Below are 71,918 nucleotides of genomic sequence, written 5' to 3'. Positions count from 1 at the left end.
AGGGTGAACTGGGGGAGAGGAAAACGAGAGGCAAATGGAAAATAATGTAATGCGAGGGATAAGAGTTTGTGATGGGTACTTGGTATGTCTTGACTTGGCAATGCCACCTGAAATGACTCGTTGTTGGGAGTCAAATCTTGACTTGACTTGGCGCGAATCTCCCCGGCAACGGCGCCAGAAATCCTTCTTGCGACCTCTTGAGCACTGCGTTGGTGTTCCCTTGAAGAGGAAAGGGTGATGCAGCAAAGTAGCTTAAGTATTTCCCCCAGTTTCTGAGAACCAAGGTATCAATCCAATAGGAGATCACGCTCAAGTCCCACGCACCTACACAAACAAATAAGAACCCCGCAACCAATGCGCTAAAGGGGTTGTCAAGCCCTTCACGGTCACTTATAAGAGTGAGATCTGATTGATATGATAAGATAATATTTTTGGTATTTTTATGATAAAGAGAAATAAAGATGCAAAGTAAAATAAACGGCAAAGGAAATAACTAAGTGTTGGAAGATTAATATGATGAAAGATAGACCCGGGGGCCATAGGTTTCACTAGTGGCTTCTCTCAAGAGCATAAGTATTACGGTGGGTAAACGAATTACTGTCGAGCAATTGATAGAATTGAGCATAGTTATGAGAATATCTAGGTATGATCATGTATATAGGCATCACGTCCACGACAAGTAGACCGAAATGATTCTGCATCTACTACTATTACTCCACACATCGACCGCTATCCAGCATGCATCTAGAGTATTAAGTTCATAAGAACAGAGTAATGCTTTAAGGAAGATGACATGATGTAGAGGGATAAACTCGTGTAATATGATATAAACCCCATCTTTTTATCCTTGATGGCAACAATACAATACGTGCCTTGCTACCCCTACTGTCACTGGGAAAGGACACGACAAGATTGAACCCAAAGCTAAGCACTTCTCCCATTGCAAGAAAGATCAATCTAGTAGGCCAACCCAAATTGATAATTTGAAGAGACTTGCAAAGATAAACCAATCATACATAAAAGAATTCAGAGGAGATTCAAATATTGTTCATTGATAAACTGGATCATAAACCCACAATTCATCGGATCTCGACAAACACACCGCAAAAGAAGATTACATCGAATAGATCTCCAAGAAGATCGAGGAGAACTTTGTATTGAGATCCAAAGAGAGAGAAGAAGCCATCTAGCTAATAGCTATGGACCCGTAGGTCTGAACTAAACTACTCACACATCACCGGAGAGGCCATGGAGTTGATGTAGAGACCCTCCGTGATCAATGCCCCCTCCGGTGGAGCTCCAGAAAAGGCCCCAAGATGGGATCTCTCGGGTATAGAAGGTTGTGGCGGTGGAATTAGGTTTTCGTGGTGGTCCTGGATGTTTGGGGGGTACGTGGATATATATAGGAGGAAGAAGTACGTCGGTGGAGCAACAGGGGCCCACGAGGGTGGAGGGCACGCCCACGGGGGGTAGGCCCGCCCCCCTGCCTCGTGGCTTCCTCTGTTGTTTCTTGACACCCAGTCCAAGTCTCCTAGATCATGTTTGTTGAGAAAATCACATTCCTGAAGGTTTCATTCCGTTTGGACTCCGTTTGATATTCCTTTTCTTTGAAACCCTAAAATAGGCAAAAAAACAGCAATTTGGGCTGGGCCTCCGGTTAGTAGGTTAGTCCCAAAAATGATATAAAAGTGTAAAATAAAGCCCATTGACATCCAAAATAGATAATATAATAGCAGGGAGCAATCAAAAATTATAGATACGTTGGAGACGTATCACAGGGGTGCGTACCACAATCGGAGTGTTCATGGGTTTGCATCGAATGTCGTGTGCATATGCAAAATTTTCTGACATGAACGAATGTGATGCTCCTGAATCGAATAAAACAGAAGCCGATACTTAATTAATGAGAAGAGTACCCATGACAGTAGCAGGCTGGTCTTGAGCTTCGTTTAGATCAACATGATTAGCCTGACCACGACCATAAGGTCAGGCATTGTTGTTGCGGGGCTGATTGTTTCCACGGGCATTAGAAGGCAGAGCCAGCTGATTCTGATTTTGAGGGCAGTTCCTGGAACGGTGACCTAGAAGGCCACACTTGAAACACATACCATCATTGGGGTTGGGAGCAGGAGCTTGGGGTGGTGTAGTCCGAAGAGGCTGCCTCATTGGTGGAGGAGGCGGACGCGGAGCAGCATAGGACTGTCTTGGTGCAGGTGCAGTTGGGCGGTACATGCTGTGGGGGATCCATATTCGACGCTTATGCGCTGACGGGCCCGAAGATGAGCCAACGTCACGGCTGCGCCTGAGGGATCCCTGGTGTTCCTGAAGACCAGTCTCAACCTGAATAGCCTTGTTCACCAAGGTGGCAAAGTTGGCAAAGTCATGAACGAGCAATGCTAGCTTGATATCTGGGTGAAGTCCATCATGGAACTTTTCTTGCCTACGAGCATCAGTTGCAATGTCTTCTTCAGCATAACGAGACAAGTCCAGAAATTCCCGCTGATAAGCATCTACAGTCTTGTAGCCTTGGGTGAGGTTGCGGAACTCGCGCTTCTTCTTGTCCATGATTCCCTGAGGAATGAAGCGGGCATGGAAAGCAGCTTGGAAATCCAGCCAAGTGATGATTGCTCCAGTCGGCAAAGTATGCCTGTGGTTGTCCCACCATTGAGCATCGGGACCCTTGAGGAAGAAGGATGCGAAGGTGACATAGCTTGCAGGGGCTACATCAGCAGCCTCCATTTCATATGTGATGTCGCGGAGCCAGTCATCGGCATCAAGGGTTTGAGTTGAGCTACGGTAAATAGTTGGGTTGAGGCGCAAGAAGTCCTGCAAAGTTACTGGGGCTGGCCGTTGATTCATATTTGGACGAGGAAATTGAACCATCATTCCTTCCATGAACTGGCGATTCGGCTCAAACTGTTGCATCATTCCGGCCATGAATTCAGGTGGTGGTAGAGCATTGCCACCACGGCCACGACCAGCAGGTCTAACCATCCTGCTAACATGTAACAGGGGTAGTTCAGCATCGAGCATTTGTAAAGACAAAGGATCATACATGATGAAACATGCATAATGAAAGAGGTACGATGGATACCACATAGTAGTCAACATGACAGTGTGTGTACTATTCAAGATACTATTCTAAGGAATAACTATGGCTTATCCAACTTTGGGGTGAATGTGGTCACGGGATCCTAATGTTAGAGTTAGTAAATTCGTTTAACCCGAATGGAAGAGAGATCAGAGTCCTAGAGTAAAGATCGAGGAGTAAAAGATCCTAATACCACCCAATGGCGACGTGGGCCTGCAAGACACACATCCATGTTAGTAGAAGTTTTGTAGTGACTAGACTCAACTTCGGCCAAGGAGTTGGAAAGGGGACTACCTACATGCAGTCGGCTCTGATACCAACTTGTGACGCCCTCGATTCAATCGTACACTAATCATACGCGCAAATGTGTACGATCAAGATCAAGGACTCACGGGAAGATATCACAACACAACAATAGACACAAATTAAAATAATGCAAGCTTTATATTACAAGCCAGGGGCCTTGAGGGCTCGAATACATCAGCTCGAATATGCAAGACTTAGTGGAAGCAACAATATATGAGTACAGACATAAGTTAAACAGGTCTGCCTTAAGAAGGCTAGCACAAAAGTAACAATGATCGAAAAGGCAAGGCCTCCTGCCTGGGAGCCTCCTAACTACTCCAGGTCGTCAGCGGCCGTCACGTAGTAGTAGGCACCCTCAGGGTAGTAGTAGTCATCAGTGGTGTCGTTTGGCTCCTGGGATCCGTCATCTGGTCGCAACAATCGGGTATGGGGGAAAAAGAGGTAGCAAATCAATCTTGAGTACTCATCCAAAGTACTCGCAAGACTTACATCAGATCTAGACTAAGTATGCATCTGTATCAAAGGAATGGGTTGTATCTGTGGACTAAACTGCAGAATGCCAGAAGAGAAGGGGGAAAGCCTAGCCTATCGAAGACTAGCATCTTCAAGCGTCTTGTAGCATCAGAAGAGATAAGAGTGGCATATTATAATATTGGTAAGTATGTTGTACCTCGCCCAAAGATCACTTCCTCGACTCCCTGCGAGAAAACAATTCCAGAGCCATACTATCCAGTTATCACCTCAAGTATCCAGTTCTAGTTGTATCGATTGGGATACAACTCCAAGTGTCCATTACCGTAGGACAAGCTATCGATAGATGTTTTCTTCCCTACAGGGGTGCACCAACTTACCCTCCACGCTGGATTAACTCCGGCCGGACACACTTTCCTAGGTCATGCCCGACCTCGGCCAAATGATACGCCGCAACCCGAGCTAGGCTTATAGAGAGGTCAGCATGCCGGACTAAACCTATGCCCCCAGGGGTCTTGGGCCATCGCCCCGGCAACTCCTGCACGTTGCGTGGGCGGCCGGTGAGCAGACCTAGCTACCTCCTTAAAAAGGCAGGTGCTTACCAGTCCAACCCGGCGCGCGCCGCTCAGTCGCATGACGTCTATTAAGCTTCGACTGATGCATACGACGCAGAACGCCCATACTATGCCCACGTGATGGTTAGTGCTATCAGGCCAGAGGCCCCTCGGATCAAATATCCAAACCGTTAGTGTGTTGGTAGTGCGGCCTCGAGCAAAGACTCATGAAAGATGTGACCCCGTCGCCCTGTCTCGAGTACTTGTGGCAAGGGCTAAGAATGCCCGGCCAGGCCTTGTAAGTATCTCGCGGGCACCTTCCGGGTCAACCCGACTCCACATCACTCGCAATTAAGCTCACGCGGGTACCCCTCAGGGCCGACCCGTCTTTAGTAACATGGTTCAGTGTAAAGTCATAGTAACGATAGTAATTGTGTGTCTAACACCAAGGGAAACCCTGAGGAACCACTCTCGGTGGATTCCACTCGATGTAATCATCAAGGTGAACATAAGAGGAACCCTCGAGGTGCACACTTGAGGGGTTGCACGAAATAGTCGTATCGGAAGTGGTTAAGGAGGAAATCACCCTGGATGACCACGACTGAATAGCTACGCTACAGAGATCTCATCAGGAGTGATGTATGAGTTGTCACCCTCGGCACTCGATAGTAACTCTGTAGAGTCGTACAACTAGGGGGTGATGTGCGATGTCGGGGCCTGGACATCGATCATGTTGATCGAGTCATCGAACCTTAGGGATGGCAGTTTTGCCCATGGGTATGGGTACCCGCAGGTACCCTACCCGTAAACAATGGGTATGGGCAAGACTTGAAGAGATTTTCTACCCACGGGTAATGGGTACCCATACACACAAAGTATATGGGTAGAGCATGGGTAAGAAATTGTACCCATGGGTAACCCAATGGATACCTAGAAAAAAAATGAAAATAACTCCTATAACATGTGGGGTTAACATCCAACTCATATGGTCCAACCCTAAATCTCGTATTCCTTAAACAAGTCATAGCTCATAGGATCATAATCACCTGCTTGCCACTCCTCATACGTCCTATGTGACTCCTCAAAAAGATGAAATATCGACTCTTCGCTACCAGACTCTTGTCGAACACTCGATCCAGCGATCCACAATTCCCACCACCGCCATCCACTACGTCGGCCTTCCACCAACCGCTGCTCAAACTCCCTTGATGCCTTCAAGAGGCCACCCACTAGAGGAGGCCACATACGTGCTATACTACTCTACCATGATCACTTGAATTTTGAACTCATTTCTCTACCTCTTAAGACTTTGAATGCTATATATCGTACCCGATGGATACCCATTTGGTATAGGATACCCGATGGGTATGGGCATGGGTGTCGGTTTATACCCATGGGTATTGAAGTGGGTGGGTATAAAAAGTTTCTATGGGTATGGGTTTGTGTAGAAGGAGGTTGTACCCACCCATACCCTACCCATTGCCACCCCTATCGAACCTAAAGTTGGGCAACAAGGACAAGGTGGGGGTCACTGATGGATCACTAGCCAACCTATACTAAGCAGTTTAGGATAAGCAGGTAGGTAACAATAAGCAGGTCACAAAAGCAGGCTATGCATCAGAATAGGAGCAACCAATAACAGTAGCAAAATCTAATGCAAGCATGAGAGAATGGAAAGGGCGATATCGGGATGATCAAAGGGGGGCTTGCCTGGAAGCTCTGTTGAAAGGGAAGAAGGGTCGTCGTCGATGTAGTCGATCACAGCGGCATCATCAGCGGTCTCGGGGTCTACCGAAGGAGAAGAGGGGGAAGAAACAGTAAATACAAGCAAACAGATGCATCACTAAGCATGACATGACGATAGGATGAGCTAGGGTTCACCTAATGTAGTGCTACACATTGAAGACAGAGGGGGAAAACATCTGAGGATGATTTCCCGATGATAGACAGATTCCGGACAGACGAAAGAGAGGGGACGGTTCCATGTTCAGCATGCTAGGGGCATGTGACAGATGAACGGACCGCGTATTCAGATTTGTTAGATTTTCCTGAGCAACTTTCATGTATAAAGTTTTTCCATCCGAGCTACGGTTTATTTTATATTAATTTTCAAAGATTAAAGCATTTTCAGAAACTATTTAAAATAACAGAAATGGAATTATGACATTAGCAAAGTGTCAGCATGACATCAGCAGGTCAACAGACCCACTGACTGGTCAAACTGACCAGTGGGTCCCACCTGTCATAGACAGTAGGGTTAACAGAGGTTAACCTAAACTAACTAAGTTAATTAATTAGAAGGAGCCCACCTGTCAGTGTCTAATTAGGTTAATTAAATTAGCTTAGTTTAACTTCGTTAATTAGGGGTGTGGGCCCCATCTGTCAGTTGCATGGGCCGGTCTAGTTAGCATGGTGGACCGGGTCAACAGGCCTGTCGGGCCCCTGGGGCCCACGGGTCAGTGACCCGGGGGTGGCCCAGGCCGTCCACGTCGGCGGGCAGTGTTGACGCGCTGGCGGCGACCTCCAGGACGGCGGCGCGGCTCAGCCACGGTCGAAAAATGGCCACCGGGGACCGTTTGGACCGCCGCGAGCACCTATAGGTACAGGGGGCGGCATGCTTCCAGCTAGGGCATCGCTGGGTTCGAAGGCTGGCCGGAGTGGTGCCGGCGCGTTCGGGGGCGTGCCGGGAAAAGCCTACGGGGCACCAAATCGACTGCGGCTGGTTGCATTCGAACGCGGACTCGATGTCGCGTCGCGTGGTATGGTCGCTTGGACTCGGGGGTGACTGGAACTACGCCGGCGACGAGTGGAGGTGGTGGTGGTTTTCAAGCGATCGACTCATCGGCAGCAGCAGCTCGCAAGAGCGCGAACTAAAGGGCGTGGGAGGTACTACGCAACATGGCGAGCGCATTGGGCGCCAGCCCATGACCAAATGGTCGACGGAGACACGCCGGTGACGTGCCCGGGCAGCGGCGCGGTCGGGAGCTACGGGGGAAGTAGCTAGCGAGCATGCGAGAGCGACCAAAGAGATGGGGAAGGAAGAGGGGCTCACCGAGCGACACACACGGTGGCCCTTGGAGGATTAGTAGCAGCAGGCATCACCGGAGTCGAAGGGGATTGCCGGAGCAGTGCCGGAAGGAGGGCGGCTCGATCCGCTGCCTGCGGTGCTCCCCGGCTTGCGCTCGTGGACGGGGTCGAGGTAGTTGACAACGGCGGAGCTGATAGGCATGGTAGCGAGGCGAACGGGGCTCGGTGGCCGCGAGGACGGGTGAGGCACGGCGACGACCGTGTCGGCCTCCTCTCCAAAACGAAGGAGAGGGAGATAGAGAAGGGGAGAGTGGGGGAGCGAATGAGTGGGGAGGGAGCCCGAGGCGTCGGGGCTGCCCTTATCCCCTCGTCGGCGTCATGGCAGTACTAGGCGGCACGCCTGGTGCGGCAGGGACAAGCGGGATGCGCCCAGTCAGATGAACAGAGAGAGAGGAGGTGATACGTCTCCAACGTATCTACTTTTCCAAACACTTTTGCCCTTGTTTTGGACTCTAACTTGCATGATTTGAATGGAACTAACCCGGACTGACGCTGTTTTCAGCAGAATTGACATGGTGTTATTTTTGTGCAGAAATATAAGTTCTTGGAGTTACCTGAAAATCAACGGAGATTATTTTTGGAATATATAAAAATATTGGCGAAAGAATCAAGGCCACGGGGCCCACACCCTGTCCACGAGGGTGGGGGCACGCCTACCCCCCTGGGCGCGCCCCCTGCCTCGTGGGCCCCCTGGTGCTCCTCCGACCTGAACTCCAACTCTATATATTCGTGTTCGGGGAGAAAAAAAACCAGAGAGAAGGATTCATAGCGTTTTACGATACGGAGCCGCCGCCAAGCCCTAATCTCTCTCGGGAGGGCTGATCTGGAGTCCGTTCGGGGCTCCGGAGAGGGGAATCCGTCGCCATCGTCATCATCAACCTTCCTCCATCACCAGTTTCATGATGCTCACCGCCGTGCGTGAGTAATTCCATTGTAGGCTTGCTGGACGGTGATGGGCTGGATGAGATTTATCATGTAATCGAGTTAGTTTTGTTAGGGTTTGATCCCTAGTATCCATTATGTTCTGAGATTGATGTTGCTATGACTTTGCTATGCTTAATGCTTGTCACTAGGGCCCGAGTGCCATGATTTCAGATCTGAACCTATTATGTTTTCATGTATATATGAGAGTTCTTGATCCTATCTTGCAAGTCTATAGTCACCTATTATGTGTTATGATACATTAACCCCGAAGTGACAATAATCGAGATACTTACCGGTGATGACCGTAGTTTGAGGAGTTCATGTATTCACTAAGTGTTAATGATTTGGTCCGGTACTCTATTAAAATGAGGCCTTAATATCCCTTAGTTTCCAATAGGACCCCGCTGCCACGGGAGGGTAGGACAAAAGATGTCATGCAAGTTCTTTTCCATAAGCATGTATGACTACATTCGGAATACATGCCTACATTACATTGATAAACTGGAGCTAGTTCTGTGTCACCCTATGTTATAACTATTGCATGAGGAATCGCATACGACATAATTATCCATCACTAATCCATTGCCTACGAGCTTTTCATATATTGTTCTTCGCTTATTTACTTTTCCGTTGCTACTGTTACAATCACTATAAAACCAAAAATATTACTTTTGCCACCGTTACCACTACTATTATATTACTTTGTTCTAAACACTTTGCTGTAGATATTAAGTTTCCAGGTGTGGCTGAATTGAGAACTCAGCTGCTAATACTTGAGAATATTCTTTGTCTCCCCTTGTGTCAAATCAATAAATTTGGGTTGAATACTCTACCCTCGAAAACTGTTGCAATCCCCTATACTTGTGGGTTATCAAGACTATTTTCTAGCGCCGTTGCCGAGGAGCATAGCTCTATTCTTTGAGTCACTTGCGATTTATATCTACTGATAACTATGAAGAACTTTAAAGATAAAAGAACCAAGATTATTCCCTCAACTACGAGGGGAGGTAAGGAACTGCCATCTAGCTCTGCACTAGATTCACCTTCTGTTTTGAGTAAACTTGCGACACCTACTCCTACTATTCATTTTGATATGTCGCATGTTATTGATGATGCCACTTTTGCTTTGCATGATACTTATGATGAAACTATTTCTATGCTTGATAATACTATGCCACTAGGTGAATTTCTTGATGAACAACTTGCTAGGGTTAGAGAGAACAAAATTATTGAAACTGATAATATTGATGAAAGTGATGATGAAGATTCTCCCCCTAGATATGAATTGCCTGTTGTGCCTGAGGGTTATGTTATGGATGAGGAAACTGCTAGAGACTTCTTAGCTTGCAATGATAGATCTGTTCTTAAGAAATTATTAGCTAAGCTTAAAGAAAAGTCTTTGAATGCTAGAATGAAATATGACCCTGCTTTTGCTACTTCACCTATCTTTATTTCCGATAAGGATTATGATTTCTCTATCGATCCTGAGTTAATTACTTTGGTTGAATCTGATCCTTTCTATGGCTATGAATCTGAAACTGTTGTGGCACATCTTACTAAATTAAATGATATAGCCACCCTGTTTACTCATGATGAGAAAACTCGATATTACTTTATCCTTAAGTTATTTCCATTCTCATTAAAGGGTGATGCTAAAACATGGTTTAATTCTCTTCATCCAGGTTGTGTGCGTAGTCCCCAGGATATGATTTATTACTTCTCTGCTAAATATTTCCCCGCTCATAAGAAACAAGCTGCCTTAAGGGAAATATATAATTTTGTGCAAATTGAAGAAGAGAGTCTCCCACAAGCTTGGGGGAGGCTTCTCCAATTACTTAATGCTTTGATTGATCATCCTCTCAAGAAAAATGAAATACTTGATATCTTTTATAATGGACTAACTGATTCTTCTAGAGACTACCTGGATAGTTGTGTTGGTTTTGTTTTCAGGGAAAGAACTGTTGATCAAGATGAATTGCTATTGAATAATATGTTGAGTAATGAAAATGATTGGACACTTCCTGAACCAACTCCTAAGCCAACTCTGAAGAAAAGGGGTATTTTATTTCTCAATCCTGAAGATATGCAAGGGGCAAAGAAAACTATGAAAGAAAAAGGTATTAAAGCTGAAGATGTTAAGAATTTACCACCTATTGAATAAATACATGGTCTTGATAACCCGACACAGGTAGTAAAGGTAAATTCTCTCTATAGATTTGATGAAGGTGATATTCCTCGTTATAAGTCTGCTAGCCAATGCTTACATGAGTTTGATAATTTTATCGTTAAACAAGAAAACTTCAATGCTTATGTTGCTAGACAATTGAAATGCAATGCTGATATGCTTGAACACTTGAGTGATTATATGTCTAGAGTTAAAGGTGAACTTAAACTTATTGGTAAACATGCTTCTATGGTTACCACTCAAGTAGAACAAGTACTTAAAGCTCAGAATGATTTGCACAGTGAATTAAATAATAAGAAAAATGATAATGCTGTTAGAGTTATGACTAGAGGGGATAAAATGACTCAGGAACCTTTGTATCCTGAAGGCCACCCTAAGAGAATTGAGCAAGATTCTCAGAGAATTAATGTTGATGCACCTAGTTCTTCTAAGAAGAAGAAGAAGAAGAAAAAGAAAAATGATAGGACTTTGCATACTTCTAGTGAACCTGTTGTTGACACACCTGAGAATCCCAATGATATTTCTATTTCTGATGCTGAAACACAATCTAGTAATGAACATGAACCTAGTGATAATGTTAATGATGATGTTCATGTTGATGCTCAACCTAGCAATGATAATGATGTAGAGATTGAACCTGCTGTTGATCTTAATAATCCATAACCAAAGAATCAACGTTATGATAAGAGAGACTTCGTTGCTAGGAAGCACGGTAAAGAGAGAGAACCATGGGTTCAGAAACCCATGCCTTTTCCTCGTAAACCATCCAAGAAAAAGGATGATGAGGATTTTGAGCGCTTTGCTGAAATGATTAGACCTATCTTTTTGTGTATGTGTTTGACTGTATGCTTAAAATGAACCCTTATGCTAAATACATCAAGGATATTGTTACTAATAAAAGAAAGATGCCGGAAGCTGAAATTTCCACCATGCTTGCTAATTACACTTTTAAAGGTGGAATACCAAAGAAACTTGGAGATCCAGGAGTACCAACTATACCATGCTCCATTAAAAGAAACTATGTTAAAACTGCTTTATGTGATCTTGGAGCCGGTGTTAGTGTTATGCCTCTCTCTTTATATCACGGACTTGATTTGAATAAGTTGACACCTACTGAAATATCTTTGCAAATGGCTAATAAATCAACTGCTATACCTGTCGGTATTTGTGAGGATGTGTGTTGAGGTTGCAAACGTTACTATTTTAATGGACTTTGTTATTCTTAATATTCCCGAGGACGATAGTATGTCGATTATCCTTGGTAGACCCTTTTTGAATACTGCAGGGGCTGTTATTGATTGCAACAAAGGCAATATCACTTTTCATGTTAATGGTAATGAGCATATGGTACACTTTTCGAGGAAACAACCTCAAGTTCACAGTATCAATTCTATTGGAAAATTTTCAACAATTACTATTGGAGGTTTTGAATTTCCTCTTCCTACTGTCAAGAAGAAATATGATATTCTTATTGTTGTGGACATGCATATCCCCGTTGAGGTAACCTAGTGCTATTCGAAAATTCTTCGGTTTCATGCGATTCGGAATGAGTCTGTTAACAAGACTTGATCAACCTTGTTAGTGGATTCCTTTTGATGAGCATGAGATGGATGAAGTTAGAAAGCACAACCTTCTGTACCCTCCTTTTACTTTTTGTTATTTATATTAAATAAAGTAAAAATAGTATTTTCTGTCTATTTTCTGAATTATCCTTGCAATAAAAAATACCCCGAAAATAAAAGTTCTCCAAATGCCCTGAAAATGAAATATGATTTTTTTCCAGAATATTTAAGAATTATTGGCACTGAGAACACACCAGGGGGACCCACCATGTGCCCACGAGGGTGGAGGGCGCGCCCACCCCCCTAGGCGCGCCCCCTGCCTCGTGGACCCCACGTGGGTCCCCTCCACTTATTCTTGCACCCACACACTTCGTCTTCCTCCAGAAAAAATCATCCACCAGCTCAAACCCGAGTTCTTACTCATCTTGCTGCCATTTTCGATCTCCTTGCACAAAGCTCCATTCACAAAACTGCTTTGGGGGATTGTTCTTCGGTATGTGACTCCTCCAATGGTCCAATTAGTTTTTGTTCTAGTCCTTTATTTATTGCAAATTTTTGCTACTTAGGTGACTCTGTTCTTGAGCTTGCATGTCAAATTTATGTGGTCAAAAGTAGTTTTAATGCATGATATAGCCTCTAGGCACTTGTAGGAGTAGTTGCTATCAATTTTGTTGAGTTTGGTTCACTTTTATTTTAAGTTACTAAAATTTTCAGAAATTTTTAGAAAAAGATGAAGAGATTTTTGAGGGGCTCATCGATCCAAAGCTCTAAGGATAAGCAAAGTGAAGACAATAAGAAGCCCAAGTATAATCTCCCTCGTGTTGCGGAGGTTCGGCCGTGTGAATGGCCTTGTGATGAGTTCTTGAGAGAAGTCGGGATTCATGAAGATTTATATTATTTGGCTGAGAATGCAGGCCTCACCGACTTCCTCCACGACCAGCGCGAACAGTATCTCTTACTCACCAATATTTTTGTGCAAAATTTTCATTTCCATGCTAGGAGATCACCACCTTCGGTGGAATTTTATTTATATGATGAGCATAAGGAGATGCCGCTTTATGATTTTCGCCGGGTTTGTAGGATACCCTTTGAGGGCAGCATAGAGGAACCACATCGTAATGATGTGGAGAGATTTATTGATACAGTTGAAGTAGGGGAAACGAGAAAGTTTCCGATGCAAGAATCACTAGCATACATTTTCCTGTTCTACGTTACTTTGCAATATTTGCTAGTAGATGCTTAATTAGCCGCGGGAACTGCGGAAATCTTAGTGCCGCTGATATTGTTATTTTGCGCCATGCTTTGTTTCGTGATACCAGTTTCAGGTTAGGCGCTATTGTTGCTAAATGGTTAAATCTGAACCGTACAAAGGGTCCCGTCTTGGGAGGCATCTTCGCCTCGCGCCTTGCTGCACACTTTAACATACCTATTAGGCACTATGAGAAAGAGGAAAAGTGGTTGCCTCATATTTTGCTAGATTATAAGAGCATGGTAGCACATGATTTTATTGTTAAGAATAAGAAGAAGATGCTTAACAATAGACTAATGTTTGATAAGAAACACGTTGAGACTATTACCTTGCCTGCTCCCTCTTTGGTTAACATATTTTCAGGCACGTACCTTATTCTGTCGGAGGCCGTTCAGGCATACCAGAGCCTGACATCAGCTCCAGAGCCGGAGCCACTATCTTATCCTCACCATCAGTCTGTTTATCAGTGGGATCCGGAGGAGATCGCCAATCAGTGGCACCCCGAAGACCCTCCTCAGTATGACCCCAGCTACAACTTTGATCCTTGGGCATAGACCAACTTAGGCCAAAAGCCTAAGCTTGGGGGAGTACGTATTTCTCACGACATTACATTCATGTTCACACACTCATGCCAGTTGTCGGTGCTCATACTTTTTCATTGTATCATCCATGCTAGTTTATTTTCTTTTAAGCTTTCTTCTTGTGTGTCTGAAAAACCTTAAGAAAAACCAAAAAAATTAGTTGTAGCTTAGTTTACTTTCCATGCCTGTAGTAGTAGTAATTAAAAAGAAAACCCCAAAAGATTTCTCGTTCTTCTTTTGCTTGTTGGGAGCTTTCTCGTGTAAATAGTTTTATTTCCTTTCTTTTCCTTGGGGGTCGAGAGGAGAGGACCATGATGAAAATGTTGAGTGGCTCTCATATGCATTATTGTTGATCTAACAAAGAGCCATATTACCTTGTCTTCTCCTGTATATTGAATGCTTGCAGATTCCAGCTTAGTCCAATGCACGCGCACTATTATTATTATCCACACTATTCGGTTGTGCAAGTGAAAGGCAATAATGACGATATATGATGAACTGATTGAGATGAGGAAAGCTGGTATGAACTCGACCTCTCTTGTTTTTGTAAATATGATTAGTTCGTCGTTTCTGATTCAGCCTATTATGAATGAAACATGTTTTTAATGACAATTAGAGATTATAGTTGCTCATGCCATGCTTAATCTGCTAGGAGTTTATAATGGTTTACCGTGCGTGCCAACATGCTATTAAAATGGTTGTGATGTGGTATTATAGGGTGGTATCCTCCTTTGAATGATTCGAGTGGCTTGACTTGGCACATGTTCACGCATGTAGTTGAAACAAAACTAACATAGCCTCTACGGTATTTATGTTCATGGTGAATTATATCCTACTCATGCTTGCATTCAGTGTTAATTAATTTTAATGCATGTTCATGACTGTTGTCGCTCTCTAGCTGGTCGCTTCCCAGTCTGTTTCTAGCCTTCACTTGTACTAAGAGGGAATACTGCTTGTGCATCCAACTCCATAAACCCCAAAGTTATTCCATATGAGTCCACCATACCTTCCTATATACGGTATCTACCTGCCGTTCCAAGCAAATTTGTATGTGCCAAACTCTAAACCTTCAAATAAACATTATATTTTGTATGCTTGAATAGCTCATGTATCAACTAGGGATGTCTGTATCTTCCATGCTAGACGGGTTATTCTCAAGAGGAGTGGACTCCGCTCCTCACTCACGAGAAAATGACTGGTCACCGGGATGCCCAGTCCCATGCTCAAATCAAATCAAAATAATTGCAAACAAAACTCCCCCAGCATTGTTGTTAGTTGGAGGCACCCATTGTTTCGGGCAAGTCATGGATTGATGCTTGTTGGTGGTGGGGAGTATAAACTTTACCATTCTTCTTGGGAACCGCATATAATGTGTGTAGCATGGAGGATATCGAGATCTCTCGGTTGTTATGTTGACAATGAAAGTATACCGCTCAAAATAGTATTCATCTCTATTTAGAAATCGAGCTCTGGCACCTCTACAAATCCCTGCTTCCCTCTGCGAAGGACTTATCTATTTACTTTTATGTTGAGTCATCACCCTCTTATTAAAAAGCACCAGTTGGAGAGCACCGCTGTCATTTGCATGTATTATTGTTAGTTTACATTGAGTATGACTTGACTGGATCTCTTTTACCATGAATTACAATTTCCAGTCAGTCCTTGATCTTCAGGGGTGCTCTGCATTTATGTTTTGCGGTCTCAAAAAGGGCTAGCGAGATACCATCTTGATATATCATATTATGATTGTTTTGAGAAAGTGTTGTCATCCGAGATTTATTATTATTGCTCGCTAGTTGGTTATGCCATTGATATGAGTAAACATGAGACCTAAATGTTATTGTGAATATGGCTAGTCCATAATCTTTGCTGAAAACTCGAATGCTGGCTTTACATATTTACAACAACAAGAGCAAACAGAGTTTGTAAAAGTTTTTCTTTATCATTTTCAGTTTGTAAACTGAATTGCTTGAGGAAAAGCAAAGGTTTAAGCTTGGGGGAGTTGATACGTCTCCAACGTATCTACTTTTCCAAACACTTTTACCCTTGTTTTGGACTCTAACTTGCATGATTTGAATGGAACTAACCCGGCTGACGCTGTTTTCAGCAGAATTGCCATGGTGTTATTTTTGTGCAGAAATAAAAGTTCTTGGAATGACCTGAAAATCAACGGAGATTATTTTTCGAATATATAAAAAATACTGGCGAAAGAATCAAGGCCAGGGGTCCCACACCCTTTCCACGAGGGTGTGGCGCGCCTACCCTGTCGGCATTCTAGGAACGGGAGTCCCCAGACTTGCCTGCCTGCGGCCCGCAGCGTGGCTCCACCAACAGCCCCGTACGACCCATCTTCACCAGCAAACATTCAAGACCCTCGCGAGGGGCCAGGCCTCGCGAGGCGGATGATGCAAGACCTCCTCAGGGGCGGCCTCATCAAGGCTGGCTCGCGAGGTGGGGAGAGATCAAGGCAAGGGACACCTCGCGAGGTTCCTATGATGCAAGCCATGACGACTGGAACCAGGCGGGTGCCAGGCGGGCGCCAGTGCGCGCAGTGTCCTCGTTTCCTCTTTGGTGCTAAAGGGTCAAGCGCAGACGAGGAGTTATGAGGCATCAGGCAAAGGTTTTCATATCGGTGCAACAAGACCAGGACCAACAGGACGGGAAGACGGAGGTCATCGTGGAGCCCAGGACGGCGTCACCACCAGAGCCCTTGGCAGGCGAAGACCACTTTTGTCAGGATAACTTGTACTAGTTGTCTCCCTTCGAATTTGGCCGTTGTGGGATCCCTTCCCGCTCAATATTTGGGAAGAGGACCATGGCCTCTATAAGTAGGACTAGCCACCACCATAGGAGGGGGATTCCAATCTTCAACCACACAAGCACACCAAGCACAAGAACACCTCTCCTCGCGAGGCTGTTCTTCCCTTGTACTGTTTGTCCTTAGCCCAAGAGGCAATCCACCACACCACACTGGAGTAGGGTATTACACCACAACGGTGGCCTGAACCAGTATAAATCTTGTGTCTCATGTTTTTTGGGTTCGTCGAGCTAGGTCGTGAGATCGTAGAGTGCGCGAGCTAGAGTGGAGGAGAGATCTTCGTGCGCACCCCGGTGTTTGAACCTCAAGGGTTTTGCTGGAAACCCGAAATCCAAGATTTGGCGCATCACGTAGGGGTGCGCCGAAGCTTTCCCCTTCGTTGATCCACGCTTCAACGCTTCGCCAAGTTCATGGCCGACGCTCGCCGGGCCCGCACTGAGCACCGGCCGCTCTCGCCACCCGCTTCACTCAGACCGCCCCTGTCGGCGGACCTCCCCATCGTTCTCCGTCAACCACCGCCAACGCTGCCACCGGCCCAGCGGCACATGAGCAGCAAGCATCTTCACCGCACCCCTCTGTGCGGCGAGATGGTCGCACCGCCACCCCGTCGCTGACTCTGGCCGTCTCATCGTCTCACGCTCGCCGCGGCCCCACGGACGCGCAGGCCGCGCTGCTCATGGCACGCGCGCTCCTGCACTACCTCCCGGTCGACGACCTCTACAAGGACTGGTTGGACCGCATCGCCGAGCTCGTCAGTGCCGCGGGGGGCTCTCTAGCACCATCCCTCTCACTGCCTCGCCCACCCCCGGCTGCGGGTGATGTGGCTCACGGAGCGCCTCCACCCCCTCAGCACCAAGATGGCGCCCTCGCACCGAGGCACGCAACTCAGGGAGCGCCTCAGCCTCCCCCACGTCAAGACGGCACCCTCGCTCCAAGATGCGCGGCCCAGCGGCGTGATCTTCCGCGCTGTGTGCCCGCGCACAAAGAAAGAAGTAGCCATGAGGTTCCCCGTCCGCAAGAAGATGCTCCACCGCTTCCGGCACCACCATGTCAGGACCGCTTGCTACGGTAGGGCCACGTGCCACTTGCCGTGGCAGCACAAGGATGCCAAGGTCAAGCCCCGCCTCCACGACGGGGCCCGGTGGCCATGGCGGGCTGCCGTGCCTTCACTCCTGAGCTGCGTAGCGTCGTATGGTCGTGCAGGTTCAAGCCGGACCTGCCTCCTCGCTACGACGGGACCCCTGACCCTGCGGAGTTTCTGCAGCTTTACGAGCTGAGCATCGAAGCGGCCAACGGCGACGAAAAGGTCATGGCGAGCTGGTTTCCCATGGCTCTCAAGGACGACGCCTGCTCATGGCTCCTGAACCTGCCCCCAGGCTTGATTTCCTCCTAGGACAAGATGTGCAGCCACTTCATCGCCAACTTCCAGGGCACTCGCGACCGCCCCCTGGTCGCGGGTGACCTACGCCGCATCAAGCAACAACCAGGAGAAACCCTGCAGAAGTACATCCAGCGCTTCAACAGTGCACGTATCAAGATCCCCAAGGTGACGGACGAGGCCATCATCTAGGTGTTTTCCAACGGCGTCCGCGACGTCAAGATGAAGGAGGAGCTCGCCATCCATGAGAAACTGTGCACGACCTTGGAGCTGTTCAACATAGCAACCAAGTGTGCGAGGGCTGAGGAGGGGCGTCTCTCCCTCCTCGAGCTCCCCGTCGTGGATCCAGAGGAGAAGAAGGCCAAGGTCAAAGACGTGAAGCGCAAGGGGTGGCCGTGCGCAGCAGAACCGGACACCAAGCGCGGCCGAGATCTTCCCGAGTCGTCCAAGGGCAGTCGTACGTTCTGCGCCTTCCACAACGGTGCACACACAACACCAACGATTGTCAAGAGCTCAGGGCCATCCGAGATGGACGCTTCGGTCGACGCCTCGAGCGCAACGACCGGGGCTATGGCCGAGGAGGTGGACGAGGTGGAGGATGTTGGGATGACCGTGGGCCCTGCCAAGAGTGGCGCGACCAGCCTCGCGAGGATCGTTGGCAGGACCAGCCTTGCGAGAGCGCCTGGAGGGACCACCCTCGTGAGGATCGTCCTCAGGGCAACCCTGGTCTCCCTCCACTACCGCCGCCAAGAAGGAACGACGACCATCAACAGGACGAAGGGGCTGGGGGCTTCCAGGAGCCACGCGCCATCGCCTGCATTTGGGGTGGCGCTCAGGCCCCAGCCTCCCAGCGCATCTTCAAGTAGTTCTCTTGCGAAGTGAATGTAGCCCTCCCCAAGCTTGAGGCTATGCGCGGCTACCACTGGCGTCCAAGTATGCCATCACCTTTAGCTCGGCGGACCAGCTCAAATGCGTGGCTACCATTGGCGTCCTCCCAATTCTCTATTCACCCGTCATCAGCAATATCCAAGTCACCAAGACTCTCATCGGCGGTGGCGCCGCACTCCGTGTCCTGTCCGTCAAAACGTTCGACAGCCTTCAAGTGCCATACGATCAGCTCCAGCCCACCAAGCCTTTATTAGGAGTGACAGATGGCTCCACCACCCTGATAGGGCAAGTTCGCCTCCCTGTCACCTTCGGTCAGCGCAACAACTACCACACCGAGCTCGTCGACTTCGATGTTGCCCACATCCGCCTGCCGTACAACGCCATCCTCGGGTACCCAGCACTGGCCAAATTCATGGCAGTCACCCACCATGGCTACAACGTCCTCAAGATGGCAGGAAGCGGCAGAATCATCATGGTCCCCTATGAAGAAAGAGACGCGGTGTGCTCCCTCGAGCGCGCCTTCCAAGTTGCATCAATCGAAGACCCTGACAGCGCGGGTGCGCAGTACCCTCCTGAGGCCAACCCCAAGAAGAAGAAGAAGCTACTCCGTACTGGGCCTCAGGGGAGCGGCACCTCCAGCGGCGCCACTTCAGGATCCACACCAGCGCCTGGGGCGCCTCCTTCCCTCGCATAAGGAGGCGCGCCCGGCGCCCTCCTCGGGCAGGGCTCGGGGGCTCTCTTCTAGAGGGCCTCGGACCTGGCCAACATCACGAGGGAGGCGCTCGGGCACCACATGGAGGCGTGCTTTGTGGCACGTTTCCCTCAGGAGGACACCGGGCGAGGAGCGCCCGGCGCTCAGGAGTTCATCACCAAAGCATCTAAGGAGCTTCAGGAAGCAAGAGCAATACATGGCGACCGCCGCCCACCTAGCGTTGCTCCTCACCCAGGCGAGGCTGGTGAGATGCGTGTCTGCATGGACATCCCAGGGCTCAACAGGGCTGCATCTCAGGAGCACTTCTGGCCTTCACACGCTGGCCGGTGTGAGGGGCCACCTCATAGCTACGTTCGCATGCCGTTCGCCCTACCGAGCGTGGCCGCCGCCTTCCGACGCAATCTACGGAGCATCCTGGCAGGTCAGGAGGCCAGGCACCACGCAGTCCTGGCGGAGATGGAGACGGTCCTCCGGAGGCCTCCCGAGGCTCAGGGTCTCGGCGGCTCGTGAGGAGCAACTTCTTCGCTATGTGTCTTCAGCTTCCCCAACACTCCTTCGGCACACCAACCAGGTGATATCTTTCCAAGTTCATTCAGCTGGGAGTGCCCCTTGGGCTGCATCATCCCCAGGCCGCATGGGTCCATCCCTGCGACATGTATCCGCTTGCATCCTTAGTTCACTCTGCTGGGAGCACCCCACGGGCTGCATCAACCCCAGGCCGCTCGGGTCCAACCTAGTGGCATGTATCATTCTCGCATCTGCCTAAGCTAGTTGCTTTTCATGCATAATCTGTCTATGGTTATCACCTGCTTGATTGTCACCCACCATGGGAGCCACGCGCCGATCGTCTTTCTTCAGGATCCTTCGCATAAGAAGGCTAGGCACGGCGTCTGTGCTCGGGCCCGTCCCTGCAGCGTCGATAAATCCAACGGTTGACCTCTGTCTGGTGGGCCGGCCCCGTTCACGTCACCTCCTGGGGTCGTTGGTGCTTGGGCTTCTCGTGCGATAGCCTCAGGAAATCCACTTGGCGCAGGTTGTCTAACCATCTCGCAGGAACACCGCATCCATCAAGAACCAAGACCAGGCGCAACCCGCCTTGAGGTAGGGCCTCGTGAGTCCCACGCTGGCTCACGAGTGCCCAGATACACCTCGTCTAGCCCTGTCGTGCAAGCCATGTGTCAGGGCGGGGCTGTACACGCCCCGGGGGCTCTCCACAGTAGGGAGTCCCCTCCCACATACTAGTGGATGTTGGAAATATGCCCTAGAGGCAATAATAAAATGGTTATTATTATATTTCTTTGTTCATGATAATTGTCTATTGTTCATGCTATAATTGTGTTATCCGGAAATCGTAATACATGTGTGAATACATAGACCACAACACGTCCCTAGTGAGCCTCTAGTTGACTAGCTCGTTGATCAAAAGATAGTCATGGTTTCCTGACTATGGACATTGGATGTCATTGATAACAGGATCACATCATTAGGAGAATGATGTGATGGACAAGACCCAATCCTAAGCATAGCTCAAAGATCGTGTAGTTCGTTTGCTATAGCTTTTCCGAATGTCAAGTATCATTTCCTTAGACCATGAGATTGTGCAACTCCCGGATACTGTAGGAGTGCTTTGGGTGTGCCAAAGGTCACAACGTAACTGGGTGACTATAAAGGTACACTACGGGTATCTCCGAAAGTGTCTGTTGGGTTGGCACGAATCAAGACTGGGATTTGTCACTCCATATGACGGAGAGGTATCTCTGGGCCCACTCGGTAATGCATCATCATAATGAGCTCAATGTGACCAAGTGGTTGATCACGGGATCATGCATTACAGTACGAGTAAAGTGACTTGCCGGTAACAAGATTGAACGAGGTATTGGGATACCGACGATCGAGTCTCGGGCAAGTAACGTACCGATTGACAAAGGGAATTGTATACGGGATTGATCGAATCCTCGACATCGTGGTTCATCCGATGAGATCATCGAGGAGCATGTGGGAGCCAACATGGGTATCCAGATCCTGTTGTTGGTTATTGACCGGAGAGTCGTCTCGGTCATGTCTGCGTGTCTCCCGAACCCGTAGGGTCTACACACTTAAGGTTCGGTGACGCTAGGGTTGTTGAGATATTAGTATACGGTAACCCGAAAGTTGTTCGGAGTCCCGGATGAGATCCCGACAGGAGCCATAGGAGCCTAGGGGTCCTATATATAGTGGGGGGATGGAGGGCAGCCGCACCCTAGTCCCTGGTGCCTCCCTCTCCCTCCCATGACACCTCTCCCTCTCCCTGAGCTTGGCGAAGCCCTGCCGAGATCACCGTTGCTTCCACCACCACGCCGTCGTGCTGCTGGATCTTCATCAACCTCTCCTTTCCCCTTGCTGGATCAAGTTGGAGGAGACGTCTTCCCAACCATACGTGTGTTGGACGCGGAGGTGCCGTCCGTTCGACGCTAGGTCATCGGTGATTTGGATCACGACGAGTACGACTCCATCAACCCCGTTCTCTTGAACGCTTCCGTGCGCGATCTACGAGGGTATGTAGATGCACTCCCCTCTCCCTCGTTGCTAGATGACTCCATAGATTGATCTTGGTGATGCATAGAAAATTTTAAAATTATGCTACGTTCCCCAACAGTGGAAGCACCATGCTCCACGCTGGCAGTCGACACTGTCGAGGAGCGGCTATGCTCGTGCAAGTGCGGAAGCGCCATGTTCCGTCCTGGTGATAAACAACCGAGGGCGGCCTCACAGCCGTATCAACCTCATGGAGCCTCCGAGCTCGGTGTCCGGCCTCATCACAACACCTCCACTCAGGAGAGTCGCGCGAGGGGACTGGGTACGGGGGCTGCGCTCGAGTCACGCCCAAGCGTACGCCACCCTGCCAGGTCCCTCGGACCTGGTCGTCGCGCGCCCTCCCAAGCGGAGCCAAGGTACGAAGGTCGTTTGAATGTCAAGGGGGACTCCTGAGCATCGCGACTCAAGAGCCTAACTGACCACGTAGCCCCTCACTCCTTGGTCTGTCCTGGTGATCCGGTCGGCCCAATGGCGGCTGAGGTATGCGCGGGGTCGGGCCCTGCCGACGTAGAACATAAAGCAAATAGAAAGAAAATCACAAAATTTCAAAGCAAATATTACAGGACATATTGTTTCCCTGAAATCAAACGAGAGTTTAACGCCTCCACGAGGTATGGTGCATATTGCAGAAGTTAAAACAGGAAAGGAGTCGCCGGCAAGTCACCTCGTCATCCCTGGACACTGTCGTCACCTGCAAGGGATGCTTCTTCTCCAACGGCGTCGCCTTCACCTGCACCACCAGCCGGTATTGCAGGCTCGGTATCACCGCCGGTCGGCGGCGCGGGAGCGAAGGCGCGGAACCTCTTTAGCAGGGCCTCCACCTGACCCTTCACAGCTGTAGCAGCAACCTCGTAATGCTCGTCTTTCACAGGCTCCAACAGCTCATCAAGGCAGGCGGCGGGATCGCGAAGGTGGAGGTAGCTAAAGACGCGCCTCAGCGCGGCCAAGGAGAGAACACGGGCATCTCCCTCTGCCATGGGGCCGATGCCGCTCACGACGTCCTCAAGCGCATCAACCAGAAAAGGAACCAGCTGGTTGGGGCCCCCATCGTTGGCAGCCAGCGGCTCCTCCAAGCCCTTCTCGTAGAGCGACTTCAGCACCGTCCGAGCCTTCTCTTCAAGGAGCTTGAAGGCCGTGCGGTCCTCAGTCAGGACCTTCGCCTTGGCGTCGATCTCAGCCTTCTCCGCCTTCAGCTTCTGCTCCAGCTCTTCTAGTCGGCTGCGCTTCGTGGCCTGCGCCTTCGCCAACTGCTCCAGTTCGGCGCCGCGATCCTTGACGGCGTCCTCTCGGGCTTTCATCCTCTCCTCCTCCACCTTGCGGTCTCGGGCTTCATTCGCACGCTCTCTCCGCACGGTCTCTAGCTCGGCCGCCAGCGACCAGCAGCGGTCCTGGGCGGCTTCGGCATCCTTCAGCGCCCCTTCGCGGGCGGCCACAGCCTAGGCAACGGCCTCCCTGTCCTTCCCGAAGTCAGCAACAACTTGGCTCAGTGTCACCCGAGCGGATGCGTCGAAATGCAGCCAGCCGGAAACATGTTCCAGGCGTCCGGCCACCAGGCGACGGTCAGAGCCCTGAAGGTCTTCTCGCAGCAGGGCCATCGCAGAAAGAGCCCACTCCAGGACATCGGGAGAGGCAGAGGAACCTGGGGTCAGCAGCGCAGAAGAAGAAGGAGGAGGCGATGTCGTCACTGTCGGATTTCTGGTTCCGGCGGACCCTTGAGGTTCGAACACTGGGGTGTGCGCGGAGATCTCTCCCCTACCGATCTACGTCCAATCTCCTCGCGTGATCTAAGATGGAAACAATGAACAACACAAAGGGACACGAGGTTTATACTGGTTCGGGCCACCGTTGTGGTGTAAAACCCTACTCCAGTGTGTGGTGTGGTGGATTGCCTCAAGGGTTGATGATGAACAGTACAAGGGAAGAACAGCCTCGCGAGAGGTCTTCTTGAGCTGGTGCAATGAACTGCTAGGGTGAGTTCAGTCGCCTCTCTCTCTCTCTGCTAGGGCTCCACCAGATTTCTGGATCTCCTCCTACTCTGTGTGGCTAGTTCTACTTATAGAGGCCCTGGGCCTCTCCCCAAATAATGAGCGGGAAGGGCACCAACAATTGGCCATTTTGAAGGGGAACATATAGTACAAGTTATCCTGACCAAAGGTGGTCTTCGGCTGCCAAAAGCACTGGTGATGACGCCGTCTTGGGCTCCATGGTGACCTCCATCCTACCGCTCTGCTGGTCTTGGTCTTGTTGCACCGGAATGGTAACCTTTGCCCGGTGCCTTGGCATGTGCTTGCCCCCTTTGCACCAAAGGGGAAACAAGGACACTACGCAGGCCGGCGCCCGCCTGGTCTCGATCGTCATGGCTTGCGTCACGGGCTCCTCGCGAGGTATTCCTACCTTGATCCCTCCGCCTCCTCGCGAGCCTGCCGGATGAGGCCGCCTCTCAGGAAACTTCCTGTCGTCTGCCCCGCGAGGCTTGGCCCCTCGCAAGGGTCTTGAGCTTGAGCTGATGAAGATGGGCCGCGCTGGGCCCCACTTGAGCCACGCCACAGGCCACAGGCAGGCAAGTCTGGGGACCCCCGTTCCTAGAATGCCGACAGTAGCCCCCGGGCCCAAGGCGCGCCCGGGCTTGGCCTAGTAGGAAAGCGAAGGGGCAAGTGTGAAGCGCCGCGGACCCCAACAGCCTGCGGCCTTGGGCGCCGCGTGACGATTGATTGGATGTGGGCGTCTACGCTGCCCATGACGCCTTGGCAACTGTCCATCTGACAAAAAAGGTGCCCGGGCCAGACTTACTTGCTTTGTTCTCGTTCTCCTCGCTCTAGATCCCCTTTCTTGCTCTCCTCCTTCTTGCTTCCGAAATCCTCCAGATCTGTCTCAATCCTTCTCGCCCGGCACGCCATGGCGCCTCGCAAGTCCCCGACCGAGGCCTGGTACTCGCCGGCCCTGGATTCCCTGAACCTGCCGGAGAAGAACCTCGCCCTCACGCGCTTGATGACGGTGGCACAGGGCAGCAAGGGGGCGACTGTGCTCAAGGCCGGCTCCGACTAGCCTGAAGGCAGGGGGAGCACCTTCTATCCGCTCTTCGTGAGCACCATCGTCGCCGATCTGGTGCCTCCTTTCTCCGAGTTCTTCTTTGCTGTCCTCCGCTAGTACAACTTGCAGGCTCTGCATCTCCACCCCAACTCTGTTCTTCTCCTGGCATTTTTTGCTTACTACTGTGAGGCTCATGTCGGGGTAAAGCCCTCGGTGGCTTTGTTGCGCCACTATTTTTCCCTCCGGGTTTCTGGTGGCCATGTCTCCGCATGTGCGATTTTATCGCATACTCCAATTCCAATGCCATATCGAAGCCTGGGAAGAGAATCGAAGGCTTCCGGAGCAAGTGGGTAATGGTGGACGTCAGGCGTCTCCACCCCCGTCTGGTGTTGCCTACGGGGCAGCCCAGGGCTGTCGACGCATGGTCCCGCGCGGAGCTCGTCGACCCTCGTGCGAGGGCGGTGCTGAAGAGGATGAACGCAGACCTGAGGCCGAGCAACTTGGGGACGGCGAAGCTGACTGGAGCCACACTCCTGAGGGAGTTCTTGGAGCACCGGGTGGCTCCACTCCAGGAGCACTCGCTCCCATTGTGGAGGCTTGGGGAAGCGGACGACACCTTGCGCCTAAGCTCTGAGGCCCTGACCGATGAGAACCTGGTCGCGGCCCTCCATTCCTTGGTTGGGGGAGACGTGGCGAAGCCGGTGGGCGCCCCCGTCCCCCTATTCCTTCGTGACGACTGGGAACAGGTGGTGAACGCCATGCCCACCTTTAATGGCGATGGGCTAGTGCCCACGGAAGCTCCCGAGGGTCTTGTGGCACTGGCGATGGTGAACGTGTCCTCCGGCAGCTCCAGCGGGAGTGGGGAGGAATAAGAGGCGGAGGAAGATGAGTCTGACTTTGAGGCGACTAGCGAGGAGTCGGGGGAGTCCTTCCCTCGGCTCAGGTCTCGGGCCCTCCGCTCCATGCCGGATGATGACGATGCCGGCGCCAGGCGAGGAGGGGAGGACTCTCCCTTGGTCACAAGGAAGGGCAGGTCGGGGCTGGTTCCCCCAGGGTCCGCTCTGATCCCTGGGCGGTCTGAGGCCAGCCCTAGCCCTCCCGACGTGGCTTCTGCCTCTGGGCCTCCCGAGGCTCATCCCAGCTGCAGGCTCTCGGGCTTCAAGTTCGGCCGGAGGTTGCTTGGGTCCACAAGCGACGACTAGTAAGTGCTTGATTCCTGCTTTACTTGGTTCCTGCCGCCGAGGCTTGACGTCCATATTCTTTTGTCAGACTGGCGCCTGCGGCGAAGAGGTTGAAAGGGGCTTCTGCGGCCCCGCTCGGGGCGAGTCCACCTGCCGAGATGGCGCCTTTATCCACTGAGGGGAAAGACGGCGCGGCTCGCGCTTCCCCTGCCCGGTCGTCCTCGCGAGGCCGACTGGGATGCTTCAGCGAGGAATCAGCCCCCATGGCCCCACTGACCCTGGAGTCAACCGTGCTCGATGCTGCAGCCGGGGCAGCCAAGGCCCAGGGGGTTCCTTCCTGCCAAACCGTGATCACGCTATCGTCTTCTTCGCCCGCTCCGCCAATTTCCGCTCCTTCTGTTCCCTCTGCCGCCGTCTTCGACCAGGTCGCCAACGAACTGAGCCAGCTGCGGGAGGATCTTCTGAGCGCGGACCCTCGCCTAGCGGCCAGGTGCCTGGAGCTAGCTTCTGGCTGGGCCCGTTCTGCTGCCTCCGTCCGAGCAGCGCTGAGCTAGGCCGTGGCGGCCTCCGATGGGGAGAAGCAGGCCGCCAACCAAGCCAAGGCCGCCCGCGACGCTTCCCTGGGCGACGCTGCAGCTGCCAAGGCTTGCTGCAAGGAGCTGGAGGTCGAGCTGCAAGGCCTGCGCGACGAGCTCGCCAAGGAGGTCCACGGCCACCAGGAGAAAGAGAAGGAGATGAAGGCTCGGGAGGCTGCCGTCAAGGACCGGGACGTCAAGCTTGATGACCGCCACGGCCGGTTGGAGACGCTGGAGCGGTCGCTGAAGGCGGAGAGGACCGAGCTGGACGCCAAGGCGAAGGTCCTGGCGGAGGATCGGGTGGCCTTCGCGAAGATGGAGAAGAGGGTTCGTGCCGCGCTGAAGACGCTTTACGAGAGCGGCTTGGAGGAGCCGTTGGCCGGCGCGGAGGATGGCCCCGCCAAGCTACTTCCGTTCCTGGTTCGTGCACTTGAAGATGTCATAGACGGCCTTGGCCCCATGGCCGAGGCCGAGGCGCGTGCCCTGTCTTCGGCGGCGCTGACGCGTGTCCTCAACCACGTCTACCTGCGCGACCCCAACGTAGACCTCGACAGCCTGTTGGAGCCCGTGAGCGGCGACCTTGCCGCTGCTGCCGCTGAGGCCGTGAAAGGCCGAGCCGAAGCTTTGCTGGGGAGGTTCCGCGCCTTCAGCATCTTGCCCAGGCGCGGTGCCGCTAGCTCTGCGGCCCCAGGAGGCGGCGCCACTGGAGAGTGATCCCTTCGCGGCTTCTGTCCTGTTTTTATTCCTGCAGCATGCACCATGCCTCGCGGAGGCATTTAAACTTGTGTTTGGCATCGTAAAACAATCTATAGCTTGTAATATTTGCTTTGAATTTCCTAGAATTTGCATTTTTCTCCCTACTTGCTCGCGCTCTACGTCGGCAGGGCCCGGCCCCGCGCATACCTCACCCAGCGTTAGCCCCGACTGGAAACCAGGATGGGACTAAGGAGTGAGGGGCTACGTGGCAAGTTAGGCTCCTGAGTCGCGATGCTCAGGAGTCCCCCTTGACGCACAAGCAACAAGTAGGAAAGGGGGGAACGAGGAGTGAATTGATCGTTCTGCGTCGGCAGGGCCCGGCCCCGCGCGTACCTCACCCAGCGTTAGCCCTGACCGGAAACCAGGACGGTACTAAGGAGTGAGGGGCTACGGGGCAAGTTAGGCTCCTGAGTCGCGATGCTCAGGAGTCCCCCTTGACGTTCAAACGGGTTTCCATACCTTGGCTCTGTTCGGGGAGGGGCGCGTGACGACCAGGTCCGAGGGACCTGGCTGGGTGGCGTGCGCTCGGGCGAGGCCCGGGCGTAGCCCCCGTGTCCAGCCCCCTCGCGTGGTGCTCCCTAGGGGAGGCGTTGCGATGGTGCCGGACACTGAGCTCTGGGCTCCCTGAGGTTGGTACGGCCGTAGGCCGCCCTCAGTTGTTTATCACCAGCGCGGAGCATAGCGCTTCCATATGTGTACGGGCATAGCCGCTCCTCGACAGTGTCGTCAGCCAGCGCGGAGCATGGTGCTTCCACTGGTACGTGGGAGGGAGCTCCCCTCTGGGAGGAGCCCCTGGGGCGTGTACAACCCTGACCTAACACATGGCCGGCACGGTAGGGCTAGGAGAGGTGTATCTGGGCACTCGTGAGCCAGCGCGGGACTCACGAGGCCCTACCTCGAGGCGGGTTGCGCCTGGCTCTGGGCCTTTATCAATGGTGTGTTCCTGCAGGGTGGTTAGAATGCAAATGCTCTACATCCTCAGGTCCCAGCCCTCGAGCGAGCTCAGCTGCCGCTGGTATGATAGGTCGCGATGCCGAGGGTCAAGGCCAGGGGGTGAGGGCTGGAGAGCCAGTAGGAGCCCATGAGTCGTGATGCTCAGGTACCCCCCCTTTTAACGTGCAAGCGCTTTGCATGAAAGTAGAGAAGTCTGTGATAAGCAGCAGGTGACAATTAAGCGAGAAAGAGCAAATTCATTTTAAGTAAACGCGGGAAAAGCAAACGCCGCTGAGCCAGGCCCGAGCAGCTCGGGGATGATGCAGCCCGAGGGGCGCCCCCAACAAGGTAAGTAAAGAGCATAAGCAAAACGGATACATGTCGCAGGGACGGACCCACGCGACCTGGGAATAAAGCGGCCCTGTGGGCGCTCCCAGCTAAAAACGAGACTTAGAAAGATGTCACCTAGTGTTGTTGAAGGTGAAGCGATGCTGAAGAAGCGGGCGATGCGTGATGAAGACGTCGACCCTCACGAGCCCTAGGCCCAGGAGCCTCGGGAGGCTCCAGGGGCACAGGTGGGTCTCCGAGAGCCATCTCCATCTCCGCCAGGACCGCACAATGCCTGACCTCCTGAGGCTCCAGAATGCTCCTCAGCAAGCGCTGATGAGCGGCGACCGCGTTCGGCAGGCCAAAAGGCATGAGAACGTAGCTGTGAGGTGGACCCTTGCAACGCCCCACGCGCGAAGGCCAGTGGTGCTCCTGAGACGCAGCTTGGTTGAGCACTGGCACGTCGACGCAGACACGCAACCCACCATCCTCGCCTGGATGTGGGGCCATGGCGGGCAAGCGGCGGCTGCCGCGCATGACCCTCGTCTCCTGTAGCTCCTGAGTGTTGCTTGCGATGAACTCCTGAGTGTTTGGTCTTCCTTGCATTGTACCTTCCTGAGGGAAACGTGCCTGGAAGCACCCTCCAAGTGGTGCCCGAGCGCCTCCCTCGCGACCTTGGCAAAGTCGGTGGCTCTCCAAGAAAGAGCCCCCGAGCCCTGCCTGAGGAGGGCGCCGGGTGCGCCTTCCTATGCGAGAGAGGGTGGCGCTCCCTGGTTGGGCGCAGATCCTGACCCAACACCTTCGGAGACGCCTGCCTCCTGATGGCTTGGGCCAGGCGAAACCTTCTTCTTCTTGGGGGTCGCCTTGGGAAGCCTTCCATTTCTGTGGTCCGGGTCTTCTATTGCTGCGGCCTGGAACACGCGCTCAAGTGAACACACTGCATCCATTTCTTCACAGGGTACAGTGATGACTCCACCGCTTCCTGGCATCTTGAGGACATTGTATCCATGGTGAGTCACTTCCATGAACTTGGCCAGGACTGGGTACCCGAGGATGGCGTTGTATGGCAGACTGATGTGAGCGACGTCGAAGTCGATGAGCTCGGTGCGGTAGTTGTTGCGTTGCCCAAAGGTGAATGGAAGGCGAACCTGCCCTATCGGAACAGTGGAACCATCAGTGACTCCTGAGAATGGCTTGGTTGGCTGAAGCTGATCGTACGGCACTTGGAGATTGTCAAACGTCTCGATGGACAGGACGTTGAGTCCTGCTCCGCCGTTAATGAGGGTCCTGGTGACCTGCACGTTGCTGATGACTGGGGAGCAAAGCATAGGGAGGACTCCAGCCGTTGCCGCGCACTTGAGCTGATCCGCTGAGCTGAACGTGATAGCGCACGTAGACCACCTGAGAGGGCGCATGGCATCAAGCTTGGGGAGGACTGCATTCACCTCGCGAGAAAACTGCTTGAAGATGCGCTGTGAGGCTGGGGCCTGCATGCCACCCAAGATGCAAGTGATTGTGCGTGGCTCCTGGAAGCCCCCATGTCCCTCGTCTTGATGTTGGTCTTCGTTCCTCCTTGGCGGTGGCGGCAGAGGAGGAAGGCCTGCGTTGCCGCGCGGGCGATCCTCACGAGGCTGATCTCTCCAGCCTCCCTCGCGAGGCTGGTCCTGCCAGTGATCCTCGCGAGGTCGATCTCGCCACCCTTGGCGAGGGCCACGGTCTTCCCATTGTTCGCCACCTCTTCCTCCTCCTCGGCCATAGCCCCTGTCGTTGCGCTCGTGGCATCGGCCAACACGTCCATCTCTCACGGCCCTGAGCTCTTGACATTCGTTGGTGTTGTGGGTGTGGAGGTCGTGGTACACGCAGTATCGGCTGCCCTTGGATGACTCGGGCTGATCCCTGCCTTGCTTGGTGTCTGGCTTCGCTGCAAGCACGGCAGCCCCCTTGCGCTTCACGTCCTTGGCCTTGGGCTTCTTCTCTTCTGGGTCGGCAGCTAGGAGTTCGAGGAGGGAAAGGCGCCCTTCCTCAGCCCTGGCGCACTTGGTCGCCAAGTTGAACAGCTCCAGGGATGTGCACAGGTCTTCATGGATTGCTAGCTCCTCCTTCATCTTGACGTCGCGTACGCCATCGGAGAAGGCCGAGATGATGGCTTCTTCAGTCACCTTGGGGATCTTGAGGGGAGCGTTGCTGAAGCGCTGGATGTACTTCTGCAGGGTTTCCCCTTGCTGCTGCTTGATGCGGCGCAGATCGCTCACGGCCAGGGGACGGTCGCGAGTGCCCTGGAAGTTGGCGATGAAGCAAGTGCGCATCTCGTCCCAGGAGGAGATTGTGCCAGGAGCCAGGTTCAGGAGCCAGGTGCGGGCCCCGTCCTTGAGCGCCATGGGAAACCAGTTCGCCATGACCCTTTCGTCTCCGTTGGCGGCTTCGATGCATAGCTCATAGAGCTGCCGGAACTCCACCGGGTCCGCTGTGCCATCGTAGCGAGGGGTCAGGTCAGGCTTGAACTTGCCTGGCCATGCGACACCGCGTAGCTCGGGGGTGAGGGCGCGGCAGCCTGCTGTGGCCACTGGTGCCTTTTGCTGGTACTGGGCTTGCTCTTGGGGATTACCGCACGCCGCCGCTTGGAGCAGCGCGGGGTCTTGGCATGGAGGTGCAGGGGCGCGATCTTGGCGCGCCGGCGCTGGGAGCGCGCGAGCACCTTCTTGGGGACGAGGGATCTCTTGGGAGCTCCTTTCTTGCTGCGCAGGCGCCGAACACGGAGGGTCCCGCTCTGGGGCTGCGCGCCTTGGAGCGAGGGCGCCTTCTTGGGGAGGAGGTGGTGGAGGCACCTCCTGATCCTCGCCTCCTGCGCGGAATGGAGGGCGAGGCAGTGAGAGGGACGGCAAGGGGGAGCCCCCTGTGGTGCTGATGAGCTCGGTGATGTAGGCGAGCCAGTCCTCATAGAGGTCATCGACGGGGCGATAGTGCAAGAGCTCTCTTGCCAGGAGCAGCGCGGCGTGCGCGTCCGTGGGGGCACGATGGGCGTGGGACGACGAAGCGGCTGGAGTCAGCGACGGTGTGGCGGTGCGGCCCTCCCGCCGCACCGAAGGATGCTGGGGGAGGCCTGGTGCTCGTTCCCCGCCGGGCTGGTGGCGGTGTAGGCGGCGGGCGACGGGGAACGACGAGGACGTCCGCCGACGGCTGCCGTCTGGGCGACGCGGGTGGCGAGAGCAGCCCGACACTCGGCGCGAGCCCGACGAGTATCAGCCATGGACACGACGAAAGATCACACGCGAACAGCGGAAGAAAGATTCCAGCGCACCCCTACCTGGCGCGCCAAATGTCGGATTTTGGGTTTCGGCAGACCCTTGAGGTTCGAACACTGGGGTGCGCGTGGAGATCTCTCCCCTACCGATCTACGTCCAATCTCCTCGCGTGATCTAAGCTGGAAACAACGAACAACACAAGGGACACGAGGTTTATACTGGTTCGGGCCACCGTTGTGGTGTAAAACCCTACTCCAGTGTGTGGTGTGGTGGATTGCCTCAAGGGCTGATGATGAACAGTACAAGGGAAGAACAGCCTCGCGAGAGGTCTTCTTGAGCTGGTGCGATGAACTGCTAGGGTGAGTTCAGTCGCCTCTCTCTCTCTCTGCTAGGGCTCCACCAGATTTCTGGATCTCCTCCTACTCTATGTGGCTAGTTCTACTTATAGAGGCCCTAGGCCTCTCCCCAAATAATGAGCGGAAAGGGCGCCAACAATTGGCCATTTTGAAGGGGAACATATAGTACAAGTTATCCTGACCAAAGGTGGTCTTCGGCTGCCAAAAGCACTGGTGATGACGCCGTCTTGGGCTCCACGGTGACCTCCGTCCTACCGCTCTGCTGGTCTTGGTCTTGTTGCACCGGAATGGTAACCTTTGCCCGGTGCCTTGGCATGTGCTTGCCCCCTTTGCACCAAAGGGGAAACAAGGACACTGCGCAGGCCGGCGCCCGCCTGGCGCCCGCCTGGTCTCGATCGTCATGGCTTGCGTCATGGGCTCCTCGCGAGGTATTCCTGCCTTGATCCCTCCGCCTCCTCATGAGCCTGCCGGATGAGGCCGCCTCTGAGGAAACTTCCTGTCGTCCGCCCCGTGAGGCTTGGCCCCTCGCGAGGGTCTTGAGCTTGAGCTGATGAAGATGGGCCGCGCTGGGCCCCCACTTGAGCCACGCCGCAGGCCGCAGGCAGGCAAGTCTGGGGACCCCGTTCCCAGAACGCCGACAGTCACCATGGCCTGGGAGGCCAGAGGCTCCTGAGCCTCAGGGACCCCAGCGCCCGAGCCGGACGCTGGCACCCCCGAAGCCGGCGAGGCCTCGAGGGCTGACCCCTCCCGAGGATGCTCCACCCAGCCTCGCAAGGATGATTGGGTTGGATAAGCACGAGCGCCATCTCCGCCTTTACTCATGGAGGAGGGGTGCAGCCGCAGGAGATGACCTGGGCTCAAGCAACACCACCTCACCCTCCCTTCTCCTCTTCGCCACAGGCGTCGGCCTAGTTGCACAACGAAGAAAAAGAGTCAAGGACAAGCGCCAGAAGAAAGAACAAGGCAGGGTGAGAACACTTACTGGTCCACCATGGCATAGTCCCTCCGCTTCGGGAGCTTGAAGCCGGAGAGCTTCACGGCCCGAGGCACGGGCACGCCAGCTCCGGGAGCATAAGCAGGGGCAGCAGCTGGGCCGGAAGCAACTCCACACTGACCTGCCCTTCGTCGGAACCACAGGCGGCTCCCCCTTTTCCAAGAGGACGTCGGCCTCGCCATCGTCGTCGGGCAGGAGGCGAAGGATGTCGGCCTTGTGCAAGGGGGAGGTCTCCCCCATCTCTTCAGGGGCTGCCTCTGAGTCGCACTCCTCGTCCTCCTCCTCCTCTCCGTCCCTGCGGGAATCACCAGAAGACACGTCCACCGTCGCCGTCACCATCGGGGCTTCAGAAGGCGCTGGCGGTACCAGGACGCGCCCGTCAAAGGTGGGCATGGCGGCTACGACCTCCACCCCGTCCTTCTGGAGGAACAAGGAAGTGTGGGGATTCAGCGGATACTCTTGGTCGTCTCCGACCAGGAGACGGAGGGCCACGGTCAGCTCCTCGTCGGACAAGGCCTTCGGACTCAAGCGGAGCTTGTCTTCTCCATCCACAAGGGGCGCGTGCGCACCTGGAGAGGAGCCACTGGCAGAACCATGAATTCCCTCAGGAGCATGGTCCCCGTCAGCTTCGCCACCTTCGTGTTGCCCGGCCTCAGGTTGGCGTTCATCTTCTCCAGCACCAGCTTCGCCCGGTCATCGGTAAGCTTCGCGCAGGACCACCCCTCATCAGGCTGAGGCATTCCCGTCGGCAGCTTCAGCCGTGGGTGGACACACTTGGCATCCATCATAACCCACTTGCTCCTGAAGCTATCGGCCTTCTTCCCCGTCTTTGAAATCGTGTTAGCCTTGCCGGCTGCGATGAAGTTGGCGCACCCCGTGGTGTGGCCGTCGTTGATCCGGAGGTAGAAGAAGTGACGCAGCAGTGCCACGAACGACATCACCCCGATGTAGCCCTCACAGTAAAAGGCAAAGTTGGACAAGAGAATAACGGAGTTGGGATGGAGATGAAGAGCCTGTAACCCATAGTGATGGAGGACCGCATAGAAGAAGTCAGAGAAGGGGGGAACGAAGCCGGCGACGACGCTGCTCATGAAGACGGGGTAGAAGGAGCTCTTCGGAGCTTCGAGCACGGCGGAGCCAGCCCGGAGCTCGGTCTCCCCCTTCTCGTTGTTCTCCCTGCCATCAGTAGGCGCGTGACAGCGAGGTTCTTCGCCGAGACATTGGGCGCCTCCAAGGCCGGCTCGTACCAGGCGGGCGGCGAATCAACCTTGGGCTTTCGGGGCGTCATTGGTCGGAAGCTCGGAAGGAGATCGGAGCAGATCTGGAGATTTCAGAAGTGAGGAGCAAGAGAGGGGATCTGGAGCAGGGCGAAGGAAGTCAATGAAGTCAAGCATTCCCCGCACCGGCCTTTTGTCAGTCGGGCAGTTGCGGAGGCTGTGTGGGGAAGCAGAGACGCCCACGTCCAATCAGTCGCCACGCGCCAACCGCCGCCGCAGGCTGATGGGGCCCACGGCGCTCCGCGCTTGTCCTTTGGCTTCGCCTCGAAGCCAAGCCCGAGCGCGCCTTGGACCCGGGGGCTACTGTCGGCGTTCTGGGAACGGGGGTCCCAGATTTGCCTGCCTGTGGCCCGCAGTGTGGCTCCACCAGCGGCCCCGTACGGCCCATCTTCACTAGCAAACATTCAAGACCCTCATGAGGCGGACGACGCAAGACCTCCTCAGGGGCGGCCTCACCAGGGCTGGCTCGCGAGGGGCGGAGAGATCAAGGCAAGGGACACCTCGCGAGGTTCCTGTGACACAAGCCATGATGACTGGAACCAGGCGGGCGCCAGCGCGCACAGTGTCCTCGTTTCCTCTTTGGTGATAAAGGGGCAAGCGCAAACGAGGAGTCCCGAGGCATGAGGCAAAGGTTTCCATATCGGTGCAACAAGACCAAGACCAGCAGGATGGCAAGACGGAGGTCATCGTGGAGCCTAGGACGGCGTCACCACCAGAGCCCTTGGCAGGCGAAGACCACTTTTGTCGGGATAGCTTGTACTAGTTGTCTTCCTTCGAATTTGGCCATTGTGGGATCCCTTCCTGCTCAATATTTGGGAAGAGGATCAGGGCCTCTATAAGTAGGAATAGCCACCACCATAGGAGGGGGATTCCAATCTAACCACACAAGCACACCAAGCACAAGAACACCTCTCCTCGCGAGGCTGTTCTTCCCTTGTACTGTTCGTCCTCAACCCAAGAGGCAATCCACCACACCACACTGGAGTAGGGTATTACACCACAACGGTGGCCCGAACCAGTATAAATCTTGTGTCTCATGTTCTTTGGGATCGTCTAGCTAGGCCATGAGATCTTAGAGCACGCGAGCTAGAGAGGGGAGAGATCTTCGTGCGCACCCCAGTGTTCGAACCTCAAGGGTTTTGCCGAAACCCGAAATCCGACATACCCCCCTAGGTGTGCCCCCTGCCTCGTGGGCCCCCTGGTGCTCCTCCGACCTCAACTCCAACTCTATATATTCGTGTTCGGGGAGAAAAAACCAAAGAGAATGATTCATCGCGTTTTACGATACGGAGCCACCCCAAGCCCTAATCTCTCTCGGGAGGGCTAATCTGGAGTCCGTTCGGGGCTCCGGAGAGGGGAATCCGTCGCCATCATCGTCATCAACCTTCCTCCATCACCAATTTCATGATGCTCACCACCATGCATGAGTAATTCCATCGTAGGCTTGCTGGACGGTGGTGGGTTGGATGAGATTTATTATGTAATCGAGTTAGTTTTGTTAGGGTTTGATCCCTAGTATCCATTATGTTCTGAGATTGATGTTGTTATGACTTTGCTATGCTTAATGCTTGTCACTAGGGCCCGAGTGCCATGATTTAAGATCTGAACCTATTATGTTTTCATGAATATATGAGAGTTCTTGATCCTATCTTGCAAGTATATTGTCGCCTATTATGTGTTATGATCCGTTAACCCCGAGGTGACAATAATCGGGATACTTATCGGTGATGACCGTAGTTTGAGGAGTTCATGTATTCACTAAGAGTTAATGCTTTGGTCCGGTACTCTATTAAAAGGAGGCATTAATATCCCTTAGTTTCCAATAGGACCCCGCTGCCACGGGAGGGTAGGACAAAAGATGTCATGCAAGTTCTTTTTCATAAGCACGTATGACTATATTCAGAATACATGTCTACATTACATTGATAAACTGGAGCTAGTTCTGTATCACCCTATGTTATAACTATTGCATGAGGAATCGCATCTGACATAATTATCCATCACTGATCCATTGCCTACGAGCTTTTCATATATTGTTCTTCGCTTATTTACTTTTCCGTTGCTACTGTTACAATCACTATAAAACCAAAAATATTACTTTTGCCACCGTTACCACTACTATCATATTACTTTGCTACTAAATACTTTGCTGTAGATATTAAGTTTCCAGGTGTGGTTGAATTGACAACTCACCTGCTAATACTTGAGAATATTCTTTGACTCCCCTTGTGTTGAATCAATAAATTTAGGTTGAATACTCTACCCTCGAAAACTGTTGCGATCCCTCATACTTGTGGGTTATCAGGAGGGAGGTGACCGGGGAGGAGAGTGGGCCGGCCTAGGTGAGGGGGCGTTGGGCCGGCCCGGGTGGGCTTGGCCCCAGGGGGGCAGGCGAGGCTTTTCCTTTTCCTTTTGTTTTTTTCTTTTTCTTTTTCCAGTAGCTTTTGCATTTTCTTTTTGCCACAATTGACCTTGCAAAAATATGCCACTCGCCAAAACAAATTCAAAAAAGTATTGTGCACTGCCACAAAAGATTGTGAGACTTTTGAAAAAGTTTGCAATTTTCATAAATTAAAAAGGCATTTAATTTATTGCTTAGGTCACTGTTTTAAGTAGTTTAGGCCACTTAAACACTTTGCAAAAATGTTGGTTCACCACCAATATTAGTTGTGGATTATTTGGCACATGATGAACATTTTTTTCATGTTTGAGCAATTTTGAATTTCACTCAAAATTTGAAATTGAATTCAACCGGAATTTGAAATGAAAGAGAAACAAAGATGATCAAACACTTGTTTAGCAAAAGGATTAACTTAACCCCAGGGATTACTGTAGCATCATTACACCGGGGTGTTACACCTAGGAAGCCGGGAGCTTTGTTCATCTTCAATAGCCTTGCGGCGTCTTCAACATTGGAAGATCTCAAATACTCCTGGCTAAACACTTGCACAATTTCGACTGCGAAGCGCTTGACACACATGATGGCTTGGCTCTCACCCATGGCCAAGTGATCATCAACTAGATCAGCCGGGATACCATATGCCAACATACGCAAAGCGGCTGTCACCTTCTGAAAGGTGTTATGCCCGAGCTCTCTGGCGGCATTCCTCCTTTGCTGAAAAAACGGGTCATGGCTCGCTAGTTTCTCTGCAATGCGCCTGAACAACTCAGTGCTCATCCTAAACCGGCGACGAAAGTAGGACTCGGGGTATGTCAGATTCTCCACAAAATAGTGCCTCATCAATCTGTTGTGAGCATCGATCCTATCCTTCCAAATTTTCTGTCGACCCATAGCCGAACCACCATGCTTTGGTTTCTTATTGATGTGCATAGCTAGGATCATTGCAAGATCGTCCTCCTCTTCCATATCAAATTCTTCTTCGGAAGAATCATACGACGAACTCATCTACAATGTTCAATTTAAACTAGGCTATAAAAACTACAAACAACATGCACCAAATTCATGTAAAAAATGTGAAGTTGAAGCAATACATGCATTGCGAGCATTTTGTCGAACACCTTGCGGACGCCAAGAGGCAGTGGGCGGCCGGGCGATGTTCGTCAGAGGACTGGCGCGCGCGACGGCCGGCGGTGACTAGAGGGAGATGGAGGAAGCCGCGGCGGCGCGGGGATAGGTCGGGGAAGCGCCGGAACGGTCGCCGGAAGAAATGGGATGGCGCGGGCGGCGGCGGCGCCAGCGGCTGGATGAGATAGGTGGAGTTGCGAGCACGCGCTCGAGAGTCCAGCGCGGGGGAGCAGGCGTAGCAAAATAAGTGGCGCGCGATGACGTTTCGTCCCACGCACTGAACTAGATATGCCGTGCGTGCGAATTTTGCGTCTTCGTTGAAGCGCCCGGAGCGGTTGCGCACACGCAAAAAGCACTAATTTTTCAGCGCGGCGCTTATATAGCGCGGCTATTGGAGATGCTCTAAAACGTCTTGCAAAGATGAACAGTAGGAGTAGTACAATTTAGTTGATCATGTGTATATGTTATTCAGGCTGTGCTTGGCAGCTCGCTATTTTTGAAGTATTTGGAGATTACCGTGTGTTTTCCAGAAGTCATGGTTTTTAGAACTTTGATGTCGCTTGATGTCAACAAATAATATAGTTTATAAATCCTAGTATCCCTAACAACGTGGTTTGTTTTAATACTATCTCTGTTTTCAAATGTAAGACGTTTTAAGAAAGAAGTCTTGACCTCTTTTTTTTAAACCAAACTGAGAAAAAACTGTAATTTTTAGAGGGAAACATTAACTCGCAACCGTCAGCCACGAGATATTTCGTGTCAAACAACCGTGCAGGAACCGCCGCCCCCGCAACTTGCTTTGCAGGAGCTCCGAGATTGCACCTACGGCGCCGCCGCTGCTACATGTCGCTGCGGACCCGCGGTCGCCGGAAACCTCCCACGCCTCCTCACTCGCATCTACGTCTCGAACACCGTCGACCAACCCGTCGTGAGCCCGGAGTGCACATCGCCGTCCGCGGGCGCCCCAACGGTGTGGTCGAGCTCCACCGCGTGCGCTTCAGGTCCACCTCTCCCGAAACCATATATAGTTTCTTTTTTTCCCTAAAATTGCAGTGGACATTTGCCGACATCTTACTGCCATGAGAAACTTCACACGAGATCCTAGTGCATTATCGAACATTTTGGCAAATTTTTAGATACATTTTGCCATGTACAGCAATACTTGTCCCCTTGTATTGGCAGTTTTGAGTCGGGTTTTTCTTTTTGAGGAATTGGCAGGGGCACTGCCTTTTTTCTTTTAGAGAGAAAGAGGTGAAAAAACATATATAAATGGGGCGCATGTTTTTAAGGTGAAAGATGACGAAAACCAGGGCTAGCCTAATACAAGGCCAAGTTAACCAATGCCCACAGTCGGAATGGCATTTGAAAACGCCATATACCGTTGTTTGGTGTCATCGTAAGCGAGCATTGCCACTTCACGATGAGTCAAATTTGAGTCGGATTTTTGCCATGGCATTTTTGTTACATTCTTGCAAATTTCCAGCTATATGAGAACCTAATGCTTGCTCTAATCCCCACATGGTCACATGGCATTTATGTGAAGTGGCTTGGAAAAATGTAACTATAGTAGTTTTTAGGACTCTCAAATTATATTTGGTCACATGGCATTTACGTGTGAAGTGGGCATGGCAAGTTTCTGAAAGAAATTCATATGGAAAATTCATAACATAGCAGAAAATCATATGGCAAATTCAAAAACATGGCAGTTATTGTTTAGTGAAACATAGCTTTTTTAGAGAAAATTGCATTTTTTTTGTCACGTGTCATTTTGTGTGTGGTGGCTTGGCAAAACTATCATGCATCAATAAGTTGTTTTCAATTCTTTTTGTTTCGAGATAGTATCAACTCACGAAAAAAATTGGTTGCAGATGTTTTTGTACTAGGTGGCAAATTCACATGTGCAAACAATGTCCATGGCCAATTCCTAGAATTTTTTCATGGGAAATAATGTTTTAACATGTCAATTTCCTAGAGCTTTTCCTTAACGTCCACATGTGAAAATAATTCTTTAACATAGCAAATTCATGGAGTTGTCATGGCATACATTTTTTTAACAATGCAAATTTGTTACTTTGTGTTCAACAAACTTTTGTTCTAATGCTTGTCATGTGTAAATTTCATTATAGGTAGGATGACATTTTTACATTTTTAGACCATGGCATTTTAACTCGTTGGACCTTGTCATTTTTATTTTAAGATGATGGCAGTTTTCATTATGAATAATAGGATGGCACTTATATTAATAAGAGTAAGGCACTTTAATAATTAATAACATGACATTTTTATAATCAATGACATGGCAACTTTAATAGTTAATAATAGTTAATAACATGGCATTTTTATTAATAAAATAGCTTTTTTATTAGTAACATGGCAGTTTTAATAAATATAACATGTCATTTTTTAAATAAGAGGATGACATTTTTATAATTAACAACATGACATTTTTATTAATAACATGTCATTTTAAAATAAGAGGATGGCATTTCTATAACTAACAACATGGCATTTTAATAGTTAATAACATGGCTTTTTTATTAGTAATAGGATGCAGTTTTATAATTTATAACATGGCATTTTAATAATTAACAACATGGCATTTTTATTAATAGCATGTCATTTTTATTAATTAGAGGATGGCAGTTTTATTTATTAAGAGCATGACATTTTAATAATTAATAACATGGCATTTTTTTAATAATAGGATGTCAGTTTTTATCAATAATAACATGACATTTTTAATATTAGGTTCAGGCCCATAAAATGGCATTTTTTTGCCACAAGCATGGTATTCTCAATTTTTTTCAAAGAGCATGGCATTTTTATGTTCAAGAGTGTGACGTACTTTTACATAAATCATGCCTTTTTCATTTTTGTTGAGGATGACATTTTTTGTTTGAAAGAACATGACATTTTTTAGCATATAGCAGTATTTTTCTCTTTGTATGGAATTTTTAGGTACAAAAATCACATCCACTTTTTTTTATGTGTGTATAAGAATTTTTAAAAAACTTAGATATGGAATTTTGTACAAATTAGGCATTTTTAGGTACAAATTGGGCTTTTTTCCAGCCCAACTAGGGCACAGTATGAGAGAGGACCCCCTCAAAAAAATGTACGAGAGGAGGGACCGCTAAAAAATGTACTCCCTCTATTTTTATATACAATGCCATTTGGTTTTCCGTGTCAAACTTTGATTTGTAATTTTGGTCAGCAAAATATGCGTTATATGTCCTCAAATATATATCATCGAAAAGTTCTTTGAAATGCACATTCAATGGCACATTTTTTATGACATATGATTCACATTTTGTTGATAAAATTAATGGTCAAAGTTAGACATAAAAAATAGAGGGAGTACGAGAGGAGGGAGTTTGTTGGGGGCGTCGTTCCCAACGAACAAATATGTTCCCTCGACCAACCCTTCAGTGGGAACAATTAGTTCGCTAGGACCACATCCCATAAAGCACGATTGTGAGATGTTGACTTTTTTTAGAAACTAAAGTATCCATTAGGCTAGTCATAGTGGGAGTAACTTAGCAAGTAACTTAGCGCACTTCAAGAAATTTTTGCTTATGTGGCAAGTAATTAATGAGAAGTAGTAACATAATATGTTACTGTAACATAGCGCTTCCCAATACAAGATAAGTCTATAAGCTAATAAATGAAGCCATCTATGACACTATTAATATGTTATTTTGCATTATGAAGATAGTAACTTAGACTAGTGTCATATGCATGACACTAGTATAAGTTACTCCCTACTATGACCAGCCTTACCCAAGCAATGAAATACTAAGGTTGTAGATTACTATGGCTTTATAAAACTGTTTTGCCAAACTAGGCCTTGATCTCCTCGGTTTTTTTAGGAAGTATGGCGTGCGTTAGCCTGCATCAACTGTTTAAATAAAATAAAAGCGGGATATATCAAGATACAATGATAGTACAAGCACATACGCCACCACTAGAAAAGTGAAAACAAAGAAGAGGAGCAAATCCCAAGACTCTCAGTCTTGGAGATAAAAAGTACAAGCACAACTACCATCAAAGGACGGGAGAAAATCGTGTTAACATGGATTTCCATGGGAGGTCGGTTGTGTAAAGGTTTTGACCCAGGGTAGGTATATCATGCTAGGGATGAAAATGGAGTGAAAATGAACGAAACTATGTGCTACCATATTTGTTTTCATTTTTTTTGTAGAAGCGGAAACGAATACAGAAACCCCGGAAATGAATACTGAACCAAATATTACCGGAAACAGACATGGAGCGAATACAGAGCGGAAACGGAAACAAAAATGGGCATTGACGGAAACTTAAAAACCCCTTGAATCATATAGAAATACACAAAAAAATAGACAAATTTAATGAATTGTAAACATGGCTAGGAAATAATATGATTATGTTAGCAATTTAGCGTAGTATTGTAGTAGTACTAGACAATTGCGTATAGTTGAGTATGTGTGTGGTAGTAGAAGTTGGGACTCAAATGATCTATTCTGCTCATTGTATCATTGTGTGTTGTTTGGTGGTTGAGCTTCAAAGCAATCATAAGCATATAGTAAAAACATAGAATCCATATTCACGAAAACGGAAAGTTTTGTTTTCATGTTTGTTCCACCAGAAAACACTGTTTCATTTTATTTCGTTTTCGTTTTGCAAATTTCCGTTTACATTTTCATATTTCCTCTCTGTTTTCATTTTTCCTCTAGAAAAGTGAAAAGTTTCCACTCCATCTTCATCCCTACATCATGTTATGTTTTTGGTCTTCTGGGGCAAACTGTGACCACAATCAATGGAGAGATTGGAATGTTCCTTTAGGATGCGCTCGGGGTGCCCCGGTGCGACCCTCTGGATGCGCAATAAATCATCCTTGAATAGGCGAGGCAGTCACGCCTAGTATCTCATTTGATCCATGGGGATTTCTACTTGTAGTATGTGGGCGACGTGATGGTTCTTATCGAGTAGGAGACATTGCTTCACTTTCCTGGCCACGAGAAGGCATAAATCTGACATATAGTTTGCTTTACTTTAAAACTAGATCACCAATAGCTCAATCTCCCACAATCATATTTGAGCTTGTGCATGAATATCATAATGGTCATCACTTGCTCTTCTAAATATTCTATCACAATTTATTGAGTGGCACAATGAATTCTTCACTTGAATAATTTGCTTTACATACGGATCAACCATGACCCAACTCATGAACTCACCATGAGCCTAACTTCAAGTCATATCTAAATTTCTTCTCTTTAATCATTCTCTCAAGACATCGATCCTTCATGGCATAACTCATGAGCCCAACCATGGTAACCTTTGAGTGCTCATATCTCGTTGTTCACATATATAGCGGTGGCAATTGAAGACCCTCGTCTGCGTGGTGTCATGAAATGATTAGTGTAGACACGGTCATTGTTACAATACGTGTTGCTATTGAAGACCCTCGTCTGCGTGGTGTCATGAAATGATTAGTGTGGACACGGTCATTGTTACAATACACCGATTGTGTACTTGATTGTTTTGGATTTTTTGTAAATTCTCTTTTTACTGACCTACACATAACTTTGGTCTTATATAACTTTGCTATTTGCCGACATGCTTTCTTATGCATGTGTATTGTGTTCATCCTAACTATGCGGAGACCAAATATGTACCCATTGCGTTTGTGTATTCTTGATGCTTCATTTTAAGCCAATAAAATCCATCTTTTGTCGAAAAAAGGTCGAGGCAATAGTACGACATCTATCTGCCATGAGCCCACAATCCAAGGCAAGCTATACATTTCTCAAGCCATCATAACTGCCGGGGAGCAAGTTATTATCATGCAAGGGCCTCAAAACTCACACACAAAATGGCAAAGCTCGTCACATGAACATAAAGCCCAAAGTGTCTAGCTTACCCATATGAATTATGATAATAATGCACGTCATCATGTGACCTTGGTACCTCCAATGGTTGCCAGAGTGATGTCTCCGCTCCACTCTGCCGGTATACAACAACCAAACACCAGTATATCTCCTGTTAGCTCTACCCCGTCTATCGCTTCGCCGCCAAATGGAAGCGGCATTGGTAGCTGATTAGTCCGTGCCGAAGTAGCGATCGCCGTATTCACCCAGCCCTGGCACGACACGGTATTCCTCATTCAACCCAGCGTCGATCTCCGATGTTACGATCTTCACACCAGGGAATCGCTTGCAGACACAATGGATTCCTTCAGGAGCCTGTTTGTGGAATGCCGTAAACAAGCTAGCCAAAAATAAGGAAACAGGTACTGGGTGGTAACTAAAGCTAGTAGATGGGCTAGACAACTTTACCGATATAAGATTAAGAAACATGATGTGGTCCTCTGGAACTCCTGTACTTCTAAGAAGCTGTATAGCTTGATTTGCTGAGTTACCTGTCAGAAACAAAGTATACTAGAACTTTAGTCATGGGAGTAACCAACCTCTATTAGTTCTAAATTTGAAATGCAAACAGAACGATCAAGAAAAGATTAGACCGATATGTAACACTAACCAGTACCGAGCACAGGATCCATAAGTAGAACATGCCGTTCAGCAATATCACTAGGCAGCTTGTTATATATGAGCTGGACACAGAAGTAAGGTTTATTCACAAAAACCACAGTAGTGAACTATTTTGAAGAATATTTTCAATGGAAGTACATGTAAAGAACACTCAACTTGTTGTCCGTCGTCTCCAACACGATGTATTAGGATTTTACCTATTTTTATCCCCTTACAACAAGCACGCAAAGCATTCTCCATGCTTTCACCACTGCAGTGAAACATATATATCATTCTAACATGTGCAGGAAAATACTACCAAAGATGTATTGCATGAGTAATTTCACTGAAAATGTATAACTAGGGAGAAGGAAGAAGGCGGGGGCATTGCATGTAAGTTTAAATCAGCACTCGTTCCTACTAGCTAGCAGTATAGCATGAGTTAATAGTGATTAACGTCTGTTACTGACTTATAGTACTGTAATTGATGGAATGGAACAAAAGTAGGGAGATATGTACCGGGATTGAAAATTCAATTCTAAGGACATATAATACAGGATAACTGAACTACTGTGTAAAGAGAAATCGCAAACGAGTCAAAATTTGACACATTATTTGCATCACTGAACTATTGCGCATTTTTAACAACTGTCTACAGAGTGCAGAAAGATCCATATAATAATAGCTTACGTACAGGTATAGCGAATTATTGAGGCTAGATGCCAGTTTAAATCAAAAGGAGCTAGTACATGGAAGCTGCATATGCTCGAATATGGTGGTACCTAAAATTCCAGCCTTTTTTTTTGAAACGGACATAACCCCTTTCCATTAACCGAACAGTGGAAATTAAAATTCCATCCTTTTAAACTATAAGATTTTAAAAATGGGGCAATACCTTCGAACAATCGACACTCCACAGAGCTTCTTGCAGAAGTCAACTCCTGAATAAACAGAACCTGGACAAAGCATAAATAATCATGATGTCAGTGTACAGAAATTTCATTCTTTGTTCTATTACAGAATATGAATGAGTACACAGGGCCTTGCGTTAACAGAAATACACAGTTGACAGTTGTATGAAGTAAATAAGGCAAACAACCAACAATCTTTAGAAGTCCCAGGCTTCCAGAAAATTATTTCATGAATACAAATTGGACAAGTACAAGTTTAATTTCACAAATTTCACACAAGCTCTGTTAACCAATGACGACATGGATCGGTATTTTTTGAAATTATAAAAGGGCTATTCTGTGTTTTTTCACCTGGTTTCCGTATAACAAACCAGACACCTTTTTCTAAATGAAAAGGCAGAGCACCTGCCATGTTCCTGAAAAAAGGGTGGCTATTCCAGCTCTCCAACCATAATTTAAACAGATGTACTCCCTCTGTTGGGTGAAAAGTGTACATATAGAAATTTTAGGACAAATTATGAAGTGGAGTAAAAAATGCATTGAAAAGGTGCAAGGCACCATCTCTCTCCTCCCAACCCCCAATGAGCTAAGTGCATGTAAAAATTAAGGAGACCATGTGTAGAATGTTATTGGTCTTGATTACCATGTGATGAGAGAGAAACATTTTTTTCCACTTTAAAGTGCATTGGGAAAATAGAAGTACTCTTTCGTGGACAAATTTTAAAGCTAAATGTACACTCTTCCCGGACGGAGCGAGTATGGAATTAAGTTATTTGACTGAAGCATGACAACTAATTTCCTAGAAAACAGTTAACAAAAGGGGTGAATGACACAATGGAACCAGTGATGTACCTGTAGGTGTAACGACCTGCTTCTCTGTAAATGGCAAATTCCCCAGACCATGCTCAACTACCTAGCAAGATATTTCCATACCAGTAATATTTAGTAAACAGTCGACTACATTTATGAATTATGCAGCTCAACTTTGCCACTGGACTGAAGGAATTAATCTAAGAAAGGACAAAGAGGTAGTGGTTACGAGAAACAAGACCATTACCAGACGAATCAGCCGATCTGAATAGAAGACAAAATCAGGAGTCGTAATTTCCCGGTCACGAATGAGGGTATGCATTCCTCGTATCTGTCCAGATAAAATTTTAAGAGCTCAAGTTTGAAATCTAAGTACCGCTATAAATCTGAAAGAGCAACAGTGGCGATAAATATACCTGGAAAGTTGTCTGAACTACGCAAACATTTGGATATAATTTGCACAAGTCGTGCTGTCCTAGTTTTGTACGAATATGTTGCGCAATTAAATCAATGGCAACATGGTTATCTCCTCCTCGCGGTATGATCACATCAGCATACTTCTTGGAAGGCAGGATAAAATCATCAAAGGCGGGCTTCACAAACCTCCCGTACTAATTATTTCATCAAAAAATTGTGTTAAAAAGGGTAATGACATGCATGTGTATCTCAATGATGGCATGCATATATATACTTCATTTCTGGCCGCGTGATAGAGAAATAATAATTTAAATTGCATGCAGACCTTATATTTTGAAACAGCAGGATACGGTATGCCTTGTGTGTTGAAGCCTAGGGAGTTAATATACTTGAATTGAATAAGGCTAAGAGATCCAAAAGTGAAGCAGACGAGACTGGTGGTGGAATTACCTGCTCAAGCACTGAGAGAACATCTCTACCTCTTTCAACTGTATCACGCCTTATTCTTCGGGCAAGCCTAATATCAGCATCTAAACCGATCCATAATGGTCAACAGAAGAAAGGGTGAGCGGTCAAATAATAGCTATAAACATGACTAACCAAACAAAACGGCAAGACACTCAGAGCATGCAATGTCTCCAATATTGTAGCCATGATGTTATGAATCATATATGCAACCAAATAGAACAGCAACAAACCTGTGTCAACGAAAATTTTCATGTCCATCAAGTCACGCACCCTTTGATCATGAAAAACCAAAATTCCCTCCAGAATGATGACATCTGATACATTGACCTAACAAAAAAAAATCGATGATCTATTCATAAGATGAATTATGGACCTAGTTAACAATCATGACCATTTTATTTGGCTTGAATTAAGAAACGGCATGAAACAGAGCACCAACAACACTAAACATCATTGTTCAACGCAAGCTCTCGTGTTCTTCTGCAGATTAACAATAGGAGAGCTAGGGCCATGGTGATACAGCAGATCATTAGCACCTTTGTAAATTGTAGCTTTTACTTAAATTGAGGTAGTAAAACAATAATTTCTTAGATACATGCCTTTCATGTCACCATTTCATCTTTTTTTTGCAGGTTATGAGTTTTCATCTCATCCAGATATTCTACAGAAAACATTCGTATACAAATTTGCTCACCAATAACTACATTCACAAAGGCATTATCACTTTCACATAAATGGTTGATTATGCAGTCAGTTATCACCTTTCTAAAGCTCTCAGAGCATCGTCGATGATTCTTGAAATCATATATAGGAATATTAACAGACTGCCCACTCTTTAGCTTTCCCATGCACTCTAGAAGTTGATCAGTATCAAATGCATCTGCAAGCAAGAAAATAAAATCTTATCCTTATGTAAAAAGTAAAGTGGATTCAAACCCCGCGGTAAAAAGAAGGCATAGGTATCCGTCAAATCAAGTACCAGGGTGATCAAAGTTGTACTCTTCCACATGTTCAGATTCCTCCTCAGTTAAACCGCGGTAGAACGAATCCTGCAAAGTTGCAACCAAGGCTTAGTTATACTTGCTCCTGGGATGCTTGGAAATAAGGTTTCTGCAATTGGTGGTGTACCATGGTGTGTTTTAACAGTTGGATCAGATTTAACAGGAAAATGGATGCGTTTCGGAAACGCTATACGGGGTATGACGACTAGGACACTGACAGCTAGATAACGGAGGATCCAATTCCCCGAACAAAAGCACTACTAGTAGTAGTAAGAGTTGGAATCATTTACTAGTCATTAATGTGCGCCATCATCAGAGTAGAGTACACGATTCCAACTCCACCCACTGATGCTCTAATAAAATTGAACAAACGTCACAAGCACTACGGGAACATATGGGCATCGCAGAGCAGCACCACTGACGGAGGAAAAAAAAGACAGAGCAAAAAAGAAGCACAATCCGACGGGCAACGAGAAGCAGCAGCTGACCTGGTTGACGAGCACGACGCGGTGGTCGTGCAGCTGCTGGATGATCATGTCGCACACCGTCGTCTTCCCCGACGCCGTTCCGCCGCACACCCCTTTGAAAAACGAAGCAAAAAGGAAGGAAAAAAAACTCAAAAAACAGAACCAAAGCGGAGAAACTGCAGGAGAGAGCCGCGGAGGGGTACCGTACCGATCACGAAGGGCTGCCTGGGCGCGGGGGACGCGAGCCCGCTGGGCGCGGCCGCGGAGGCGTCGTTGCAGGTGGCGGAGGAGGGCGAGGAGGGGAGGGAGGAGGAGGAGGAGAGGCGGCGCAAGTCGCGGCGGAGGCCGCTGAAGTGGGCCCCCACCGCCGAGTCCAGGACGTCCTCCATCGGTGAGCTCCGCGGCCGCGGGTGTGGTCGCCGGCGTGGGCGTGGGCGTGGCGAGCTGGCGATCGCTGTGGCGAGCTCGGAGGTTTTGACACGGGGATGGGGCGGGTTTTGGGTGGGGGAGGGAGGACGGGGACGTGGTGGGGGCGAAAGGAGGACGCTGCGTGGAGCCGGCTTCGCGTGCACCCCGTGAGGCGGCTGGACTCCGTGGATGCGAAGGCGGGCCGGGTCTCTGGACGGCGTACCAAGAACGGGTTCACGGAGGTTTGGCCGTGCGCAAGGGAGGAGCATTTCTCCGTGACGCGCCGGGGAACATGTGGGGTAGATTCTGTTTTTTCTGCGCCTCGCAGCTGCTGGTCCTCTCCTGTTGATTCGCAGGCGGAAAATAAAAGGGACTGCTGGTCCTGTTTGGTGTTCCCAATTTGCTCTCTTTTATTTCCATCGTTTCCATTTCTACCAAAGCTTGCACATATGCTTTGAATGCTCGCATGATACTGTGTGGACTCGTATGCAGTGCGTAATAAACGCCATGTTTGACCGCTGCTGCCTTGGTTCGATCGACGCGGTTGTCTGTAGCCATTGTTGCGTTGCAGGCTTGCAGCGGCATCGTGGTTCGTGGGGCAATGCTCTCCTGTTCCAGCCAGTAATAAACAACGACTTGCCCTTTTTTCTGGGGACTGCTGGCGCTGTGGAGTGGATAGGACCATGGCAAGAAAGAAACAAGGAGTATGATGTGAAGGTGCGGCGTCACGAGGTGCCCAGTTGGGCGCGAATCTGACCGACCCCGTTTAAAAAGTACGTATACTCTCCCAGAAAACGAAAACTGTATGGACGAGAGGGGTCGCTTTAACTTATCAAACCGGGAAAGTGCGTATACGCGTAGCCAGACGAATAAGTTTAGACTGCTGGCTCTGTCGTGCACGTCTGAGTCAATGCTAGAGTGATTAAAAATGTAGGACTACATGTCCTCTTTTTCAAGGGGCAGCACTACAAAAGCATTTTTTAGAAGAATTTTTTTTGTCAGCTGTATGTAACACATGGCGAATCCTATTCTACAAAAAATAAAATCGAGGGAGATCTTTTTTTAGATAAATTTAAGGGGAATCATTTTCTGCAAGTTGGTCTCGGAATGGCGATGTTGCCCCGCTATTGGCCGGCCCAACACCTTCCGTAGAGAGTAGACTAGACAAAGAGGGGGGGGGGGGGGGGGGGAGGGGGGGTATGGTGGCGGCGGCTTACACATGGGAGAAATTACTAAGTTTTTTTCTTAAAAAAATAATAACGAGTCACACACTAAGCATGACAATTATATTAAATGTTTTATCAATTTTTTAAATCTTATAGAAAGAGGTAGAATTTCTTCTTTTGCGGCAAAAAGGCAATCCAAAAGGAACTCGTGTTTTTGATGCGATTGCCGAGGAATTATGAGAATTGAATTTTACCAAAAATTCAAATAAGGTGTATCTTGTTCAAGCCAATAAATAGAGCTGGGGTTATTGTTAAAGCAGCCAGTAGAAACCAAAATAACTAGTTAAAGTAAGTATGAAAGAGTTAATTCCATTTATTTATTTTACTTTCATTTTTTTAGTGTTTTTGCTCATTTCTTTTTTTTCTGCTTTCCATACATCTTTTCCTACTCCCTCTTTTTTCCCCTTTTTATGTGTTTTTAAAATACATAAACATCTTATAAAAAATCTTGGATTTTTTTAAATTATGGAAACATTTCCGAAATTCAATTATACATTATTAAATTTTAATGAAAACATGAAAAAAATGTGAAATATATTTTTAATTCGTGAGATCTTTTTATATAAATTCATTGATATTTTTAATAAATCATTAACTTTCCTTGACTCTGTGAAATAAAAAAAATCAGAAAATAATGTAAAGCCAGCTCAAAACGGGGCATGGACCTGGACAAGGCACATCCGACGGGTACAGTCGGACAATAATAAACCAATTGATATCAGCCAATGGGCCAGCCCACAATCTCCTAGAGTCCAAGCCCATGGGGAGGGGGAGGGGGGAGCGTGCACCCTCTAGGCCTAGTAAGAAAGTTAAGTTGACCACACCTCCCATACTTAAAAGACGAAGGAAGCTATTTTGCCTAGAGGTAAATACACCCACGGTCACTGTAATTGCGTCGAAAGTACGATACGGTCACCCAATTTTGAAATATGCTTGTTACGGTCACTGAATATGACGGGACGTGAAAATACGGTTACTCTAGCGCATATGCGGTGCGTACAGGCAGTTTGACCACGTGTTGACCGCTCGTTGGGGACAGGTGGCGAACCGTGGAGGCGCGGCTGTGGAAATATGCAAAAAAGCCCTCAGGCATCACCGCACCCCCCATTCATCCCTCCTCCACTCGTCTTCGTTGTTGAGAAAGGGGGCGCTGCATAGGCCACGCCGCCCCGGCGATCATCGGCGCTACAGCGGAGGCGACGGCGACTTCGTGCGTGGTTGACGAGGCGCCGCCGCCGCGCGCGTTCGCCACCTGTGGGAGGCGGCGGCGATGGCCCCTGTTCGTCGTGCAGAAGGGGCGGCGGCCCCCGTGTACAGTAAGCCCCTACAACTGAAGAATCCTGCTATTTTGGCATTTTGATGTTGAAAAACCTTCCTTTTCGGGCCGCATTGCCTTACTAGATGTGTTGCAGTTGGTAGATAGGCCGGATTCTGCTAGGGTTTTGGCATGGGATTTGGAGGTAGGAGAATTGGGGCTTAGGGTTTTACATGTTCAAAGAAATTGATGAGAGGTGGAGATGTCATGTCGATTCTGATGTATGTTGTATTTGTGTTGCTGTCTCAGGCCGTCGAAGCAGCAACTTCTCTGTGGAAATCAACCATGGTGGTTTTTTTGTTGGGCATGGAAGGAACCGTGGTTATGTTAATGGCCGTGCCATTTGGTATGATCATGTGGAGAAGGTAACATGGTCACCAATTTTCATTGAAAGCCTAGTGGAGGAAATTGGCTATGAGATGGCAGGCAGGCTCAAGGTTTTCTATCGTGTCCCCATCCTTACACCAAGTACTAATGGTCTGAGGGAATTGAGTGATGATGAGCAGACAGATAGAATGATGGTGTTTGTTGATATTATGCACCACTTCTTTAGCATCTACCTGGATCATGATGAAAGCTTTCAGGCTAATCCAGATGAAGATGATGTTGTTCACAATCCAAGAGCTCATTTGCCTCCAGTCTTGAGCCCTGCAAAGAGAGTTGAGCCAAAAACAGAGCATATAGGGGCAGGGGCAGATGCAGAGGCAGAGATAGGGGCACCCATTCCTCTCCAGGTCATGTTCCCTGAAGTTGATCAAGATGAGGATGTGAATCAATTTGAATTTGTGAGGAGGTCATCAACACAGCAAGGTGTGGGTAATCAGATGGAGGAAGCAGAGCCAGTTGCAGTGCAACAACCAAGTCAGGACCATGATAATGAAATGCAAGCAGAGCCAGGTTGTGATGGTGTAGGAAGCACATCAATGAGGAGGAGTGTTAGGCAGACCAAAGTCAATTATGCAATGGAAGAAGATGATGCAAATAGTGACACAGAGGATGAAGATTCTGACCCAGGTGTTGGGGATATGATTACTGGAGGTAAACCGGCTAGGAGTGGCTGGGTTAGCTCCATAAAGATAGAAGCCCATGAAGACGTAAGAATGGTGGCGCTTTACGAAGGCCCAAGGCCCAAAGGCGGGTTAAAGCCTATAGATGTAAACCGACTCTTTCATGTAACTTGTATTGTAAGTTAGAAGGAAGGAGAGACCGAGCCGGACACGTTTATGATCCGGCCTCGGGGCTCTGTAAACCGGCGGGCGTCAACCTATGTATATAAAGGGACGACCCGGCTGCGGTTTAGGGACAACAAACAACAACTCGAGAGCCAGGCAAAGCGGATTCGCTCCCTGGTCATCGTAACCCTAGCAGTACCAATCACAACTAGACGTAGGCTTTTACCTTCATCGAAGGGGCTGAACTAGTATAAAATCCCTCGTGTCCTTCGTCCGGCTTAACCCCTTTAAGCTAACCCGTAGCGATGGCTCGACGACTAAGTCCTTTCACAAGGACATCTTCCGTGACAAACCCACGACAGTTGGCGCCCACCGTGGGGCTATCGCACGATGGTTTTGAGTTCTTGAAGGGCAGCTTTGATGGACTCAGGGGATACGCTGTGGGCCGGATGACGAAGAGTCGTCGCGGCAAGCTCTACATCGACGACGCAGGATGGGGTCCCGAGGCCGGTTCAGTCGAATACGAGCACCGGGTCCCCTTTGGTGGGATTCACGTCTTCATCGGCAAGATCGGCGAACCGGGCCCTGAGCCGGACACCTGCACCGACATCATCGAGACGGCTCAGCGTGCAAGCCCTTCCCCGGTTCAGCCCGCAGCAAGGCATGCTTTCGTAGGTGCCATCCATGGAGCGGAATATGAGGATGGACCGACATCCGATGGAGAAACCCTTATCCGTTCTGATGACGAGTCTTCAACCGGAGAAACCAAGTCCCTGTATGAACTACAGGATGGCCGGGTTAGCGGAGGGTCCGATGGCAAGAGTATTCCGGACCTCCTCGATCTGCCAAACCGAGTCGCGGTCTTCATGGCCGGTACACAGCCAGCACAACACTCTTCCACCGCTGCGGAAATGCTCTCCAGTTCAGCAACAGCTACGCCATCGGGAGCAGGGGGCTCTGCGCCGCCTCCGGCTCAAGTATTGTCTGAATTGTTCGACGCTTTGGCAATGTTGATGGCAGTAGAAGTGGACGCCGTAGCCCGAGATCAGCATAATGTGGAGATTGCAAAAGTGAAGGATCAGATAACTCAGGCTAAAGCGGACCTGGCAGCAGAGAACGCCAGGATGGCTACAGACGAGTCGGAAGCTCAGGCCTACCGGCTTAGGATGGATCAGAATGCCTCAGATGAGGTCATGAGAAGGAGATACCGGTCGCAACTCCCGCTGGGTTATGAGCCAAGAAATCTCTTCAACACGCCAGGAGCCGGAACCAGTAACCAGCCAGTGGTAAACCGGACGGAAGCACCAGGGACAGGAGCACCGGTTTAGCCACGCACGATGAACCCGCCTCGTCAGAACAACGTGGTACCGCAATACGTTCCGACGCCCCCGGGACACTACTCCAATCCATTGGATAACATTGTGGCCGCCGCTTTATGATTAGCAGCCCTCCCAACTAACGACGAGTCACCTGTGGCGATTGAGACACGACGGGCCAGAGAGCTCCTTCAGACAACTTTAAACCAGCATCAGGCTTATTCGCATAGTCGCGACAGGATTCATTCCACCCCCCGTCCGAGTCGGAGCTACAGCAGGCACATTGAGGATGAACCGGCCGTATCGAGCAGTGCGCGTCGCCGTAACTCACCGCGAGGACACAACCCGGCAGGTGGTGGTGCTAATGCGCAAGATGTGGTGGATCATGGTCGTGCGCGATGAGAAGCCGAGTTAGCAGCTCTACACGCTGCTCTTCAGCATACTCCGGTTCGCCCTACCACTTTAGTGGAGCCTGGCGTGGTCTTCAGTTCTTTAGGGGTACCGTGTCTTACCCCCGCTTTGCGTAATGTGTGGCTGCCTAAGGATTTTAAGGGACCTCGTAAGGTACCCAATTACACCGCCAATTTGCAACCAGAGTCATGGGTGGAGAGTTATGAGATGGCGATGGAAATGCTGGACGTAGATGAAGCGGTGTGTGCTAAATACTTCACCATGATGTTGGAGGGGATAACTCGAACTTGGTTGAAGAGCTTACCAGCTAACTCTGTCGGGTCATGGGCTGAGCTAAAGCACCGGTTTATCCAGAATTTCAAGGACACATGTAAGCAGCCTATGTCAATTATGGACCTAGCTGCCTGTGTTCAAGAGGAAGGGGAGTCTATGGCGCATTGGGTAAAGCGAGTTTCAGCCATTTTGCATTCATCGGACCGCATCAATGCAGACATAGCAGTTTTAATGTTGGAGGGCAACTGCCGGTTTATGCCGTTAAAATTGAAGCTAGGGAGGCTCAAGCGTCACTGCAATGACATGGCAACCCTTATGGCCGCTTTGGTGAAATATGCCGATTCAGATAGTACCAAAGACCCTGAGTCTGAGGATGACAAACCGGGGAAAGGGAAAAAGAACGGCAATACCAAGGGGCAGCAGCACAATCCGGCAGGCCATGGGAATAATGGTAAGCGCAAGGCAGACAATAGTTTGGACTTCGTGGCTAACACCAATGCTCAGGACAACGGTCAGCGTCGTAAGGGTAAACAGCCCCAGAGGGGCGGAGGGTCAGGCCCCAATCTAGAGCGCCTGTTAAATCAACCTTGTCCAAAGCACGGATCAAAGGAAAATCCCGCTTCACATCTTTGGAAGGATTGTTTCATTATGCGGGAGTTTAAGAATTCCAATATGTTTCAATATGACAATGGCCCGCCCGACGGTTCAGGAGGCGGTTTTCATGGGCCGGGTTACGGAGGTGGCAACTCCGGTTCAGGATTCCAAGGTAATCAAACCGGATATAGCAATCAAGGGAACCAGGGCAACCAGGGAGGTTATAACCATCAGGGGAATCAGCACCAGCAGCAATCGGGTTATCAGAGCAATCCGAAGCAGTTGAATAGTGGGCAGTATCATGTCTTCACCACTAGCTTGTGTAAGCGTGATCAGAAGCTTCACAAGAGGGCAATGAACTATGTTGAACCGGCAGTGCCTCAGTATTTGCGCTGGCCTGAGCAACCCATTTTATGGAGTAGAGAGGATCACCCACCCCGGGTTGATAATTCGGGTCATCTGGCCTTAGTGGTGGCACCCCAGGTTGGGGGGTATAAGTTCACCAAAGTGCTCATGGATGGGGGAAGCAGTATCAATATTCTCTACTATGGTACCTTCCGCCGTATGGGGTTGACAGATAAGAATCTTAAACCGTCGAACACCGTTTTTCATGGTGTGGTGCCCGGTAAGTCTGCATATCCAGTGGGCAAGATAGCTCTAGAAGTGGCCTTTGGAGATGATCATGATTCAAGGTCAGAAACATTGACTTTCGAGGTGGTGAAAATCAAGAGTCCGTACCACGCTCTGTTTGGGCGACCGGCTTATGCTAAGTTCATGGCGAGGCCGTGTTATGTTTATCTCTAGCTTAAGATGCCAGGTCATAAGGGGACCATCACAGTACATGGGAGCAGGAAGATTGCTTTGGAATGTGAGGAAGGTAATGCGGCTTACGCTGAGTCGGTTTGTGCCACGGAAGAGCTGAAGTTTTATAAGGACCAGGTTGATCCGGCAGACATGACTTCCTTGAAAAAGCCAACTACGGAGCACGATCCGGCGTTGAAGTTTAAATCGGCCACAAAAACTAAGATGGTTGATTTTGTTCCTGGCGATTCATCCAAGCAGTTCAGCATCAGCGCTAACTTGGATCCCAAATAGGAAAGCGCACTCATCGAGTTCATCTGTGAGAACTGGGACATCTTTGCATGGAAGCCTTCTGACATGCCAGGTGTACCGAGGGAACTCGCTGAGCACACACTTAATATAGATCCTAAGTTTAAACCGGTCAGACAGTTTCTCCACCACTTCAACGAAGAAAGGCGCAAGGCTCTCGGCTGTTGGCCGTAGTGTTTATCGTGGAGGTCTTTCACCTGGAGTGGTTGGCTAATCTGGTGCTGGTTCTTAAGAAAAACGGCACTTGGCGTATGTGTGTGGACTACACAGATTTGAACAAGGCTTGCCCAGCAGATCCCTTTGCCCTCCCTCGTATTGATCAGATTATTGATGCTACGGCGGGTTGTGACCGTTTGTGTTTTCTGGATGATTATTCTAGTTATCATCAGATCAAAATGGCAGTTAAGGACCAGGAGAAGACAACTTTTATAACTCCCTTTGGAGCCTTCTGCTATGTCTCCATGCCCTTTGGTCTCAAGAGTGCCCAGGCGACTTATCAACGCTGTGTTCAGAATTGTCTTCATAAGCAGATTGGGCGCAATGTTCACCCATATGTGGATGATATTGTGGTAAAGTCCAGGAAGGAGGAAACATTGATAGATGACTTGAGAGAAACCTTTGATAACCTCCGGGTTTATAAGATGATGCTTAATCCGAACAAATGTGTCTTTGGTGTTCCGGCAGACAAGCTCTTGGGTTTTCTGGTGTCTAACAGGGGCATTGAGGCTAATCTGGAGAAAATCACAGCTATCACTTCTCTGGCTAAACCGGCATGTATCAATGACGTTCAGCGTCTGGCGGGTCGGATTGCGGCTTTGAGCCGGTTTATCAGTCGTCTAGGGGAAAAGTCTATCCCTTTATATCAGATGCTAAAGAAAACGGATGACTTTGTGTGGAGTGATGCGGCTGATAAAGCATTTGAGGATCTGAAGAGGCAGTTAGCTGAACCGCCTGTGCTTGCAGCTCCGATAGATAAAGAGCCTTTACTGCTATATGTGGCTGCTAATGCCAGGGTTGTTAGTGTGGCTATTGTTGTGGAGCACAAGGAAGCTGGAAAGGAATATCCGGTTCAACGACCGGTTTATTATATCAGTGAGGTACTTATCGAATCAAAGTAGAGGTATCCACATTGGCAGAAGCTGGTGTATGGGGTGTTTATGGCAAGCCGGAAGCTCAAACATTATTTTCAGGGTCATCCTATCACATTGGTCAGTTCAACCCCTCTGGCAGATATCATTCAAAATAGAGAGGCAACTGGCCGGATTGCCAGGTGGGCTATTGAGCTTGGACCTCACGGGCTCAAATATACACCTCGCACAACGATCAAATCCCAAGCACTCGTGGACTTCATCAATGATTGGACAGAGTTGCAGGCACCAGAGGAAAAGCCAGATAACACGTATTGGACTATTCACTTTGACGGGTCCAGGCAACTGGAGGGCTCGGGGGCTGGAGTCATATTAACTTCCCCACGAGGTGACAAGTTTAATTTGTTATGTTCTTCGCTTAATGTTCCCTTGTACTAACAATGCAGCTGAGTACGAGGCCTTACTCCACGGTCTTCAGATGGCTAAGGAGATGAACTTAAGCCGCGTTAAGTGCTTCGGTGACTCGGACCTAGTGGCTCAACAAGTATCTGGCACTTGGGATTCTAAGGACCCACTCTCATGGCTGCATATCGACGAGAGGTGGACATAGTGGCTGGTCATTTCAAGGGTTATCAAGTTGACCATATAGACCGGCGAAAGAATGAAGCGGCGGACGCTTTAAGTCGCATAGGCTCTCAGCATAAAAATGGTGCCACCTAATGTCTTTCTCGACGTACTGCATAGTCCGTCGGTCAAGATACCCATAGAGGAGGAGTTGGCTATTCCTGACCCGGAGGCCCAATTGGGCAGCTTTGCATGTTATACCGGATTGGACAGTCCCGTACTTGGCTTACATGAACCGGGGCGAGTTACCGGAGGATGAAACCTTGGCCCGGCAGATAATCCGGCGTTCCAAGTCAATGACCATAATCAATGGGGAGTTACATCGTTACAACATCACATGAGCAATTCAGCGTTGTGTATCTCCTCAAGAAGGTTGTGAGATTTTGCGAGAAATCCACGAAGGAGATTGTGGTCACCACGCCGGTTCAAAATCCTTGGTAGCTAAGGCTTTTTGTCACGGTTTGTATTGGTTGACAGCTCATGCTGATGCTGAGGATTTAGTCAAAAGGTGTGACGGTTGTCAAAAATTTGCACGCTGCGCTCATGTTCCGGCTCAGGAGTTGAGAATGATTCCAATCACTTGGCCGTTTGCAACTTAGGGCCTCAATATGGTTGGACCCTTTAAGAGATCCAACGACAAGAAGACCCACTTGTTAGTGGCAGTTGACGAGTTTACCAAATGGGTAGAAGCAGAGCTAGTCAGTAAGTGTGATGTAGCCACGGCGGTTCAATTCATCAAAAAGGTGATATTCCGGTTTGGTTTCCCACACAGCATTATAACTGATAATGGCACTAACTTGTCAAAAGGCGAGATGGAGGAATTTTGCCAACGAGAGTACATCCGGCTTGATGTAGCGTCAGTGGCTCACCCCCAGTCTAATGGTCAAGCGGAGAGAGCAAACCAAGAAATTTTGAGAGGTATTAAACCCCGGCTTATGGTTCCTTTAAAGTGGACACCGGGTTGTTGGGTGGAGGAGTTACCTTCTGTGTTATGGAGCATCAACACCACACCTAACAGATCTATGGGTTACACGCCTTTCTTCATGGTTTATGGAGCAGAGGCGGTTCTTCCTAGTGACATCCGTCACGACTCGCCCCGTGTGGCGGCTTACATTGAAGCTGACAATGAGAAGGCACGTCAGGATTCACTGGACCTGTTAGATGAGGAGCATGATCTTGCAGCAGCACATTCGGCGATTTATCAACAAGATCTCCGACGTTATCACAGCCGCCGGGTTAAGACCAGAACTTTTCAAGAGGGCGATCTGGTGCTTCGGCTCATCCAGGATCAGACTGATATACACAAGTTATCCCCACCTTGGGAAGGACCTTTTGTGGTCAGCAAAAATCTGCACAACGGGTCATACTACCTCATTGATGTTCGAGAGCACAAAGACTCACGTAAATCGTAGGAGGAGACCAAGCGGCCGTGGAGTATAGCTCTTCTTCAGCCTTACTATACTTGAGCCACAGGCTCTTCTTATGTACATACTTATGACAATGTATATATATTATATAATAAACCAGAGCCTCGAATAAAGCGGGGTCTCTGTTCTTTTTACATCATGTGTGAGCCTACATGAACCTCTACTGACAAAGCGGCGTTTTATTAACCCGGCCTATACGGTCACACAGATATAAAGAAAATCACTAGGGGGCTTGGTCATATCCGAACCATGGCTACACCTCTTGATCGGTTTAAAACCAAAAAGGGATATCACTAGGGGGCTTGGTTGTCTTCACACCATAGCTACACCTCTTGATAGGCTTCAAGCCCAAAGGAAATTATGTGGAACCAAAGAGAGTCTATTGCATTAAACACAGCTCAAACATAGGTAACCACTGAGCACAGCTCAAATATTACCTGGGGGCTCTTTGCTTCTCAAAGAACAACGAGCTTGCACCCTTGTAATAGGCTATCAAGCCAGGCTTGGAAGCCAGGTGTATTCACCTAAAACCCCGGGTTATCCTGCCTCTTTAAGTAAGCCACTCCGTCCAGGTAAACTTGGTATGACCCATCGGACGTTTGACAAGTCAATCCCATGGACCCTGAACTTGTCAAAGTTAAAACAGTGTTTGGTTAAAGATTGAGGTCCATCTTAAAAGGCTTTGCAAAATGGTTTAACTCAGCGGCCTGGCAGCCCATGAAAAGCCTGGATTTAGGGCCTGGCAGCCCATGAAAAGCCTTGCATATTTCTTTTGTCTTTGCTATTTTTTATGATAAGGGATTTATGAATATTTTTTTGATAAACCGGTGTTCATTACAACCCGGCATGACTTTTAACGCCTAGTTGCCAGTACATGATTAGTTTTTAAACCGGTAGCATACTGCTCCGGTCTAGTTTTGACTAGATGTCACCAGCATTATACGAACAAGTCAACGGCTATTATAGCCCAGTATGGTTTCTATATGAACCGGCAAGAAGGCAAGGAGTTATCAACACTCCGGATTGGTGTTTTTCACCTTTATTATAAAAGCAGTTGGTCAGCCCACGAGGTATGTCACAGATATCATCTATTTTATCTGGTTAATACAAATCTTGGTTATCCATCCAAGTTATGTATATATTTTTGGGCATCATAACCCGTCCAGTGGTAAACCACTAAGACACTTTCAAGTACTTCTATGCAGGAACACAAATCATAATGGACTATGCATAAATAGATCCCAAACGTGGAACAAGTTTTCAAGACTGTATATGATAAACCGGCCGCCGGTTTAGGATTCTTCATTGGGACGGCTTGACGATTGAGGGTCATCTTGTGCAGTTACATCCTCTTCATCCCTCCCCAGATGCTGGAAATCAACCGTCGACCAATCGATTCCGGTTAAAGCTTGAAACACGGCCTCTTCATGGATAAGGCTAGAGGGGTCAATGTCAGGAGTGTAAGTATGCTTACGGATTGGAGGCACAAGATCTTCAACATCATGGATCACCGCGGGTTGTCTCTTTCCCTCAGCATCATAAACCGGTTGGAAATGAGATAAATCTGTGTCCTCCGCCAGTTTGCTTGCTATTGGCCGCATCTCCTTTGTCAGCCTTTGTAGATCGTCATTGTTGAAGTCTGAGCCATCTTCTTTCATGCTAGGATACCCTTTGATGATATCTTCCGGTTCAAGATCCGGAATCCATGCCTTGGCCCGGATTAACGCGGTCAGCGCTCCTGATCTTGCGGCTAATCTCTTCAGTTTGTTGATCCGGGCAGGTAGCATGGCCATCTTCTCAATTGTTTCCTTTATCAACGATGGCGCCGGCTTGTTATAGGCTGTAGTGCAAATGGCATGTTGGGATCCAGAGAACAGCTGTCCTATCAAGGTGTAGGCCGCTTTAAGTTTCATCCGCATATCAGAGCCCAGATGAGCAATGTGGGTCCCTGTGATGGTTCAACATCAGTAAACCGGTCGTTGATAAGATCTTATGACTTAGACAAACTGCACAAGGAGGTACTTACCAAACATAGCGGAAGTCATGGCATTAATTTGCCGCTTCAAGCCGGTCAGTTCGTCAACCACCGGCTTCAGGGCTGCTTCTGCATCCTCGGCCTTCTTTGTTAAACCGGCCTTCTCCGTTTCCCAGTCTGCACGCTCTTTTATCAAAAGTTGCTTTCAGCTTCTCCATAGCTGCTAAGGCGTTGGTTAGCTCTTCTTTGGCTTTGGCAGCCTCTGTTTGCTGAGATTTGACGTTCTCTTGAAGATCAGCGGTTTGAGCATCCCTTTTACTCAGCTCGGCCTGCAAAGGCGAAGATATATCAACAATGAGATGTGTATTTTCTAAGTACCAAGCGTATAACAAGTTATGCACTTTGTACTTGGGGGCTAATGCCTATTTGCTCTATCATCAATATATTTTTCACAAGTCTCAAGTACAATGCAAACATTATCCTTAACACTTGGGGGCTAATGTACATCTGTTCAAAGCTGACGCATTGCTTAAAGACCCGGTTTACCTCACAAAGCTAAAATGGCCCTTGGGGGCTACACCGATGAAAACTACATGAATACAATGATAAAGTACCGGTTTGTTTCTAACGATGACTTGACATATGGAGGATCAGCATGCAAGGATTAAGATATTACAAAGTCCCGGCTTACGATTAACATCATAAACCGGCCCTTGGGGGCTACTTGGGCTGATGTTTATACTTTGGAATCAAGAAAGGAAAGGTGATGAAAATACCTCATAGTGTTCTTTCACCAGGTTCACCAAACCGGCTTCATAATCACGGTTTGAGTGCAGACGGTTTAAAAAGCCGAAGTGGAGTTCTTCAACGCTGAGATGGGCGTAGCTTGACAAGTCAGTGCTCCATTTGCCTTTTTCCATGGCAGCACACTCCTCCTTGGCACTATGTTTGGCCAAGATTACAGGATGGCCAGGAGAGCTGTGGCCCATACCGGTAATGATAACATCGCCTTCTTTGTCCCCAGCAGTTTTTGCTGGAGATGATGGAGTGTCAGTAGCTCTCACCGGACTAGAAGACCTGTCATCAGCCCAGATTGGATCTGTCGGTTCACTGTCAGGTACAGCAGTGTTAGCTTCTGGTTGGTTATCAATATTCAGATCTTGAGGGGGTGGTTCATCAAACATAGCTTCAGGATTTGGACCCTCCGGTTCAAGCGTTTGTTCCGGTTCAACTGATTGCTCTGGTTCACGAATCACCTGGTCTTCGGGCGGATTGTTCACCCGAGCCTTTTTGCTGGGTCTAGCTTTGGCTCTAAAACAGAAACATGTGCGAAAGTTAAGCATAATACAAAGTATGAACAACATCAAAAGAAGGAGCTCAAGTACTTACCCATCTACAGTTTTGAGAGGAGGAAGTTGGGTCGCTGTTGACTTGCCAGAGGATGAGGGAGGTGTCACCTGATAATTCGAATCGGACGGATTAAGAGGTTGTCGGAAATAATCTGCCTCGGGATAAGAATTGTCAGAAGTGGGGGAGACCTCAGATCGGCGTTTCCGAACCGGGGTGTCAGGTAAACCGGCCGAAGTGACCTGTTGGCCACTGTGCCGGGTTGTGCGGCGAGCCTCGTGCTGCTGCGTCTTCAAAATAAATGTTGGATCCAAGTAAGCAAGAGGATGAGAAAAGCTTACTTTCCGGACCACTTGACGGATTTTTTGCATTGGCATAGAGTCTGAATCGGAGGAAAGGGTAATTACCTCTACATCGTCAGCTTGGCTGCCCTCCACGTCCTCCTGATAAGTATCATTGTTAATGATATGCATGAAAAGGGAGCCAAGTGAATCAAGTTCTACCTCAACTTCCGGTTCATCCGCGTCGTCATCCAGTTCCATGCTGATGCATTCAGCTGCCTTCCGCTTTGAGGTTCTCTTGACAGCTTTTGTTTTAGGACGGGAAGGCTTTGCCGCTATCTCCTGAGGTTTCCTTTTCCAGAACAGATTGTCACCTTGTTTCAAAGAGGGGCAAGGGATATTCGCAACTTGTATAGTACAAGGATGTCAAGTGTAAAGTGGAAGACAGTACTTACAACAGGCGGTTTGTTTTTTGCGTAAAAGGGGTTTATGCCAGTTTGGCGGCAGACAGATTCCGATTCATTCAAAATCTTCTTGACACCCTCAGTGACTTCTTCATTGGTTAACTGAATGTTGATGTGACATTGGGGGTCTTCTACTTCACCAGTGTACTCACACATTAAACTGGAGCGGCGACTTAATGGCAAGATGCTCCAAGATATCCAGCAATGCACAAAGTCGACGCCCGATAAACCGTTGGCCATAAAGGCTCGGAGCTTGGCGAGTTGAAGGGCATATGAGGCCCGTTCCTGGGCACTTAGACGTTGCGGCAGTGGATGAGTGTTGGAAAGCCGGTGGGCACGATAACCCGACGGAGGGTTCTCGTCTTCAGGGGAAGTGTCTTTACAGTAGAACCAACTTTGGTTCCACTCTTTGGGGTGACTGTGCATCTTGGCATGAGGAAATTCAATCTCTTTTCTTTTTTGAATAGAGACACCACCAAGTTCAGTGTTGGGTCCGTCTACAAACTCAATGCGCCGATTCAGATGGAAAAAATCCCGGAACAGCTCAGCAGTTGGTTCTTCTTGTAAGTACACTTTACAGAAGACTTGGAAATTGCATATATTGGATACTGAGTTAGGTCCAATATCTTGAGGGTGGAGCTGGAAACTGGCAAGCACATCCCGGAAAAACTTTGATCCGGGCGGTTTGAAACCACGGCCTATGTGATCAACAAATACCACTACCTCACCCTGCTTAGGGGTGGGAGGATTCTCCGGTCCAGGAACTCGCCACCGGATCTCATTCTTTTTTGGTAAGGTACCAATTCTGACCATTCCATTAAGCTGCTCCTCGGTAACCCGGGAAGGAGCCCAGTTATAGGCATAAAACTGTTTGGCCATTACAAGTGAAAAGCTGAAAAGAAATACCGGTTTACAATTCATTCATGGTGGTGCATGAGGTGCAACGGAATAAAGATATACAAGTATGTAAATTTCGTGAACCGGAGGCTGCTACAATAATGAATAACAAAGCAATATTGGAACAAAGGTATATGTATGTTGTTAAACTGGAGTATGACAACGGAGATAAAGGGCTTGCCGGTTCACCAGGGGACTAATGGTATGTGATAGATTGCTTTATACCAAAGTAAACCGCCTATGGGATAAGGAGGATACATATCTAAGGTAAGAACGACTAAGTAAGGTAAAACAGGTTCCACAAGGGGACATGGAAATTTGGGATCTACCGAAAGACAGGAAAGCAAAAATATTTTGACCTAAAAGGGTTGGTCCTGAAGCAGTTCATAAAGGTTCAGATCGGTTTTTATGCGCACAAGGGTTTGTTGTGGTAGCGGAAAATAAACCATTATGCGGAATATATCAAGCTTGAGGTTTTTTATCCATGGACTAAGGAGGAAGAGGGAAGAGCAGCACCGGAGACCCGATGAACTTCGATGAACTGCGAAGAACAAGGAAACCCTAGACAGATCTACAAAGGAGGAAAGGAAAGGACTTACAGCGACTGTTGAAGCAACGGAGGCACGCCGCAGCTCTCTGGTGCAACCAGGTTGATGCAGCGGCCAATGGAGAGGCGGAGGCAAAGCTCGGCGACGGCGGCGGCGCTCGGGTGCAGAGACGTCGCAAGGAGGAAGAAGAAGCGAAGGAGGCGAAGGGGGAAAAGAGAATGGCCCTTGGGCCTATTTATAAGGTGAACCGATAAGCGACAAGTGCGTAAATTGAGGAGATTAAAATGGATAGTTAATAAGGATGTCGCCTTGAGGTTTGGATATTCATTAATGAAGGGCATCTTCGGCTTCAACAAATAGATGACGTCATGATGGTTTACTGCGGATATAAAGGATGACATCACGACGGTTTACCAGATTCATATGAAGGTGCCAGGGCAAGAATTTTTCTAAGTATTGAAGATTGACATGAACAAGTTCAAATCAATCTGGGGCCTAATGTTAGGGATATGATTACCGGAGGTAAACCGGCTAGGAGTGGCCGGGTTAGCTCCATAAAGATAGAAGCCCATGAAGACGTAAGAATGGTGGTGCTTTATGAAGGCCCAAGGCCCAAAGGCGGGTTAAGGCCTGTAGATGTAAACTGACTCTTTCATGTAACTTGTATTGTAAGTTAGAAGGAAGGAGAGACTGAGCCGGACACGTTTATGATCCGGCCTCGGGGATCTGTAAACCGGCGGGCGTCAACCTATGTATATAAAGGGACGACCCGGCTGCGGTTTAGGGACAACAAACAACAACTTGAGAGCCAGGCAAAGCGGATTCGCTCCCTGGTCATCGTAACCCTAGCAATACCAATCACAACTAGATGTAGGCTTTTACCTTCATCGAAGGGGCTGAACTAGTATAAAATCCCTCGTGTCCCTTGTCCGGTTTAACCCCTTTAAGCTAACCCGTAGCGATGGCTCCACGACTAAGTCCTTTCACAAGGACATCTGCCGTGACAAACCCACGACACCAGGTCTAATTGTGGACAGTGACAATGATATTGGCAATGATGATGATGACTTGTATGCAGACAATGTAGATGAGGATGAACCAGAACAGAAACAGGAGATCAAATCAAATGAGAGAGGAAAGCAGAAAGGAAATGAACTCCGTACTAAAGCTCAAGACAAAGGAAAACAGAAATATAATTCAGATGAAGACTTGTCTAAAGGTGAAGACTTGTGGGCACCTGATTCAGATGGTGAAGAGTTGCACTTGAAGTTCAAAACTTTCAGACCAGAGGATTTACACAGGCCAAAATTCCATGTAGGCCAAGTCTTTGAGAGTGTAGAACTACCGAGGACAGCAATTAAAGAGCACTCCTGGCAGAATAGAGCTAATATCAAGCTGCCTGTCAATGATAGGAAAAGAGTTAAAGACAAGTGTGATGATGAATGCACATGGTATTTGTGGGCATCATATGACAACGGGACAAAGGCATTCATGGTGAAGAGATATGTGCATGAGCACACATGCAGCAAGAAGTGGAAGATTAGGGCTTTCACATCTAAATTCCTAGCACTGAAGTACTTAGAGCGCTTTAGGGCAGATCAAGATATGAACTTGATGAATTTCTCTAGGGTTGTTCAGAAGGAATGTCACATGACACTTGGTAGGATGAAACTCCATAGGGCAAGGAGAATGGCTATGAAAATTATTTATGGTGATGAAGAAGGGCAGTATAAGATTCTGTGGAATTATGCACATGAGGTTAGGAGAAGCAACCCTGGCTCATTTTTCTATGTTTCCCTTGATAATGGAAGGTTCAGTAAGTTGTACATGTGCCTAGATGCATTCAAGAGAGGATTTTTAGAAAGTTGCAGACCTGTCATCTTTCTTGATGGTTGTCACATTAAGACTAGATACAGAGGTCAACTGCTTGCAGCTGTTGGGGTAGATCCAAATAACTGCATTTTTTCAATTGCGATAGCTGTGGTTGCAGTTGAGGACACACCTAACTGGGCATGGTTTCTTGACACACTTAAAAGATATCTAGGCATCATAAACACTAAACCTTGGACAATCATGTCAGACAAACAAAAGGAGCTCATCAATGTAGTTGAAGAATTGTTCCCTGAGTCAGAACACAGATTTTGTGCTAGGCACATGTGACAGAACTTTCAGCAGCAATTCAAGGGTGATGTCTTGAAGAATCAACTGTGGAAGATAGCTAGCAGCAACACAGTGCAGCTGTATGAGCAGAGCATGCAGGAAATGAAGATTCTCAATGAAGGTGTCCACAACTGGGTGCATGACTTAGAGCCTGAAACTTGGGTTAAAGCTTTCCAGAGTGACTTGCCAAAATGTGATATCTTGCTTAACAACATTTGTGAAGTATTCAATAGGTAAGACCATCTTCTATGATCAACATTTCTGATGTACTTAACTACATATGAGTGATATAGTAGTGCTTGCTGCAACCTAATGTGATCAACATGTTCAATGTAGGTACATTTTGGAGGCTAGGGAGCTGCCAATCCTTACCATGGTTGATAGGATTTATAGGCAGCTCATGACAAGGCATTACAACAAGCAGATGGAGTCAGACAAATGGCCAGGTGATATATGCCCAAAGATCAGGAAGAAGGTTGAGAAGGCAACAGAATTTGCAAACACCTGCTATGTGGAGGGATCAGGAGATTGTCTTTTCTAGTAGGTGATAGAGGGTTTGACTACATAGTGGACATGCACAAGAGAACATGCACCTGCAGAAGGATACAGAAAGCAGGGGTTCCTTGCTCTCATGTCATTACCTGCTGCAAGAATGACATAATTGATCCTCTTACCATGGTTGACCCTTGCTACTCAAAGGAGATGTTCAAAAAGGCATATGGAAACATTATATATCCTTGCAAAGATAGGAGAGAGTGGGAGGACTTACATGGGCCCCCAATTGAGCCACCATTGTATCAGAAGCATGTGGGTAGGCCATGTACTACAAGGAGGCAAGCACCTAGAGAGGTTGATCATAGAAGGGGAGGGTAGAAAATAACAAGGCATGGTGTCATCATGCACTGTTCTTACTGTGGTGAGGCAGATCACAACAAGAAGGGCTGCAAATACTTGAAGGTTGGACTGCCACCACCAAGTGTTGCAACTATGCCCCCTCCAGAACAAGGTGCTGGAAATGTTCCACCTCCAGAACAAGGTGATGCTGCACAAACAACAACATCCAGTGAAGCTGATCCAGTTTTAACACATGCACTTCCTTACTCTCATGTTTTGGCAATTATGTAACACAAACTATTCCTGATGAGAAGAACCATGAAGAAGCTTCAGCTACATATGATAATCTCATGGTGGACAACATGATTTTGCAGGTAATATAATTTTTAAATTTCATGATGGACAAACAGTGGCTACTTCTAGAGTTGTCACTTGTGTAATTTTATTGATCTCACATTTGTCACTTGTGTAATTTTTGTAGATGCCAACACCTAGAGTTGTGGAACAGAGGCCACTACCTAGTTCTGCTTTCTTCACTGCTGCACAAGTGTTGCTCAACCAGTCTGCTAGCCAAGCAAGCCAAGCAAGTTCAAGTACCATCAGGCCAGGTGAGTTGGCACATAAGTTGGAGGCCATGAAGAACCAGAGAGATAGAGAACTAAAGGAGAGGAAGCAGGCCATTCTACAATCTAGAAGAGAAGAGGAATTGAGGAAAGCTGAAGAGGCAGCAAGAAGGAAACATGAGGTGGCATAGAAAAAAGCTGAACTAGCAGAGAGAAGAAGACTGGCTGCATTGCAAACAACAGCCAAAAAGTAAGAAGAAGCAGAGATAAACAAGAAAGTTCAAGCTGAGACCAGACAGATTATTCAAAAGATAATGAAAACAATAGCTGTTGAGAAAAAGGCAAGGTAAGAAGCAGAGAGGAGAGCTGCTGCTGAGAAGAGGGAGGAAGAGAAGAGAGTACAGGGGGAAGCAGCAGCTGCTAAAAGAGAAGAAGACAAGAGAATTGCTGCTGCAAAAAGAGAAGAGGAGAATAAGTTAGCTGCTGCAAAAAGAGAAGAGGAGAAGAAGTTTGCTGCTGCCAAAAGAGAAGAAGATAAGAAGTTGGCTGCTGCAAAAAGAGAAGAGGAGAAGAAGCTTGCTACTGCTCAGGAGAGGATGAAGGCATTAGCACAAAAAGCAAGGGAGAAAGCCATGGCTGCTGCAAAAAGAAAGTCAAGTTGTTTGGACAACCAATCTAATCTTCCAAACAAGGATCCCAAATCTTCTATGTTTGATATCTTTAGGTAGTTTGTAGTAGATGCGGTGTTTGGTACCTAGATGATCATTTTACCTGTGTTATTGAAATGATCATCTATGGCAACAATTTGCTCATTTTGGTTATGTTGATGCATAGTGACTGCAACAATCTCCTATAAGAAATAGGGCAAGACTTATTTGGTTATGACATGTCAGTTTGGTTATCAGTTTGGCATTATACTTGTCAAGTTTGGCATCTATGTCTCAAGTTTTTATGCAACTGTACTTGTGAATGCAAATTGTCATGTCAGTTTGGCATTATACTTGTCAAGTTTTGATTCAATTGTACCGATGCATATTTGGTCAGTTGGCATGTCTGTCAAGTTTGTCACTGCCTCACATTATACTGATTCAGTTTTGATTCAATTGTGTTGAATCACTGCCTCACATTATACTAAACCAAACTAGGCCAGCACTGCCTTTCAATATGACAAAACCAACACAATGCAAAAAGAGCCCAGAATGACAAAAACCAAAACAATGCCACTTGTGCTTAATCACTGCCTTATCTAGTGATCCATTTTGAACAATTTAGGCCAGCAATGCCTTTCAATAAAACAAAACAGTGATCACACACAAATAATGATATAAGAACAACATATTCATCATAGATAACACTGGGTTCACCATAGCATTGTCACTTCAACTTTGACACCATGACATCAGACTAAACCAAAATAAACATGGTTCAACATAGCATTTCCCAGTTCAAAATTGACACCATGACACCATTACATGACACATAACCTACATAACTAGGACTGCCAACACTTCAGACTCCCAAAATGAACCTGGCATCACCAATGCAGCTCATCTTCAACATCTTCACTTCTTCACCATGAATACCACCAATGCAACAACACCTAACATCAGCACAACTGCAAGCAGCAACTTCATGAGCATCACTAGCTCTGTCCCAAGCTTCAGCAGTGCAACAACTTGCTGCCTGGTCATGACATTGCCACTCTCTCTCTTCACAAACTTCTTGGTCCAGCTTGTTGATCCATTCATGTAGGTAAGCTCTTGTGCCTTCAGAAGTTCTTCCCTGCGTTCCTCAGCCGCACCAATAGCATCCACAGCGGCATCGCCGACCAGATACTAATTCTCAACAAGGTACTCGATGCACTCCAATTCCCAATGCCAGAACTCACAACTCACCTATCCCAAACAGACATGCCAAGGTCAAAAACTCCAATCTTTGGATCCAAAACCTAACAAATCCATGAAAAGCAAATGAAATCGAAGAACTAACCCCATGAGTTTGGCACTTGTAGAAGACCCAGCCGTCGTGCTTCTCAGTGGTGGAGACGTACATGCGCACCTTCTCCTTGCAGCCTTCACAGCGGATCAGCGGCAGCGCCAACGCCCGCCGGTGGACAGTAGAGGAGGACGAGCTTGCGGCAGACATGACCGTCAGAGCTTGCGGGGGAAAGCAGAAGAGGGACGAGCTTGCGGCAGCCCGAGTCGACAGCGACGACGGTGGTGGTGGAGTAGAGCGACAGAAGTGGGGGGGGGGGCGGCGGGGTTAAGGATTTGAGATGGAGGCGCCGCGGGTTAGGGATTTGAGATTGGGGATTTTGGTTCTTTTACAAAAAAACCGTCCATGAATCATTGGCCAAATGAGAGAGCACTATGTGGCGATCAACAGTTGGTCAAACTAGGCCTGTACGCATCGCATACGCGCTACAGTGACCGTATTTTCATGTCCCATCGTATTTAGTGACCGTAACGAGTGTATTTCAAAGTTGGGTGGCCGTATCATGCTTTCTACGCAATTACAGTGACAGTGGGTGTATTTATCTCTTTTGCCTAATCTGCCAGGCTGCGATCAACACTTGAAGACACACACTCCTTGTCTGTAACATGTCTAAGAGCATGTGGTCACCCCGAGATGATGATGATGACTCACTGCTCCCAGTATATAGTGATGAGACACCAAACCTGGACCTTTGGTTGCATGGCCTATGCAACACACTGAGCAAAGGCAA

General features: G+C 48.7%; 1 protein-coding gene across 3 annotated transcripts; it reads right to left on the bottom strand.

Annotated features, from left to right (window-relative positions):
• Positions 1-44,327: 44,327 nt before the first annotated feature.
• On the bottom strand, positions 44,328-49,840 carry LOC125520160 (uridine/cytidine kinase UKL1, chloroplastic). 3 transcript variants are annotated; one of them, XM_048685000.2, is made up of 14 exons: positions 49,369-49,683; positions 49,182-49,273; positions 48,672-48,741; positions 48,454-48,572; positions 47,923-48,019; positions 47,675-47,754; positions 47,224-47,364; positions 47,055-47,138; positions 46,850-46,910; positions 45,982-46,042; positions 45,264-45,357; positions 45,097-45,169; positions 44,895-44,977; positions 44,328-44,801 (listed from the first exon to the last, which is right to left on the bottom strand). In XM_048685000.2, exons 1-14 carry the CDS (start codon positions 49,547-49,549, stop codon positions 44,658-44,660), a joined length of 1,380 nt encoding a protein of 459 aa, XP_048540957.2. In that variant the 5' UTR covers positions 49,550-49,683; the 3' UTR covers positions 44,328-44,657. The 3 variants fall into 3 exon arrangements, with proteins under 3 accessions (XP_048540957.2, XP_048540956.2, XP_087388561.1); XM_048684999.2 differs by having other exon boundaries at positions 47,224-47,418; positions 49,369-49,682; XM_087532435.1 differs by lacking the exons at positions 44,328-44,801; positions 44,895-44,977; positions 45,097-45,169 and having other exon boundaries at positions 45,176-45,357; positions 49,369-49,840.
• Between the last annotated feature and the right edge of the window lie 22,078 nt (positions 49,841-71,918).

Source organism: Triticum urartu, chromosome 7A (assembly GCF_056163025.1).
Source record: "Triticum urartu cultivar PI428250 chromosome 7A, HENAU_Tu73, whole genome shotgun sequence".
NCBI classification, from domain to species: Eukaryota; Viridiplantae; Streptophyta; class Magnoliopsida; order Poales; family Poaceae; genus Triticum; species Triticum urartu.
The sequence above is the reverse complement of the archived record's forward strand: the minus strand, read 5'-3'. Positions and strand labels throughout refer to the sequence as shown.

Bases quoted from the DNA above. Each gene is read 5' to 3' on its own strand.
- LOC125520160 (XM_087532435.1), bottom strand. From the start codon at position 49,837: ATGCTCCTCCCTTGCGCACGGCCAAACCTCCGTGAACCCGTTCTTGGT. The intron at 49,274-49,368 runs GTACGGTACCCC...CGTTTTTCAAAG, and splicing joins CAGGCAGCCCTTCGTGATCG to GGGTGTGCGGCGGAACGGCG. The intron at 45,358-45,981 runs GTATTGCCCCAT...GTTTCACTGCAG, and splicing joins GGAGTGTCGATTGTTCGAAG to TGGTGAAAGCATGGAGAATG.